Genomic DNA, 72089 nt, shown 5'->3' with positions numbered 1-72089 from the left:
CTCAGCTGCAATTCTGTGCTATAATCAGGACAGGCCGAAATTAATAAAGAGTGACAGTAAGAGTATATTGTGCGAATAGAAATATTAGATAGCATACAGTGGCAGTAGATGAATTCCTTGCGTGAATGGACAGATGAATGAGTTAAAAAGAAAGTCTTGGTTCTGGCAGTGGCATGCATCGGTGTCGCTCATAATCCATGACTCTCTGTTTATCATTTTTAATTAGCCTAATAATTATTTGAGATAGCGTAATTAATATTTGCATATATGGAATATGAAATACCAATTATTATTATTGTTTGATACTAGAGTAATTCATGAATTAAAATAGTTTGTGGGTTATAAGATTATATTTGGTGACCAACCCTCGTAATTAATAATGCAGTGAACTAGTGAAATCATTAATATAACTGCAGTTAAGATATTGATTAGTTTAAAAAGTGATAGTTTTAGTATGATAATAATTATTTAAAGTTAACTTTGATAGCACCAGCTTTACAATCAAATGATCCGTTTATAATAATAAAGCATTGATAGTTAAAATAAAATGGATGAGATCAAATATGATTCTTATGAGATCAAATACCTTGTATTATGGTGAACTAGGCACCGGTGATCCCTTGCGTGGATGCGCGGTAGATAAAGATAATGTGGTGATTGCATACGTGGATGAATAGTGTCGGAGCACTGTGTGGGTGCACGATGCTATGGCATTGAGTATGTGTTCAGAATTTAGTAAAGGATTTTGAGATTTAGTAAAGAGGTATGATCTGATTTTAATCGTGAGTGCTAATGCATTGCTTCTTTAAAGAATATTCATGGAGTATTAAAAACCGTGTTGGCAAGGCTACCTTGTGTATTATGTTGAGTAATCTATTTAAAATTAAGTATGTATAGCAACATAATTGATACAGCGAGCCGTGATAAAATTTTGGAAGATTAATTAGTTGGAATATTGCACCATGGATATAAGATATCACACTGGGATACGAAGCTTGAACTTTGATAAAATATTCGAAAGATAATTGGGAATATTGTACCATGAATATAAAATATCACATTGGAATACGATGCTTAAACTTGAAGGCGAACTTGGTACGCTTAAGTGAGTGAAATGCTCTTTAAGTGCAAGTGGTCTTCAAGTGATCTTCTACGATGCTTGACCTTGATGGCGAACTTGGTACGCTTAAGTGAGTGAAATGCTCTTTAAGTGCAAGTGGTCTTCAAGTGATCTTCTACGATGCTTGACCTTGATGGCGAACTTGGTACGCTTAAGTGAGTGAAATGCTCTTTAAGTGCAAGTAGTCTTCAAGTGGTCTTCTATAATGCTTAGAACTTGATGGCGAACTTGGTACGCTTAAGTGAGCGAAATGCTCTTTAAGTGCAAGTGGTCTTCAAGTGGTCTTCTATGATGCTTGGAACTTGAAGGTGAACTTGGTACACTTAAGTGAGCGAAATGTTCTTTAAGTGCAAGTGATCTTCAAGTGGTCTTGACCAACTTGCTGCATTTAAGTGAGCGAAACGCTCTTTAAGTGCAGTTGGTTTTCAACTACGACAAATCTGGTCCCCTAAGTGTGGCAAAGTCCCTTTAGATGCGGTTGTTTTGTTCTTTAAATTGAAAGCTGTTGTTGTGATGAGTGATAACGAATGGACAATATTCCTGGATCTTACGAGTACATAGTGGAGGTGTCTTGTTAAGTTGCAAGCTGTCGTATGATTGTGAAGTGATAAGTGACAATGAATGGGCAATATTCCTTAGGAAGTTAGAAAGGATCCTTACAAGTAGGTAATGTGAATCAGGTGTTAACGGTTGTTTATTTTGCAGTAATTTTATCCCGACTCGTGGGGTGCCCGGGGCGGGCACCATGCAGCATGGCCGTGTTGGCAACACCTCGTTCTCACGTTCGGTGTTGCTTGGTGTTGGTAGTTATGCTGTGGTCGTGACGTCAGAGCCCCCTCCATCGAGACGAAAAAGATGGCGCTAGGGCGAGGACGTGGCGTGGAACGACAAGCTTCAGTTGCTGTTTGCGCTCCGACCGATTTACATTGCATTATACGGGTTGATTTTACTATCTGAGAGTTTAATTGTTAACATTTCTAACATTTTCTTGCACCAATCTCTCTGCATACCTTTTGTTCTACTTTTCAATCTTTTTTCACTCCAACCGTATCCTGCAGAATTTTAGGAATTCTTGGAGCACCTATAAGTTTTTGACGGTCTCCTCTAAGCAATTTTTCAATTTTCTTTACTTTCTCTTTAGTGCAAACTGCAAACTGGTCAACGAACGTTCCGTAAATAGGTCACTCGAAGGTAATGCCGCGTCGTAGGAGGGACATTGACCTGACTTGTGCACGTTATACAAATGCGGGTTTGAAAAATACTAAATCAATAAAACTACAAGATAAGGCAAATGGTTATTGACATTGGATTGTGTTAAGGTAGTAGGTATAATAATAACGGTAAATTTTTGCTAGTGTTTTGGTTACACCCGGCCCGGTATAGCGCCATTTTCAAATGTGAAAAATATCTTCAATTATTTTGACAAGTAGGAATCTAGCAGCGAAAAACGAAAAACCTTTTATACGAAAATTTTATTTTCGAACTGATAAAGTTGTAAAATAGAGTTTATTTTCCCGTAAATAGTTTCACTTAACAACATTTTCCGCTCCGTACAAACAGTCTGTTAGTCATGACAGTAGTGATGTAATAGGTACCTTAGATCGTTACACTAAATTCAGAATTGGTATAGAACAAAGACTACCCAAGTCATATATCATACGATACGTCCATGTATTATTATAACATAGCGTATGAAATCCCTTTTCGCTCAATAGCATACAAATTAAATTAAATAATAGAATATTTGCGCGTGAATAATCGTGTGCCTGCATAAAGCGGTGATAGTCTTTTAAAATTAACTTTAAAGTACCTACTTTTGAATTGTTAAATGCATCTACCGATTTGATTTGAAACGCTCTACCTATTGAGAAGAACCAGCAAGAAACTTCGATATACAATGTTATGCAAAGTAGATTTACAATATAATAGGGATGATGACTACTAGTCAAATTAGCGACTTTTTTTTCAAACGTCAAAACGCTCGCTTAGTATTGAGAGCTGGTACGAAATTCACAGATGTGACGTCATAACATTTAACGTAATTTGACGTACTTTTTTAGTAAAACTATAATTTAAAATGGTAAGCAAACTTAAAACTAGCATCGAATGTGGATTTAACGCATTTTGGAATCACTCTATTTAATAATAATGTAACGCCACGCCGCCTCAGCCAATCGCAACGCGCCAACGCCAACCAGACTATCCGAGTCAAGCCAAGCTGGCCAATCACCGCCTGTTACAGCCGATAACCGCCAAGACGGCCAATCATAGCCTACTGCCGCCATGACAGCCAATCAACGCCAGCGCCATTGACAGCCGAACGCAACTCCGCCACCACTGCCGAATCCCTTCGGTGGGGATAACGCCATATAAAGCTATGCGAGCTCATTTTTAGGATTATTATTGTATCGTACGCATTATAAGCTGAAATACTGCCGGTCTCTGTAAATAAGTGTAATAAGTGTGTAATAAATGTGTAATAAGTAAATAAGTGTAGTAGTAACAAATATATGAGAGTAATTATTAGTGTGTTGAGTGAAGTGATAAAATAAATTAGTGCGATTATACTGATTTGCTCTTTTTATTTAAACCCACTGTTTCATCTCAGAAGTGGGATTAATAAAGAAAGTTATGATGCATAATCGCGCCAATTAACGAGTCGGCAAAGACATGCCATCTACTTTGTTCATCCGCAAGGATGAAACGAATCATCGTGTAAAAATCAAGCGACAATGAAGATCGTCCACTTCTGGGGCCCGGAAGGTCCTTAGAAGAGTTTTGAACCGGAGGTACATTCATCTGCAGCGTGCATAGTTTCTACGCCCGATGGCAACCTACCCTCAACTTCTACGCGTAATAACTGAGGTATGATCCATCCATTATTCCATTTCAAATAATCCCGTTTTTAATGATATTGATGCATAGTGTAATGAGGTTGATCGTGTTTGTAACCTCTACTGATGAGATGACCGTGAAAGGTTAATATTGCTAACACCCTGTTTGAGGTTATGAAATTAGTATTAGAGCACGCGGGTCATGATAGGTAGTCATTATGCGCTCGCGGATAGTGAATGGTTTGAGTGATAGCTGAAGATAAATATAACTATAATTTGTGGCATATCTGACCGTCAAATAAAGGTTTAGGTTTAAAGATGTTTAATTCTCATAAAAACAAAAAAGTCATTTACATAAGAACTTAATTCTAAGAAAATAAAGTTTACAATATTCGCCATTTAATTAAGTACTCATTCAGCGCATTTGTTGAAGTAATTCGCATTACTCATAGTGTGAGCAGCTGATTCAGTTTTAAATGGATTGAATGAGTGTACATTTTTTTATGTGTGCAGGTATTTTGATGTACAGTTTAGCTCCTTCATAGGTAAGGGTTTTTCTGCCATAAATTGTTCTAGTTTTGGGTAAGGCAAGGTAACTAGCTCGACGAGTTTTAGTTTTAATTTTTGTAAATGTGATATTTGTGTGTATTGTTTTATTTATAGTTTTCCTAACAAAAATACACGTATTGTATATATATAACTGATAAAATAATGGCGGTGAATACTAATGCTAAAATTGCAACCGATTGATTTAGTAACTTTTTATCGAATCAGGTAAAAACCCGCTCAACCATCCACTTTTCACGTTGCATCTCGCCGAGATACCCGCAATTTGAATTCGCAGTTTAATTCTAGAAAACGTACTTAGTGGGTTAGTAGTAGTGCTTTCCAGTATGTGGAAATTATGACCAAGTGCTACCGGTACGAAAAGGTTAAATAATAAAAAAATAAAAACTCCCGACTGCAGTTTGCGCTGCATATTTTTCGGCTCTTACATTAAATCGTATAAAATCCACCACATTGATTGTTTAAAGAATTTCATATATCCATTGACACACACGCCATCAAGACGAATGACGTATCATTTATCAAAATCGGTTAAAATTGTTGAGTGGTTATGAACTGACACAAATACATACTGATCAGGAATTAATTAAAAAAAAAAGATCTAGTAAATCGGATGGTAACAATAGTTCTCAGACTACCCGCAAATTTCAACCAGAAGTTTTCAAGAAACAAGCTTTGACGCTATTAGTGTTTTTATTTGCACAAGGCTCAGTTATAGTATAAGGTTCTATAAACCTTTAAGGTTATTTTTTTCGCGTCGTCGGTGATATTCCCGCTGCAGTCATACAGACAACACGGGGTACGTGTGGGGTACCTGTAAATTATTTTTAAGGGTACAATAATACCATTTACGTCAGAATCGGTTGATGAACACTTTCAGTGTGCTCAAACCCAGTTTTGCATATAGCATGGCGATCGCAATTTGAATGTAAAATCGAATTGTTTTATGATGTTCACTTTTGAGTTTCTTGTGAAATTGATTTTCATGTGGTTATATGATTGTTATGTAATATGAATATAGATCTTCATAATTGGGGCAGACGTACTTTATAAATCGACTGGGAGCTACTTGTAGTCAAACAATAATATTGTGTTTATCTTTCTTTTCTCGGAATTTTTGGTGAGTTCGTGAAGTGCAAACGTCATCGCCTACGATGGTCACCACTGATGCTTTGCTGTGTGCTGTGTGCCTGATGCCGAGCGCGTCACTGCGAGGCACCACATCGTGGCGCGCTAACGATGCAGGGTTGCAGCCAATGGGTATCTATAAGCCGCCGCTATTTGGGGTGACATAAGCGCTGTTAAGCGTTTATGCTGTATGGTATGACTGTTCTTTTATTTTTACTAAAAGTTAGTGTTTATGAAGTCTGTACGTGTTGTAACTTGTAGTTTAAATCACATTCTTTGAATGATTGAGAGCATAGTAAGTAGATCTTACTCACGGCTTTGGAACTGTCTCGTATAATATACAAGCCAGTGGCACAGCGTATGAGTAAATACAAATAGGTAGTGTAATGTAGGCAGAATTGGGCACTTGGAGGAAACGTAATAATAACTATTACCAGTTAGATATCCTTATGATTTTGATAATGCTTTTGTCATTTTAGAAAAAAAGTAGTGCTTGTAGGCAGCATGTATGTTACGTACTTTTGCCAACAAGCTTTCAATCGAGTCAATTTCATCATTCTACCTTAAGATTGTCGGTCCAATCATAATGTAAGTAGAAAGTTCAAGTGGCACTTTTAATTATAACCATGATATAGCTTTGTGCCGTTCATTGTTAGTCAGGTGGACCGGACGTACCGTAAGAATTTTCACTAAGCCGACTAGACTGACGTTTTACATAATATCTTGAGTTCAGTTGGTGTTAGTATGCCTGCCTGGTTATGTAGCTTACATAGTAGGGAATAGGAATGGAATAGGAAACTGTTATTTGACTGATGATCCTGTATTACCTAAATTCAATCGTGAACTGTTTTCGGAATTACATAGATGCCGAAGTGAAGACAGTAGCCAAGTCTTACTTTCTGCAGCCAAGTCTTACTTTCTGCAGCCAAGTCTTACTTTCTGCTGCCAAGTCTTACTTTCTGCAGCCAGGTCTTACTTTCTGCAGCCAGGTCTTACTTTCTGCAGCCAGGTCTTACTTTCTGCAGCCAGGTCTTACTTTCTGCAGCCAGGTCTTACTTTCTGCAGCCAAGTTTTACTTTCGGTAGCCAAGTTTTACTTTCGGTAGCCAAGTTTTACTTTCGGTAGCCAAGTTTTACTTTCGGTAGCCAAGTTTTACTTTCGGTAGCCAAGTTTTACTTTCGGTAGCCAAGTTTTACTTTCGGTAGCCAAGTTTTACTTTCGGTAGCCAAGTTTTACTTTCGAAAGCCAAGTTTTACTTTCGAAAGCCAAGTTTTACTTTCGATAGGAGTACTTTCATCTCGTTGCTCGTTGAGAGATCTCCCTGCAAGGATTTAAGTGAGATTCCTTTTCAAGTCAGAGTAATAGCATTCACAGCTTCACGAGAAGCTATTTACAAGCTATTTTCCTTTCTACAAGCCAGTCTGTTGACGGTTTTTCTTTCAAAAATGTCTCTAAAGTAAAACGTGGAAAAACAGTACAACTGAAAACGATAATAATTTATAAATTAAATAATGTACTTTTGTTTCGTCTTGGTTTTAAAGTAGATAAGATTGCAGTTTAGATCACAGACCAATGGCATTGGATTAGAATTTTGTAGAGTTCATACTGACCACATTTTGTAAAACCATTTTGTAAGACAGCGAAAGGATATCGCTCATCAGTAGTGTAGGTACAATTTGATTATTACAGATGCTTTTGCAAAATTTGTTATTAGCCGAAAACGATCAGTTTCGTAGAATATTATACATAATTTGCCTTATTTGGACATCCTAGTAAACTTATAAAGTGAGCATAAGAATGCTTTTACTAGTAGACATTTTAGAGTTTCCGAGTGTCGACTGATTAATAGTTAGGAATGTTTTGACCTCCATGATACTACCACGAGTCAAGTGCCTAGTCAAGCCAATCCAAGCACTAACCAGACCATGTTAAACACGTTGTGCCACAGGTCCTAGCGAAACTGCGATTGGACAAACTGTTAACTGATATTATTTGGACTACTGACAATACTCTCAATGAATGTGATATCCATAATTTGGTATTTACCTAGGTCACGATGCCATGTTACTATTAATGTAAAATTAGCGAACTCGGGATGGTTATGCGTAACAAGGCAAATGCTCGGTAAAGGATAGCAAGCGATAGGATAAAGCTAACTAGATAATGTAACTGACAAAATTAATATTTCATTTAATTATAACAAAGGAATTAAGTTATTTAGTGGCAAGTTCCCACAAGCATTGCGATAGAAGTAAACACTGATAGCATTTACTCAGGTTCATTTTCGTAACCAAGCTGGTAGGCATTAAGAGAACTCGAAGTGTTAAGGGGTTTCGAGGCTACGAAGCTTGTACATGCCTGAGCAGACTCTTTAAAGCCATATCACAGCGCCTACGGCTCTTATATCCAATAGTGCTAACTGTTCCGATAAATAACTTGAAACCGAAGACCTTGTTGAGCTATTGTCTACCAGAAAGCTAACCAAGCATTTTCCCATTGCGGGAGCAATTCATTGTTTCAGGACGGCCGAATGTAACGCCACGCCGCCTCAGCCAATCGCAACGCGCCAACGCCAACCAGACTATCCGAGTCAAGCCAAGCTGGCCAATCACCGCCTGTTACAGCCGATAACCGCCAAGACGGCCAATCATAGCCTACTGCCGCCATGACAGCCAATCAACGCCAGCGCCATTGACAGCCGAACGCAACTCCGCCACCACTGCCGAATCCCTTCGGTGGGGATAGCGCCATATAAAGCTATGCGAGCTCATTTTTAGGATTATTATTGTATCGTACGCATTATAAGCTGAAATACTGCCGGTCTCTGTAAATAAGTGTAATAAGTGTGTAATAAATGTGTAATAAGTAAATAAGTGTAGTAGTAACAAATATATGAGAGTAATTATTAGTGTGTTGAGTGAAGTGATAAAATAAATTAGTGCGATTATACTGATTTGCTCTTTTTATTTAAACCCACTGTTTCAATTAATAAGAAATAATTTATTTTTGACACAGTCATGGGGATGCCATTGCAGTTCCGCGTATTGCTGGAGGGCGGAGGCTGTGGCGTGGGGCTACAAGAAATCTATGTTCAGCTGTGGACATCTGTCGGTTGATAAAGATGATGATGATACATTGCTGGAGCGCGTCGCGAATCAAGTCCACGCTCTTTTATCATTAACATAATCTTCGATTGTGTGATACCTAAACTTTTTCAGGAGCATGCTTTTTAATTTTAATAGACTAGAAATAATTTAAATACTTAGTAGTGCTTTCGAATTAATTCTGTATGAGCACCGTTCCGGTACAATTAGATATAGGTACTCATCATTATGTTTCTATAGAATTGTATGGTTCAATACTTCCAGACACAATGGGTAATTGAAATGTACTGAGCATCTAAATACGAGTATAAGCCTATGAAGTTTTTTAGACTCACATCTATTAAACAACAAAAATCCCATGGAAAATCTTTGATTTTCCGGGACTAAAAGTAGCCCAACTTCGCCGGAATGCAAGCTGTCTTTGTACCTTTCGTCAAAATCGGTAAAACAGGTGGATCCTGAAGATCTAGCAGACAGGCAGAAACACTCTCGTTTTTATTAAATTAAATTATAAAGTTTAAATTAAATTATTAATTTCATTTAATTTTTCATTAATTTTTAAATTTATAATTAATATATTTATAATTTAATTATTAAATTATAGTCATAGGTACCATATTACAGCTTATTCAGAATAGGAAAATAGACGCGTTTTACCTACCAATAAAACGCTTATTAATTTACTTACCTTACTCGAAGCTTAAACAATATGAAATAGACGTCATTTGTCCCGCCTTAACGCATCTATCTCGCTCTATCTTATAGCGCTGTCCCTCTCTTTCACCACCACCGCCTAGCAGTGCGAAGCGTGGCCCAAAGTGGCCGCGTTATTTTATTCATTGCGTTGAAAATCACCAGGCAGAATTCAAAGCTAAGCATCGAGTAAGGTAAGTAAATTAATAAGCGTTTTATTGGTAGGTGAAACGCGTCTATTAATTTGACTGTACCTTACTCGATGCTTAATAATATGAGACGTGTTTGTTATCGCCTGGTGGTGGTGGTGATCTGCGCCATACAAAGATTTAACATCTTTGACGCCAATGTGACATATATATAAGACAACTGATATGTTGAGCAAATAATGCCATTTTCTTGCTAAGAAAAGAGAAAAGAAAAATTACGGGGTGTAAATCCTCATTAACAAACTATTCACATGATTGCGAATTAAGAATGAGTTTGCAAGTCGACATACAAAATAACAGAAAAGATATACGCGTGTATGTATTACATCAGGCAAACCATTATAAGCTAGGCAATAAATTTAGCAATTAAAATTATATGCGTGCCTGTATGTGTAATACTCAGTCAATAGGTAAGGCTGACCTCACAAACACTTGTAAATACATTCTTTGCATGTAAAGTCTACCTATTAATTAGACAGCATCAATATTAGGATAGTGATTAGTCATGAAAACAATTGCCATTGCAAGAGTGATTAAATATTTTAGACTCACTCTATGAGTCAATAACATAATATATACCACCAAAAACAATATAACTGGGTCAAAATACAGCTATTTCAACAACATTAGACAATTGACCCAATCGTTTCGAAAACATACTGAAATTATTACCGTCCTGCATGAAATCCTTGGACATCTGATATCTTAGGTATCTATTAAGAACAATTTAATCACAATGAACAATCCTGGGTAAAAATAAGTAACTTAGTACATGCACAAAACATGCCATGGAGCGAATTTAAAATGGAAAGGTTCCTTTGTTTAAAATAACTATTTTCACTATGACCAGGAAAAATCTTCCCAGAACAGTCTAGTTTCTTTAGTTCCATGTCCTTTTCTTGGCTCATAGCTTTGCTATTTAGAAAAGTTCGTACAGTTCTCACCAGAACAGAAGAAAATTTTAATTTTAAACTCATAAATAAACAATTCATCATTGTCTAGGTATTTTCTTCATACTCTTTGTTTTATCATTCTACAAGAATTGGGATGATGCCACTGTCAAAAATAAATTATAGCAAATTAAGCTTTTGGTTCCTTGCATATCATGGACTTCCGCAAAATAACGCTTGCTTCTATAATACATGATAAAAAGTCGCTGATTTGACTAGCAGCCATCCTTCCTATTATTAGAATTAGAAGTTTATTTTAAACTAAGCATGAAAAAGCTATAAAGGAACACTCTACAACCTGCGTTGGGCGGCTGTAGCTAGGACACTTTGAACCAGACCAGGACTTGTAATGACTTATTGTTAGCCGAAATGTTGACTTCATTAATTAATGATGAAGGGTTAATGCCCAGCTATGGTGATAAAACGTAGTTATTACAAACTGTCTTCTGGCACAATGCTTAGACATTCCAAGATCTATCTTGGCGCGCTCAATATTACCATGTTTTAAAGATTTTAACTTTGAAGCAAAAAAGGAACAAAAACCTTTTGGAGACGTCTCTCAACAAGCTTAAAGTTTCATAAAACGAAACTTACTGGAAATCCTATCACCATGTAAAGGATTATTTAAATGATAAGAAAGCTTAGGAATGCGTTTCTTAACAACTCCGATAGCTTGTAAAGCACTCACCCAAAATTTGACAATCGAAAAGTGACAAAGACAAGGTAGGTAAGTACTACTTTGAATAATTCTGTGACTTTGACATTTTATGACAAGAATGTTTAACTACGCTGACTTGAAGACAGTCAGCAATGCTCGTACAATTCACAAAAGATATGAAAAGAAATCGACCAAGCTCAATCATAAAAGTGGATATTTCACTGGTGAAAACAAAGAATATTCTCACAGTTTCAAATTATTGAAAGTTTTATGGTAATGTTACCCAAAAAGCCCGTATCGAGGATCAGGACATAGTTAGGGGCACGGTAAGCTGATTCGGTACGAAAATCCATTCCTTGCACAATAGTATCCGAACAAACTGTACAATAAAACTGTCTTAACCTGTTAATTTGACATCTTGGATTGGACTGAAATCGCTCCCGCGTCGGACATACCTTGCTCCTGGACTTTTACGATCCAGACCTACACATGACTATTAAATCCAGCAACATCATAGAAGATGTCGTAGATTTTAGGATTACAGCCCACTTATAACATATACAAGGTAAGGTATTGTGTAAATGCTTCTTGTAGCATCCTTGCACACAGATCTAATTCACTCAGAATTAATAACCATGTTACAATTACGAATAACTATGAAATTAAATCACAACCCCTAAACAGATCTTAAGTTCTGATACATCAGGCTGGATCAAAGTTATTATTCGAAATATAGAAATTCGATAGATTTGAAATGAATTTTTGTCCGCTGAATTAGTTTCTGAACCAACAATTTTGAAAAATAAATGGGTTGTTTTATTTTAAAAGTATAACCATGAATCTTCTGCCACGAGCAGAGCATATGAAAATTTTTGTCATGTGACTTTGAACTGGAAAACGATTTTAACAGTTAACATTAAATTTTCCATGTAGGAAAGCTGTCTTGTTTAAGATTATAAATTTGCTACACCGGGCACGGCTAGCTGCGAATAAATCTAGCATTTCATTCTAAAGTCTTTCTCCGCCATACGAGTATGCGGTTAGCAAATGCTAATTCAGAGGAATGCCAAGTCTAGAAATATAGTCGGCATGACCGTTGTTTTGTTGCAAAACTGAAAATGTATTTAGACTATGATCCAGGATTGAAACGTACAAAATACTAAATAACTATTAAATGTCCCAACTTTGAAAGCATGTTTCTGAGAAGGAGCAATCTTAGCTTTAGGGGACATGACATGAAGCTACATGTCAATTATCAGTGTCAAATCCATTAAAACACTTTCTGACCAACAGAGTCGCTCACATATGGAATAAATTGCCCAAGGATGTAGTTATGACAAGCTCTGTTAACCAGTTCATGAAAACATTAAACAAACATTCGGAAAACTCGAAGCACCTCTGATATAGACGAATCAGCGAAAGCTGCTTAGTCTATTATAAATAATAAATAATGATAATAGTAATCTGGTAGCCACGATGCCAGTTCCCAGAGAGGAGCAGATTGCGTCCTCTTCTGTCATAAGTCCATGCCAGCCGAAAAAGCTGACCATGACCTTGGAAATGAGGTGATACTTTTAAATAAACTCTAACATCCTGTTGACTTTTCCATCAAATGCATTGCTCTTAGCATACACGCATTTACATCAAAAATATATTGATTGATTTAAACTTACAATAACCGGAAATTTCTCCTGGAATGCATCGGTTTGGTCCAAGGCTCGACAAGAGAAGTCTGCCCATCAAGCACGAAAACACGATGTCCATGCAACGTTGTTTGTGAGAGAATAAGCTGCAAAAGGCATGTAGATGGAAGAAAGGAGATTCTGATACCATCATCTCAAATCCTTCGCTTCATGCAGACCAATAATATGAGGGAAGGTGCAAAAACCTGCTATTCTTCAGAAAATACAGTCTTGAGAGCCGAAATAGTGGGTCACGTGGACGCAAGCCGCCACTGTTGGCGCAAACATACACTCGCACTCGCGTACTGCAGCGGGTGTCACTCACGTACGAAGTTCGCACGCTCATGTCAGTCACTGAACAAATCTACCTGATCAGTTGATCACTTGGCAAGCTCATATAAACCACAACGATATATGACAAGTATAGATTCATTAGGTTAGTTGTAAATAGTAAAAATATCACACTAATATTATAAAGGCGAAAGTTTGTATGTGTATGTGTGTGTGTGTTTGTGTGTATGTTTGTTACTCCTTCACGCAAAAACTACTGGACGGATTTGGCTGAAATTTGGAATGGAGATACATAATATCCTGGATTAGCACATAGGCTTCTTTTTATCCCGGAAAATCAAAGAGTTCCCACGGGATTTCAAAAAACCTGAATCCACGCGGGCGAAGTCGCGGGCATCGGCTAGTTATTATATAATTCAAACTATTTAACCCTTCTCATTTAGTGAAGACAGCCGTGCTCTGTAGTGAGCTGGTGGTGCGTTTATCATGATAATAATATAGGTTAACTTATCCATTGAATTAGCGTGTAATGATAGAATTAAGTTTTCTAAATAAAAATAATAAATTGCTTTGTTGGCTTTCCTTTCATGTTATTTATAGGCACCTTTACTTGGTCAGAAGTATGGCTCCTTTAGCTTGAGAGATGTGAATAACACAATGTTATAAACTTAATACTTGCTGCAATTAGCCAGCAGCAAGAGAGCGACAGCCAATTCAAGATGATTGCATTGCTCACTGTACACACTGTAGATGTCAATTTATGGCAATAGGACTGCGATGTTCGGATGACTCCCATTAAAAATATCGGGAGCTTGTAAAAAGCGGTATGCGGTACGCTTTATGAGATATAAGAATATATTTATATTTCTATGTGTAATTTCGGAGCTTTTACTCTTCCCAATTTGTTTGTAACGTGACGCAAGTGGCCTCTGAAATTTATATCAATATATTTGCATTCGGTATCGCTTAGAACCCATACCTTCGTTAATAAGGTCATACAAAAGACCATAAAATTATTTACGTCGTGACTGAAACGAGAGCAGCTGTGCTCCTAGCAACGACTACCCTGTAAGGGCAAGTAGGCATGAACCATTACAAACAAATGCACGAGGTGTGCTGACTGATGTGAATCAAACGAGTACATGATGGGAACTGAACTTTATTATATTTATTTTCATAATACCCACTTCTATACAACATCTTTCCCCTTATCTTTATAAAGTTAAGAACACAATATATTCTTACAATATTATTAATTGATCAATAGAGAAACTTAAGACTGAAATTAGGTATACATTAATATACGTAATCCAATTTAACATTAAGTAAATTATTAAAACATTAATTAATTAAAATATTTAAACATTACATACTACTAAAAAATAAAAATTAATTATACATGCATATTGTTTATATATTAGAATTAATCTAGCTGTAATGAATTGTACCTATTTAATTAATAAATAATCATTTTAAATATTTTAAATTCATGCGAGCCTTGACAGCCGCCGGTGTGCGTGCTGCTATTTTATTTTCATTATTTGGCATACTCTCATTATCATAGACCGTAAGGGTTTCCGCGGTAGTAGTAGCAGTAGGATGAGTATCCTGAGGTGTATTATGATTGTCGCCTTCTGCGTCACTCCACTTATCTTCCTCCGTCGCGCGAGCTTCAACTGGAGGCATGAGTAATAAATGACGTCTATTTCGTCTGTAACGTCTCCCGGACACATTGTCCTTGACGAAGTACGAGCGCGGTTGAGGCGCTGCACTTTGTACTACGGCATGCTTCCGTTTGCCTTCATCAACCATAACTACACTCTGTCCCGGTACTAGTTCGGGCAAAACTCGCGAATGCTGATCGTAATAAGTTTTACTCTTAACCTGCTTACCTAAGATGCTTTGGTAATCCGCGGTGTTATCACGCTGGGGTCTAAGAGATCGCTCATGCGCTGGAAGCCTGGTATTTAATCTGCGCCCCATGAGCAGTTCAGCTGGAGAGCTTACTCCATCGCGTGGACATGCTCTAAAGTTCAGCAGTCCCAAGTGAAAGTCTGATCCCGAATTAGTTGCTTTAATTAACATATTTTTAATAGTTCGTACGCTTTTTTCACTTCGGCCGTTAGCTTGAGGATAGTTGGGTGACGTAGTGATATGAGAAAACCCCCATTTTGTTCGGAAATCGGCAAATTCCCTTGAGCAATACGCCGGGCCGTTGTCAGTGACCAATTGAACTGGAATGCCATGCCTGGCGAACTGATCCTTCATAGCTTGTATGACCGCCTTGCTTCCTATACTACTGAGCGAACTGACTTCTATAAAGTTTGAAAAATAATCTACGAGAATTAAAAAGTTTTTGTTTCGATACTGAAAAATATCCGAACCTACCTTCGACCACGGAATATCTGGTATCTCGTGCGGTATCATGGGTTCTCGCGAGGGTCGCGGCGCGTGCTGCGCGCACGTCGCACACCGGCGCACCGCGCGCTCCACGTCGCGCGCCATGCCCGGCCAAAACATTACCAATCGAGCGCGCCGCTTGCACCGATCGATGCCCATGTGACCTTCATGAACACGGTTTATCATTTCTGTACGAAGGCTTCGGGGTATGTAAACCAAATTATCTTTTAAAATAATATTATCTATATATTCAAAACTTTCTCTGTATGACCATAAGTGCCGCACACATTCATCGGCATCATATTTATTTACTGGCCACCCATCTTTTATGTACTTGATAATAGTTTGGCATTCCTTATCCGACTCGACGCCTTTTTTAACTAATTTAATTTTTTCATCACTAAATCGGACGTTATTAATTACAAAACAGGAATGCGCCTCGACTTCAACCGAGACGTTACTGCTCATCAGCTCCGGCAGCGGAGCGCGCGACAGAGTGTCCGCAACGAACATATATTTCCCTGGCTTATATACCACTTTAAAGTTATAACCTTGAATTCGTAGCATCATGCGCTGCAAACGCGCAGGCACCGCGTCTAACGGTTTATTAAACAGGGCTTCTAAGGGTTTATGATCTGTTTCGACCGTGATGTCACCCCGGCCGTACAGATACTGATGAAATCGCTCTAGAGCAAATACAATGGCAAGCAACTCCTTTTCTATTTGCGCATACCTGGTTTGCGTGTCGGTGAGAGTGCAGGACGCGAATTCCACGGGGCGGCCCGCCTGCAGCAGCACCGCGCCCAGCGCGTGCGAGCTAGCGTCCACGGACAGCAGCACGGGCTCGCGCGGCGAGTACAGCGCCAGCACGGGCGCTGCGCATAACTTTCGCTTCAGCTCACGCACGGCGTTATCATGCGCCTCTTCCCAACGCCACACTACGTCTTTTTTCAATAAACTGCGCAGAGGTGACGCTAACTCTGAGTAATTCGTAATAAATTTGGACAAGTAGTTAACCATGCCTAAAAACCGTTCTAAGGCAGACCTATTTTGGGGCATAGGCATGTCTTCGATAGCCTTTAGCTTGCTTTTGTCGATTGACATGCCCTCCGAGCTAAACGTGTGCCCCAGATAACTCACTTCCTGAACGCTAAACTCACATTTTTCTCTATTAAATTTTATACCTACTTGCCTCGCCCTTTCTAATAAACATTTTAGTCTGTCATCGTGCTGCGCCTTAGTCGTACCCCATACGATGATATCATCCACGAACGAATCTACGCCCTCCAGATCTTCCAGGAGTTGCCGCACACGAGCGTGAAACACCTCCGAAGCGCAATTAATTCCGTAAGGTAAGCGTAAAAACTGATATCGTCCAAAAGGTGTTCCGAACGTGCATAGATCTGCGCTCTCATCATCAATCTGAATCATCCAGTAACCCGAACGAGCATCTAGCTTGCTGAAATATCGCGCACCCTGTAGCTTGGCGGCTATTTCCGTGAGTGTAGGCAGCGGGTAATGCGCGCGCCGCACCGCTCGGTTTAGCGGTCTCGGATCGAGACAAACACGTATACTACTACCATTTTTCTTGGCTACTACTACTATCGCGTTCACCCAATCGGTAGGATGCGATACTTTCCTTATAACACCCATACCTTCCATGCGCTTTAGTTCCACTTTTAACTTATCACGAACACCGATAGGTATTTTTCTGACGGGACAGACCGACGGTTGTACTCCTGAATCAATAATAATCTTGTACTCGCCTGGCAGTTTACCTAATCCTTTAAATAAATCAGCATATTTATCTATATTAATAGTGAACACACGTTTAACAATACCTAACTCCTCACAAGCATATTTACCTAATACACTCTCACAGTCATATTTACAAATGCAAAATTGAAGATTATATATGCTATTTTTATACATCCAAGAAATATAACACGATCCCAGTATAGGTATTTTAGAACCACAAAAGGATTGGGCCCGAACGTTATTTTGTTGTAAGGATGATAACTGAAAACCTAGTTGTTTATATTTTTCTAAAGATATAACGTTAAGATCCGATCCAGTATCGAGTTTGAATTTTTCCGTTTGAACACTATTAAATAATTGTAAAGTTTCATACCATCTGTTCCTGTCCTTACACGTTAAGTCACCGTCGATTGTCCAGATATCATACGATTCCTCATCCGTATCACTGTTTTCCACTATTTGGTACACATTCTTTCGTGAATTTAAAGCACAGACGTTTCCAAAATGCCCGATAGATCGACATAAAAAACAGATAGCCTCGCGCGCCGGGCAATAATAACCACCATCGCACTGAAATCCGCCACATTTTTTACAACGCCGCGACGTCACGTCCGTCGAGGAGCCGCGAGGAGGAGCGCGAGCCACAGCGCTCCGCGCGCCGCGGCCGCCGCGCGCCGGGACGCGCCCGCGCCGAGCCCACGGCGGCGGCGCCGCGCCGCCCGCGCCTGCGCGACCGCCTCGTATCACGTCCACTGACGTCGATGATGATGACGCACACGCCTCCTCAGCCTTCGCCTTGGTGCCTTCGATGTTCTGTTTCTCTTCAATCGACATCTCATTAGCCCGGCATATCTTAAGAGCACTTTGCAAAGTTAACTCTTCTGACCTCAATAATCTATCTCGTACTTTGCTATCCAATACGCCGCAAACTATTCGATCACGAATAAGGCCTTCCTCTAAATGCTCGAATTCACAATGTTCTGATAAAATTTTCAAGGCCGTCACGTATTCGTCGATCGACTCGCCAGATTCTTGATTTCGGGTAAAGAACTTGAAACGTACCATAGTTGTGTTTTGTTTCGTGCCAAAGTGTTCGTTGAATTTTTTTACCAATGTATCAATATCTTCACGATTTTCTTCTTTTGTGTATTTGAACGTCGTATAAATATCATAACCCTCCGATCCTATCAAGTTTACTAGTAGGCTGGCCTGCACATCCGTAGATTCCTTGTGAACGCCGGCCGCTTTTAAAAATACATAAAACTGCTGCCGCCATTTTCGCCACGCGGTTGCACGGCACGCCGGCCCACCTTCCAGGCACAATTCCGCTGGTGGCCTCGCGTGTTCCATTTTTATTATTTACTTATCACTGCACACTGCATCCAAAACTTATCTTAACGTACATTACACAGTTCTACACGCGCAATTATTATTTAATTACATTCACCGCTGCCACCATGATGTGAATCAAACGAGTACATGATGGGAACTGAACTTTATTATATTTATTTTCATAATACCCACTTCTATACAACACTGACCAGCCCCCGTAGTTCAACTGTGCCTACGAGGCGTAGCTAGATTTTTAATCGGCCAAAACATTAGGTCATAAGCCTGTACCTGTAAAATTGAGTTGACCAAGACGAACCAAAGGAGGTTTCGAAGCAAAAACAGGTATAACGAAGCGTAAACCTTAGCATAAATATCGGTGGCGCCCAAGAGCGACTGATTGATATTCCACTGAGACCATAACAATGTCATGCACACTCCCGCGAGGAGTTGCTTACTTGACTTTTACACTGCGCCTGCGAGGCGTAGTTAGCTTATTAAATGGCCCATGCACTCCCACGAGGAGGCATTTAATTTCTAAGCTGCACCTGCGAGGTGGATCTAGGTTTTTAAATGGCCTATGCACTCCCTTGAGGAGGCATTTAATTTCTAAGCTGCACCTGCGAGGTGGATCTAGGTTTTTAAAATGGCCTATGCACTCCCGCGAGGAGGCATTTAATTTTTAAGCTGCACCTGCGAGGTGGATCTAGGTTTTTAAATGGCCTATGCACTCCCGCGAGGAGGCATTTAATTTCTAAGCTGCACCTGCGAGGTGGATCTAGGTTTTTCAAATGGCCCATGCACTCTCGCGAGGAGGCATTTAATTTTTAAGCTGCGCCTGCGAGGCGGAGTAAAATTCTTAAATGACCAAAAACACTGCCATGTATACTCCCACGAAGAGCCATTCTGTTTTCCAATAATTTTTAAGCTGTGCCTGCGAGGCGGAGCTAGATTCTTAAATGGCCAAAAACACTGCCATGTATACTCCCACGAAGAGCCACTCTGTTTTCCAAAAATACGCCTGCGTGGCGAAGGTAGATTTATAAAAGGCCTTTTAACATTTCTTTGAGCCTTATACTTTCGCTTCTCTTAGGTAACTCTAATACCGTTGTTCTGAATATAACCATGAATAGAATTCAAATTCAAAATGTTTTTATTCAATTAGACTTATGCCAGTTCTTTTGAATCGTAAAAGGCATCTACCACGGATTCAGTTCATGAAAGCCGGTCAAATTATCAACATATCGTGAGAGATAATATATATTTATCGTGGTAGGTGGGAAGGCACGAAAGTTTTACATCATTTAATAAGCTATAAAATTTGTTCACTTTCAATAGGCTCGATTAATCTGAAAACTGGTACCTGAACCTTTTCCTTTCAATGTAATCAATTATGTACTTTTAATCTGCAAGAATCTAAAAGTAAATGAAAACGGAAGCACCGGTACTACCGGATACCTTTTATATTAAATCATAAATAGCATTAGTTTTTTTTTTTTAACCAATAAATATTTCAACATTTCTTTCCATAGAAATGATAGATAGCATTTAAAAATACGAATGACGTGAATGTACACGACGTTGCGCGTCGCGCTGCACATTGTTCTTACCTACCCACAAGATTAAGTACTATGTACCTACATTACCAATTTGGTATTATGCTGGTTTCTATAGTTTTATTTTTATTGTATAGCTATAATTAATTAACTCAGTGCCAGGTAAAACCAACTGTGGTTTTTATGGCGCTGAATGTAACAAAAATTGCAAATGTTTCAAAAACTACCTACCTTATGAAGTAGTTTTCCGTTCACAATGAATTGTTGGAAATTATATAGGATTCATTGACGGTAGCTTAATAAAATCGATATTTGACTCATGCGATGTCAAACTATCTGTTGAATCATGTATTTAAATTAACAAACTACCTCTAAGATGACATTTTCATAAATAGCCAATGAATTTAGCTATGCAGTAAAATTTTGCTTAAGAAATAAAAGTATTTCTATACTCAAACATTTATAAGAATTAAATAAATTGAAAAACTCACGTGATCTGGTTTACAACCTCTATGAAATATTGTTAAGTAATTATACTCTTGCATGAGTATTATAATACTTTATCCAATGCAGGTAATTTTTTCTCCAGAGTGCTGCATTTTAGCAAGCACAACCGTTCTCGGCGGGAAACAAAACGCCAATGAATAAAATAACGCGGCCACTTTGGGCCACGCTTCGCACTGCTAGGCGGTGGTGGTGAAAGAGAGGGACAGCGCTATATGATAGAGCGAGATAGATGCGTTAAGGCGGGACAAATGACGTCTATCTCATATTGTTTAAGCATCGAGTAAGGTACAGTCAAATTAATGTTGTATTAATATTAATCACTATTTGCACTGTAATTCAAATCACTTTGCTGAAACAATATAATAAGTAGGTATATTGTTGTATCGGCTTGTATTTCCTTATTTACGTGGCAGGTGTTTGCCTTATTCTGAAAACTGTTTCACAAACCAATGTAAAGTTGTATCCTCGTTACATGCTTTAATTATTATTTTTTTATACAATTAGACTTTTGAATCGTCAAATGCATCTACCACTGATTCGGAATGGCTTTCCTACCGGCTCTTCTCTCGGAATAAGAAGGGGTTAATACAGTACACAGTACAGTTACGGTAATACAGTTACAGTAGGTAACTGCGACCCTCTTGAAAAAAAAAAAAACAATTCTAAAAATACCATTTTTAGAAATGTTTTTTTTTTTTGGCGAAATGGGGGCGAAATTTTGTGACATAAGGTGACATAAGAAATACAACAGTGAAGTGTAGAGAGTCGCGAAATATTTTTCCATGCCTACTAAAATGGACTAAGAGCCAGCGCGTGCCAGAGCTTCGTTATTTTAGAAAAGCTGATAGTTTCTCTGCGTATTGTCCCCACACAGGGAAGAACGATCAGCAACTATGAAGTTTAGATTATAGTGGCTTTTAGGAGATAACAGGCAAAAAAGGTGTAAAAAATCTTACGTCAAAGTATAAAGTCTAAATATTTCTTTGGAATAATATTAGAAATCACGTCATGCATTGCCAACCTGTTATCTCACAAAGCTAACATGATCCAAACTTCATAGTCGCTGATCGTTCATCCCTGTGTTAGGGACAATGCGCAAAGGAACTTTTAGCTTTTATAAAATGACGAAGGTCTCGCATGCGTTGGCTCTCTCTCTAAAAGGGCCGCGTCACCGTCGTGAGAAAAGTTGAAGTTTTAGACTCATTCAGCTTCTCAGCTTCAGTTTTCGACAGTGTAATGTTCTGTGACATATTGGTTTCATTTTTTAGTAAACTTTATAAAATAGTTTTTTATTATATTTATTAGAATAACGATATATAATATACCTACACCACTAAGAAATAAAATGAAGTCTGAGTACGGCATAAAAACAAATGAAAAATAATATTTTAATAGAGATGGACCATTTCGTCATGAAGGTCTGCATCCATATCTAGTTGAAATTTCTCAGACACGTGCGCAGCGATACGGATTTGTTTCCTCGTTTCTAATCCGAACCGCTAGGATATGGAACGCCCTTCCGGCTGTGCTTCCGGCATCAGTTTTTCTATGGGTACCTTCAAGTCAAGAGTGACTACTGAATAGGCATCTTTAGGGCAAGCGCGCTCCATCTTAGGCTGCATCATCACTCGCAAGCAGGTCTGATTGCAGCCAAGCACTAGGTATTTGCAGTCCTGCGCATAGCTGGAGCCGAATCGATAAGTACTCGTAACATTATGATAAAATATGAAAACCATTTTATAAACTTGGAACTGTGAAATTATTTACTGAAAATATTATACATTTACAATACTCTGAAATGATTGGCTTAATAGGTATCTAGTCGACCTGGTTTTTTCAGGGTTATAATTAATTCTCACGTGATAAAATTTTACTTGAGAAGTTGGTAACACATTGGCTTTCAGTGTATTAGTAAGACCCACCACAAGATGGACAGACGATAACAAACGAGCCGCAGCTCAGGTAGCCCCTGAACGGCGGGGCGGGCGCAACGTATCGCATGGATCGTGTTGCAGTTGCATGATACACAGTTAACGTCAATGCCCAATAACGCCATAATAATCGCGATAATCAATGCGTTAAACTGAGTGGCGATTGAATTGGGGTGAAAATCGTCTAACGCCAATCGGCATTGTGTATGCCGTTTTACGTTGATCGTGGCTACATCAGCGTACGGGAAACGCCGTTGAACATCGCGTTGTTGGCCGTTAATGTGGCCGGGCATAAAGGAGACCTATGTCTTGCAGTGGATATCTATCGGTTTATGATGATGATATGATGTGAGTAATATACTTTACGGAATCGAAACTGTACCTACGAAAAATTACATGGTAGCACGTTTTTGTAAAAAAGCGGTCAAGTGCGAGTCGGACCTCGCTCTTTTAGGGTTCCGTACATAATTATGAATATTATATTTTGGGTGTATGAAATATTATTTCTTTTCCATCTAGAACATTGCAATACACAATGAAAGAAACACCCAAACAATGTTCGTTTGCTTTTGTCACGGCTTACAAACTATTTTATAAATCTTTATTTTTAACCCCCGACCCAAAAAGAGGGGTGTTATAAGTTTGACGTGTGTATCTGTGTGTCTGTGTATCTGTGTATCTGTCTGTGGCATTGTAGCGCCTAAACGAGTGAGCCGATTTTAATTTACTTTTTTTTGTTTGAAAGGTGGCTTGATCGAGAGTGTTCTTAGCTATAATCCAAAAATATTGGTTCAGCCGTTTAAAAGTTATCAGCTATTTTCTAGTTTTCTTGTAGAAAAGAAGGTTAGATAACCCTTAGGTTCATAATATTCAAGTGTCAATTGACAAATGTCAAGCTGTCAAGATGGACGTTGCCTAGATATACATAATTATTTATTTGAAAATGATTTGTCGGGGGTGTTGAAAATTTTTAATTTACACTTGTTAGTATTCGTTGTTTAAATACAGTATATGGTACATAATATACCGAAATTTTATATTCCTAACTAGTTTGGTTTTTGTGATTGCCCCGTAACAAAAATGGTCTAAAACTGACAACTTTGACTGCCCCCACATCTGAGTCTGACTCGCACTTGGCCGGTTTTTTCACTACAGGTAATGTACCGATCTATACATGACTCATATACAAGGTACATATACGTAGGTATCTTTAGCAGGTATTTGTAAAATGTTTTTTTTTTCAATACCATAAATAAGTTTTTCATTGTAAGTAGTTACAGCAATATTCAAAGAAATCAACGATACCAAGAAAATATTTCAAGCTTATGTAAGTAATCATATTTCACAGTTTTCCGTAACTCAAACATAAGCAAGTAGATTGTCGGAAAGCAAGGCAAGCGCGGAAAATAACCAAAGCATTGAAATTCCAATTTAAATTAATCTACATTCAATGATTCAGTCGTTATAAATCATGTAGCGGTCATTATTTTACGTTACCTGAATCTATTACACTGCCTAAAATCTAAAAATAGCATCATAGAAAAATTAGGTTATCTAGTATCTACATTGAGTTACTATATTGTCACCATCGATCGTCAAGTCGACAAGGTATTTCGTAATTCGCATAGGTAGGTACCTATCAAACTATTAGGAATTTAAATCTAATATATAAATATATATTATAAAGTTAAACAGCACCCGATTACTACCCGCGAACTGCCCATAGATAGGGATAGATAGAGTACAAGTGTAAATTAAAAATTTATAGTACCCCCGACAAGTGAAGGTTACAATTATTAGAAAAGAGCTTATAACTTTCAAACGGCTGGACCGATTTTCTTGGATTATAGCTAAGAACACTCTCGATCAAGCCACTTTTCAAACAAAAAAACTAAATTACAAGTGTAAATTAAAAATTTTCAACACCCCCGACAAATCATTTTCAAATAAATAATTATGTATATCTAGGCAACGTCCATCTTGACAGCTTGACATTTGTCAATTGACACTTGAATATTATGAACCTAAGGGTTATCTAACCTTCTTTTCTACAAGAAAACTAGAAAATAGCTGATAACTCTTAAACGGCTGAACCAATTTTTTTGGATTATAGCTAAGAACACTCTCGATCAAGCCACCTTTCAAACAAAAACAAAGTAAATTAAAATCAGTTCACTCGTTTAGGCGCTACAATGCCACAGACAGATACACAGATACACAGATACACACGTCAAACTTATAACACCCCTCTTTTTGGGTCGGGGGTTAAAAATCGGTTCATTAGTTTAGGAGCTACAATGCCGCAGATAGATACACAGATACACACGTCAAACTTATAACACCCCTCTTTTTGGGACGGGGGTTAAAAAAGGAAAAGGTGACACTAACTGATCTATGAACGTAAAGCTCAAACTAGCTACTGACGGAAAGGATTGAAAGGCAAAGATAATACGCAGCAGCCTGCTCTCATGTCTACGTCATAAGAGCAGGCTTTTGTGACGTAGACATCCGCTAAGAAAGGATTTGAAAATTCAACCCCTAAGGGTGAATAATAAAGGTTTCGCGTAGTCCGCGCGAATGAAATGTCGCGGGCACCAGCTAGTTAGCTATAATACTAATATTATACGTAGCTACTTGAAGGTACATAGTATTAGATCCAAAAGTGTGACTGTTTGTTTTGTTGTGTTTTTTCTAGTCTCTACATCAACTCAATCGACAAGACTTGTGATCCTAGGGTCAGATTAATCTTTATCAAGACGATCCCAAGGGGTTAAAAAATTATATCCACCACGCGTCAAAAGCTAGTTATAATTTCTATTATTGAGTATAAATAAAATGATTAAAAATATAAATAAAAAATGAATTCTATAAATAACTCGATACGTACCTAGTTACTTACTCGTAGATTTTCCTCAACGCATGCCATGCTATATTTAATTAGCTTTAATACTTTACTTTGGTCTCAGAACGCTATCTATGTTTCATCATAAAACTCGATGTACCTACTTGCAGTCTGTAAAGGCGTTACTCACAAGTAGATTCAGTAATCAGGGTTAGTATGAGATTTTACTTCTCGCCAACGTCAATAGAATTCGAGCATCAAGCATCGAAATGTAAAATTCACGTTAATAGCTTTGATTTAAAGCTCAAGTTCGTCCATACATCTGCAGCTAGCACTCCTAGTGGAACCCTAGTCAAATAAAAATCAGCGGGTACGTACTGACAGAACAGCACGACGACGACGAGAGGGTAGCTGAGACGGGCAGTCTTCCGCCGCTGACTGCACCGCGTCTAGTTTTCCGGCGTGTTTTTCTTCCAATTACATGGATCTACGCACTTATTAGCTTTTGCTCCGAATTTGAAATGGTAAAAGCACAGCCATTCAGGGCTTTTACGTGATCTACTTTTCGACCTGCTACGGGGGGTCCGGTCGCGGAACCTTGCTGCTGATGACGTGCGACGATAACTCCCGTCGCGCCGTCCTGTGCGGCCTCGTTCCATTGCCTCTACCTTGAGAGTAAGCTTTGCCACCTGTGTCGCCAGGTCCGGTTCCTGGGCGTTATCCGATTGGATCTCACTTACCTCAATCGGTTTTGTTGTCTCCATAATTTTGTCGGCCACAACCGCAAGCGCATTGAGATCAACGTCTGTAACCGCTAGCACAGCCCTAACGGACGACGGCAAATGTCCGATCCACAGCATTCGCAGTGATTCCTCTGCTATTTTTCCTTTAGCTAAGTCTTTCATCCTACGTAACAGCTGAGATGGTTTTTGTGAGCCCAGTTCCATTTCACTAAGTAATTGTCGGAATTGGCGCTCTTTTGTCTCTTCAAAAACCTGGAGCAGACGCTCCTTGAGTGCTTCGTATTTATTGTTTTCTGGCGGTTCTAAAATCAAATCACTGATCTGTTCAATGGCACCTTTAGTGAGTTTTGTAACCACTAAATTTTGTTTCGCCGCGTCCCCCAATTTCTGGCCATAGATAGTGGCTTCGAATTGTGCAAACCACAATTTTGGCTTATCCATCCAAAACTCGGGGATCCGTGAGGATATCGTCACGGCTGCCAATCCATCCTGTTTTTCCGGGGCAATTCGGCTTAGTTCCGCCGCTGCTTTGTGGTCAGCAGGGCTGGGCTGGGCTGGGGACTGCTGCTGTCCGAACATGTTTCTGAGTCCTTGCACTAGTTCACTATTGAGGTTGTCGGGTCACCACTTTAGGGGTTGTTGGGCCTCTCCTAAGCTGGGAGATATAAAGGAAACTACATCTCCCTTATAATCTCGTTTATTACACAAATGCGTGTATCCAATAAGGGAACGTAGTACAGACTGTCCTCATAAAAATATAAAATAAAATTATAGTTCACGGCAGCCGCGGTGGTCCGCTGACTCAGGCGCGGGCATCGTGTTACTTGTGTCCCTACATATTAAATGGCGCCAAAATTCAACTGTCAATTGCGTATGTGCGTGCATCGTCAGGTGATGCCTATTGTCTATGGTCAATTATGGTAGCACTACACTACGCCAGTCACAGCGACGTCGGCCATGAGCCAAAGAAAAAGCCAGGAACCCAGTGTACCATAATGGAAAAAAACATTTTAAAGCAATATTACGCAATGTTTTCCAAACAAAACAATGTTATAATGAATATTTTTTTTATATTATACTATGTATGTGAATATAGTATAGGTCAATATATTTACATTTTGATTGAATAATCAGGATTTTAAGATATTATGAGCGTAGATAAAATATCTTCACTTACCTATTTTCCAATTTAGGCTTCAACGGGCGCTCTGAACCTGTAAAAAAATTCATTTTAATTTTATGATTTTACGAATTTAAAGTTACTTTATTTGTTATCTTTTCACGCCGAAACCGCCTACGATTTCAAAAAGAGAGAATGCTAAGGATCCAGGGAACTGTCATAGGCTAGGATATGGAAAACTTTTCCAGCGTCAGTTTTCCCCTCCATTTTTAATATGGGTACCTTCAAGTCAAGAGTAAATATGCACCTTCTAGGCAAACGCGCTCCATCTTAGTCTGTATTACTTGCCAGCAGGTGCACTTGCAGTCAAGCGCTGTCTATAAATTAAAAAAGTATAATCGGGATAATACGTACTGGGCGAACTCGGTGGCGAGTCTTTGATAGTCTCTTGGTAGAGAGGTGGCGGCGTGGCTTGTGGCGGCCGGCGGACGCTAGCCAGCGTGTGAGTGGCCGTCGGTTCTGGGGGAAAATATATATATATTTTTTAATTCCGATACAAGTTAGTTTTGAATGTGAATTCACGTGGTGGTAAGTGATGATGCAGTCTAATATGGAAGCGTAAGCAGTGTGTTTAAAAAAAAAAAACATTCGAAATTCAATACGAAAACATAGGTTCATTTGTGATTGATTGGTCACTCAAAATGGTTAACGCCCACTGAGTTTTTTGTCTTAGTCACTTGTATGGGATTACGTAACAGAAAACTACACTAACTTCTCTCCATGGTTTAAGTGTAATAACCATTTTAAATTATCGATTAAACTAAAAAAGAGCACGTCAAATTATTGTGACGTCACATGCCAGTATTCCATAGAAGCTCGCATACTAAGCGCGTTTTGTCGTGATTTGACTAGTTGTCAAACACCGGATTGATGTCACGTTAAAACTGAGAACTAAAGTAAGGAGCATCCAAAGACATGACGTCCGAATCAGGCGAGAAACAAGACGGAAATTTTAGTCGCAACGTGAACGAACGTCTGTTATCTATGACCAGTGACGTGCAGTGTCGAACTTCTCTATTAGCTCGTCTCCTTGAACGGGGTATAAGAAACTCTAGCGTAAGGTCGAAGCTTGTGTTGGACTTACGCATTGGTGGCGGCGTGGCCATGGACACCACAGAGGCGGCCATCGCGGCGCGTTTCTTGTTGCGTATTATTGGCGTCACTCAGAAAAGCAGGTATTATTTAAATATTTTTATCGAATTATTGGAATGTCCTCTCCAAAACCAACACAAAAAAAACACAAGTTTAATGTGTAAGGTTATCCGAGAGTTTTAATCTAAACAAACTAATGCCAAAATAAATAATTTAATTAGAGCGTGATTGCTATCACAACATCTAATTATTCAGTTCACAATCCAAATACCGAAAATATGCGATATCGCTCCGAATCTCGGAAGGAGACTAAACTACAACCTTCGAAACACCCGTATTTATGCAAGTTCAATCTTGTTGGCCTCCTAGCAACAGATTGTATGACATCGAATGAGCCAAATATCGATTTTATCAATCTACCTGCATTAGATAAATTAATAATTTTATATTATTTTTGACAACTCAAATCAATTTTTAAAAATAACCTTACAGTTCGGCCGTCCTGAATTTAACACGTCCTCGTGTTTCTAATCAATCTTGTCATGTCAGTCGCGGGCTTCCTTGCCCTAAGTCAAATCCAAATCATGGGCTATCCTGCCCTCCGTCAAATCATTAAAACCTACCCTTGAACTGCCGAACTCTCAGTTTTAATATCAAGTCAACAATAAATCCAAACGACTAACTTCTCATTCGATGTATACAAAATCTGAACCACTTATTGCAAATTACTTTCCACTTCACAAAAGACTAAATTCTTAAAAAAAAAACTAAAAATTTTAATCACCAAATCGAACTCAATAAAAATTTTAATCAAATGTGGGTTGTTTACAAAAAGATACCAAAGCGAATTTAAGACAACGTGAGACACGTCCCGCTTCTGAATTATTGGCGTCACTCAGAAAAGCAGGTATTATTTAAATATTTTTATCGAATTATTGGAATGTCCTCTCCAAAACCAACACAAAAAAAACACAAGTTTAATGTGTAAGGTTATCCGAGAGTTTTAATCTAAACAAACTAATGCCAAAATAAATAATTTAATTAGAGCGTGATTGCTATCACAACATCTAATTATTCAGTTCACAATCCAAATACCGAAAATATGCGATATCGCTCCGAATCTCGGAAGGAGACTAAACTACAACCTTCGAAACACCCGTATTTATGCAAGTTCAATCTTGTTGGCCTCCTAGCAACAGATTGTATGACATCGAATGAGCCAAATATCGATTTTATCAATCTACCTGCATTAGATAAATTAATAATTTTATATTATTTTTGACAACTCAAATCAATTTTTAAAAATAACCTTACAGTTTGGCTGGCGGCATTGGCCCCATGTTCCAACGTTGGCATCCTTGCTGCTACCCGCCAAGCCGCTCACTCTGCCGGGTAAAGCACAAATATAATAAATCAGCCCACTGGACCGATGAGGAAGGTAAGGAATGAGGAAGGAGAAGTGTATTTGGTGGAGCGCTCTTGACAAGATCTAAGTATGTCCCAATGGTGGACGCTTATAGACTAGTGGATTGGATTGGATTGGATAACAATATCTATCTATTCACTCTATGTGGACTATGATACTTATCTGTTTGTATTTTTTATTTTAGTTTTTTTTTTTGGGTGAGTAAAGGATATTTATTTATTTTTTCATAATGATAATTTTATTGCATTTTACAATAAAAATTTATATTCAAATACAAACTACTCGTACTATTAATTATAACATACCCGCCAGCAATTTCATCCGCGTGGATTTCGTTTTAAGAATAACGTAGGAAGTTTTTTTATTTTCCGGGATAAATAGTAGCCCATGCCAATTCGCCAAGACGGATAGTGACGAAAACTGTTACAGTGATTGCTTACAAAGCTTTCTACTTGTACCTAAAAAAATTATGGAAATAGCTTACAAATCTATACCAATTTTCGTCATAACCGGTTAAAGACAGTGAAAACGTAACAGATATATTATACACAGACGCTTTTGCATTTATGATATGTATTAGTATGGATTATAATTTAAATAACAATAGATAAAACACTCCCGTCGCAAAATGTATATTAAAATATTACTACTATTCAGAATATAATTACGCTTATTGCAATACAAAAAGACAATATTTATATATATACAAATAAAATACTACCATCTTCTATAATATAAAAATGAATCGCAAAATGTGTTGGTAAGCGCATAACTCAACAACGCCTGGACCAATTTGGCCAAATCTTTTTTTAAAATGTTCGTTGAAGTTCAAGGATGGTTTTTACGGCGAGAAAAATTAGAATTATTGCTGGAAAAACCCTAAAAATAGCCCTTTTCTTTTTCCCATACAAATGATTTCTAACTAAAACGTAGTCAATTTGAGCTTTATTGCTATGGTATAAAGTTCATATTAAATTACAAGCACTCACTGTTGTCTAAGCAATGTAGGTGTGTTCCTAACGTCAAAGATCATATCTATCAAAACGATGTGCGTGTGTGCGTTGGAGCACAGAATACATAGTTGGAGGAGTTTAATGTCGCGTTCCGAAACTCGCGTTTCTTTTGTATTAGTTTCGGCACGCGAGATAAAATGCATCAGTTTCCACGTCATTACATCAGTCAAACAAAAATCGCGTTACCAACAGTGTTTTATTATTTTTAATATACAAATTTTAAATAAATAAAACAATTCGTACGGCTTAAAAGGATTTGACTTCAAGTCATATCAAATTAAAAAAAAAAAAAAAGTTGTCTGTTACCTAATCTACTGAGTTTGCTTTTGACAACTGATACACGAAACAAATTCGTATATCGTGTTTTGTGCAGAGTGTTTAGTTAGTTAGTGTTTGTTTAGTTCGTGATTAGTGAAAAAATAATTTATATTTGATATGCCTCCTATAAGACGAAGCAATTTAGGTAGAAGAACCAGAAATGCTACAAACCAAGCTAATTACCGATCTAATCGTACTGCACAAGAACGTGACGACGGAAATGAACGTGAAAGAATTCGGATATCACAAACGCGTGAAGCGCGAGCGCGACATTCAACTAATAATCGCGCAAGTTTGAATCGAGCTGCTTTCAGTTACGATGTGTCAATTGACTACGGTAACTACCAATGTGTTGTTATTGGTTCTATCAACTCGGTTTGCTCACACTGTAAGGCATTAAAATACAAAAACGAAGCCAATGGATTGTGTTGCGCAAATGGTAAAGTGAAATTGATACCATTGGATCCACCACCAGAACCATTGTACTCATTGGTTTCAGGAATAGGAACAGATTCTATACACTTTTTGACACATATCCAACAATATAACAATTGCTTTCAAATGACTTCATTTGGGGCAACAAATGTAGTTCGGGAAAATTTTATGCCAACTTTCAAGGTATGTATTATAGCAGTTACTCATAATTATTTTAGCGAACAAAATTTTCTGTCACCAAAGTTAAGATGTGTCACTAATCTTCAATTTCTTAATCATTACGAAATATATCACTTAGTCATCATATTATATGGTGATTCAGTTTCAGTGACACTTTTATTATATTTTATTATATTTGATAGATATTAGTTAAAACTAAATATATACTTTTTAAGATCAAATATTATTTAAGTTTGATCACTGACAATCCATTAATTTATACCACACCATAATATTTTTTTTTTTATTTACAGATACAAGGGCAAATATATCACAGAGCAGGTTCACTGTTACCAGTGTCAGATAGCGACAACAAATTCCTGCAAATTTATTTTATGGGCAATTCACCACAAGAAATTGATCTGCGTTGTGCACATAACAATTTAGTAAAGAGGTCTATTGTAGAACAATTACAAACTTTATTTCATCAACACAATCAATTGATTATATTGTTTAAAACTGCCCTGGATCTGATGCCATCCGATAATCACAAAATTGTAATCAGAGCTGATAAAACACCTGCAGGTCAACATACAAGACGTTTTAATGCACCAACTATTGATGAAGTTGCTATCGTTGTAGTTGGAGAAAACTTGGAATCCCGTGATATTGTTTTACATCGTCGGAATGATCAATTACAACGTATAAAGGAAACACACCGCTCATATGATGCACTGCAATAACCCATTATATTTTGGCAAGGTGAAGATGGCTACGATTTCTCAATAAAAATGATAAATCCCATTACAGGTAACTAAAATATTAGTTTAGCTATGGCGATAATATCTCAGTCATTATATTATGTATTTTAATTTTATATTTGAATGTTATTAAAACAAAATCTATTTACAGGTTCTGAAACCAACAAAAACTAAGTTCAATGAACTATTATTCATACCGCCTAATGATTCGGGAAAATGAAGATAATCACATATTGAAATGTCGGCGATTATATCACAAATATGTTGTTGACATGTATGTTAAAATTGAAACGGAGAGATTAACATTCATCAGGTTGAATCAAACCAAACTCCGATCTGAAGAGTATATTCACCTTCGAGATGCGATTAATACTGATGGAAATGCACAGAATGTCGGTCGGATGACTATTCTTCCAGCAACATACATCGGAAGCCCTCGGCATATGCACGAATATGCTCAAGATGCCATGTCGTATGTTCGTCATTATGGTACAGCAGATTTGTTCATCACATTTACATGCAATCCGCAATGGATAGAAATCAAGCAGGAGTTATTCTCTGGGCAATCACCCATTGATCGTCATGATATTACAGCCAGAGTCTTTAGACAAAAGTTGAAATCTTTAATGGATTTCATCGTAAAACATAATGTGTTTGGTGAGACACGCTGCTGGATGTATTCTGTGGAGTGGCAGAAACGAGGATTGCCACATGCACACATTTTGATTTGGTTGGTTGAAAAGATAAGGCCAAATGAAGTTGATGCAGTGATATCAGCTGAAATCCCTAATGTACAAGTAGATCCTGGATTGCATGAGGTAGTTATCAAAAACATGATACATGGTCCCTGTGGAACTCTTAATCAAAATTCACCGTGTATGATGGATGGTAAATGTTCAAAACGATATCCACGGACATTAATATCGGAAACAATTACTGGTAATGACGGTTATCCATTGTATCGTCGCAGATCGACAGCAGACAATGGAAAATCAACAATTGTCAAATTAAATCAACAAGATATTGAAATAGATAATCGTTGGATTGTTCCATATTCACCCATTTTATCAAAGACATTCAAAGCACACATCAACGTTGAATCTTGCCATTCAGTGAAATCTATAAAATACATTTGCAAATATGTAACCAAAGGGAGTGATATGGCTGTGATTGGAATTGGTGCAGAGAATTCCAATGATGAAGTTACCCAATACCAAATGGGCCGCTATGTCAGTAGTAATGAAGCAGTTTGGCGAATATTTTCTTTTCCTATTCATGAGAGACACCCTTCTGTTGTTCACTTAGCTGTGCATTTAGAAAATGGACAAAGAGTGTATTTTACAGCACAGAACGCAGTACAAAGAGCTGCTCAGCCACCATCTACTACATTAACCAGTTTTTTTGAGACATGCCAAAACGATGATTTCGCACAAACATTGCTATATTCTGAAATGCCAAAATATTATACCTGGAATCAATCCTCAAGGAGATTTATACGACGGAAACAAGGAAAACCAGTTCCAGGATATACAGATGTATATTCCACCGATGCGATTGGCCGGATTTATTCAGTACATCCAAGCAATGATGAATGTTTTTATTTACGACTGCTATTAGTCAATGTACGTGGCCCAACATCATTCCAACAGTTACGAACTGTTGATGGTGAATTGTGTGGATCCTACAGAGAAGCCTGTCAACGTTTGCAATTGCTTGAAAATGACGCTCATTGGGATCAAACTCTCAATGATGCTGTAATATCATCACACGCTCATCAAATACGAACATTGTTTTCTATAATCATATCTACATGCTTCCCATCAAACCCAATTGATTTGTGGATCAAGTACAAAGATTATATGTGTGATGATATTTTGTATCAAATACGGAATAGAATGGGAAATCCAAATATACAAATCAGTGAAGAAATTTACAATGAAGCATTGATTTCAATTGAGGACATGTGCTTGATAATGTCAAACAAACTATAAATTCAATTAGGCCTGACCGCGCCCAATCGTCCAATGCATGACGCTTTTAACCAAGAGTTGCATCGAGAAAGACTGTATGATCTCAACGCTTTGAAAGAATTAATTCAAACAAATCTTCCACTGTTAAATGAACAACAGAAGTATGTATTTGAAACTCTTATGAAAGTAACAAATGATGAAACTGGAGGGATTTACTTCTTAGATGCACCTGGTGGTACAGGAAAAACTTTTTTGATTTCATTAATATTAGCAACAATTCGCTCACAAAATAAAATTGCACTTGCACTCGCTTCGTCGGGAATCGCAGCAACTTTGCTTGAAGGTGGTCGAACAGCCCATTCAGCACTAAAATTGCCATTAAATATGCAAAGCAATGAAACTCCAACCTGCAACGTTTCGAAGAACTCTGCAATGGCAAAGGTTTTGCAGCAATGTAAATTGATTGTTTGGAATGAATGCACGATGGCACATAAAAAATCTTTGGAGGCTTTAGACAGAACCTTAAAAGATCTACGGAGCAATAATAACCGATTTGGTGGTGCAATAATTTTATTAGCAGGAGATTTTCGTCAAACATTGCCAGTGATTCCACGATCAACGCCAGCTGATGAACTCAATGCATGTCTAAAGTCCTCCAATTTGTGGAAACATGTCAAAGTACTTCATTTAAGCAAGAATATGCGTGTCGAGTTGCAAAATGACCAATCTGGAAACATATTCTCTAAACAACTCATTGACATTGGTAATGGCAAATTTCCTATAGACATGTTGACTGGCTGCATTAACTTTCCTCAAAGTTTTTGTCAGTTAACTCGATCAAAAGATGAACTTATTCAGAAGGTGTTTCCAGATGTTTCTCAAAATTACAGAAACCATGATTGGTTGAGCGAACGAGCTATACTGGCTGCAAAAAACATAGATGTAAATGAATTAAATTTCAAAATTCAAGAACAAATTACAGGCGAATTGAGGATATATAAATCAGTTGATTCGGCTACTAATCAAGATGATGTAGTCAACTATCCACCGGAATTTTTAAACTCGCTGGATTTGCCAGGATTGCCACCTCACAATCTTCAATTAAAGGTTGGATCGGTGGTTATAATGTTGCGAAATATCAACCAACCGCGTCTTTGCAACAGTACACGGTTAGCGATAAAAAAATTACTAAACAATGTGATAGAAGCAACTATACTCAAAGGAAAGTATAAAGGAGAAGATGTTCTCATACCGCGCATCCCAATGATTCCGACTGATGTGCCATTTGAGTTTAAACGACTACAGTTTCCAGTGCGGCTTGCTTTTGCTATGACTATAAACAAGTCCCAGGGGCAATCATTAAGTGTTTGTGGTATTAATCTAGAAAACCCATGTTTCTCACATGGTCAATTGTATGTTGCCTGTTCCCGTGTTGGAAAACCATCAGATTTGTTTATCTATGCGCCAGGTAATCAAACAAAAAACATCGTATACCACAAAGCACTACAATGATAATAATAATAATTATGATTCACATGATTAACAATAAAGCGATTACTTACTTTTAAATCCTTATATATGTTTTAATTAATTATTTTTTATTCACAACGCCCTATCACCAGGGTGACGGTTCTGTTCAGGAGAATTTTTTAAAATACGTAGGCACAAAAACTGCCACATTACAAATCTTTTTGACAGGACGAAGTCTGTCGGGTCAGCTAGTACTAAAATAACAACAAGTAAATAACAAAACAATTTAATCAAATTTAATAATAAGTAAATAAAAAAATAAAAATAAAAACAATTTGGAAAAAATAATCTATCTATACTATTATAAATGTGAAAGTGTGTTGCTTGGTTTGTCTGTCTGTCTGATAACTTTTTAAAGCAACAGTTTAATCGCTTTTGATGAAATTTGGTACACAGTTACCTTACATTCCGGGGATGAACATAGATTACTTTTAATTCCAGAAAATCAAAGGGTTTCCACGGGATTCTTAAAGGCCCATTTGTTTATCTGATTTATATGTTTGGCACAGAGGTAGCTTGCGTTCCAGAAAATGAGATGGGCAAATTTTTATATCGGGAAATTTAAGAATTCCCATTGGATTAAAAAAAAATATCTATGCAGACGAAGTCGCAGGCATCATCTAGTTACAATTAAAATACAAAACATGCAAAACAGTCAGTCAGTCTCTTATTAAAAGTCACTACTTAAATACAATTACGTGTCCTCTACTGTGAGTGGTTGATGTGTGAAAGGAAAAAAAATGTTTGAATATGCATCAATTGCTTGGTAAAATACTTTGACCTGAGTATATGAAGTGTGTGTAAATGCTGAAGGTATAGATGAGGGCATTTTACAGAAATTTATTATAGCGTATGTATGTTGAATATGTAAATGAAAATATTCGTCAATCATTATGTGTTATCAATATTATTAATGTTTGCAATGCAACAAATTGTGAACTCCTTTGAATCGGAACTGATGAGGATAGAACTGCTGTAAAGGGATCCGAAAGATGATAGAAGGCTGTGTACAGTGTGGATGAGTGATTGTCCAGTGAGAACGCGTGGCCAGTACTTTGCAGGACGCAGCAGACCGGGAAATGAGGAAGATGAGTTAAAGTGACGGGGAACTTACCATTTTTGAATTCAGGATTCGCAAACGCGAATGTGATGTTGTATTCAAGAGCAACTACTTATAGACTTGGAGCCGAGAAGTTTATTCCATGTAACTTCGGGGGCCAATAGACAAAGTTATTTCCCACTTTGAATTCTCTCTAAATGTACCTTTTAGGGAGATAATTTTCAAACGTGTAATTAATTAATATTCATGTCCTTTAATTATAGGCCCTAGTTTAATTTTGCTTTATGCCATCAAAGAAATCGCTAAAGTCTGCGAATTCAACTAAAGTAACTTAAAGTTAGTTTAGGTTACTTTGGTTGAATTGAATGACCTGTATTTCTGCTATGATCTATCTATACATATAATAAAATTGTAGAAAAGTGGTGTCTGTACAATGGAAATATGTATATAAAAAAAAGTAGCAGGGGTTATTATTATATCGATGCCGAACCCGAAATTGTAATTTTTTTTGTCTGTTTGTGCACGCTAATATCAGAAACGGCTTATTCGATTTAGATACGATTTTCACTAATATATTGAAACAGTGGGTTTAAATAAAAAGAGCAAATCAGTATAATCGCACTAATTTATTTTATCACTTCACTCAACACACTAATAATTACTTTCATATATTTGTTACTAATTATACAATTTACACTTATTTACACAAACCGGCAGTATTTCAGCTTATAATGCGTACGATACAATAATCCTAAAAATGAGCTCGCATGGCTTTATATGGCGTTATCCCCACCGAAGGCATTCGGCAGTTGTTGCTGAGTGGCGTTCGGCTGTCAATGGCGCTGGCGTTGGCGTTCAATGGCCGCTAGGCTATGATTGGCCGGCGTTTTGGCTCGGCTTGACTCGGATAGTCTGGTTGGCGTTGGCGCGTTACGATTGGCTGAGGCGGTGTGGCGTTACATTATTGTAGTAAACTTCACTTAACATATAGTGTTTATTTCATGTCAATCGGTTCATAAATAAAAAAGTTATGTCAATTTAAAGAATCATGGCGAACATTTTTAACGTACAGAGCATATGCTGCCCGAAAAGTCACTATTCCACGCGAATGAAGTCGCAGGCACAGCTAGTCATAAATAAACTTCAGTAGATAAATTATTATCTCATAGTTCTAAAAATATCTCACCGCTATTTTCAAAATTTTCCACCGAGTTGACTGTTATCTTTCATACTTTTTTGTTAATTTATCTATCATATGTATTCCGTCGATAGATATCACTTTTACAACCTATTTTTTTTTTCTTTTTTTATAATATAATAGGTATTTTTTTATAATATAATAGGTATACCAGGCTATAACGCTAGCAAAAATGCGTTTTTATAGTGCTACCTTAACACTGAAAATGAAATTTGATATACATAGGATATTGTAAAAAATGTAAAAGTGAGAAAACAACTATACATTCCAATGAACTATTTATACACGGCGAAAATGATAATATAATATATATTTTCTTTGTGATTTGTATGGTGAGTGATATATATCTTAAGGTAAAATATTATAATATCTTGCCCCCGTGTGGTGCGTTTTAAAGGTAAAGAGGTGCATCTTTAAAATTTTCAATTAAGAAAATAGAAGAGCACTGTGTCTTCGTAATTTGTATGGTGAGAGATATATTTTATTTTAAGGTAAAATATTATAATATCTTGCCCGCGTGTGGTGCGTTTTAAAGGTAAAGAGGTGCATCTTTTAAATTTTCAATTAAGAAAATAGAAGAGCACTGTGTCTTCGTGATTTGTATGGTGAGTGATATATTTTATTTTAAGGTAAAATATTATAATATCTTGCTCCTGTGTGATGCGTTTTAAAGGTAAAGAGGTGCATCTTTTAAATTTTCAATTAAGAAAATAGAAGAGCACTGTGTCTTCGTAATTTGTATGGTGAGAGATTTATTTTATCATAAGGTAAAATATTATAATATCTTGCCCGCGTGTGGTGCGTTTTAAAGGTAAAAGAGGTGCATCTTTTAAATTTTCAATTAAGAAAATAGAAGAGCACTGTGTTTTCGTAATTTGTATGGTGAGAGATTTATTTTATCATAAGGTAAAATATTATAATATCTTGCCCGCGTGTGGTGCGTTTTAAAGGTAAAGAGGTGCATCTTTTAAATTTTCAATTAAGAAAATAGAAGAGCACTGTGTCTTCGTAATTTGTATGGTGAGAGATTTATTTTATCATAAGGTAAAATATTATAATATCTTGCCCGCGTGTGGTGCGTTTTAAAGGTAAAGAGGTGCATCTTTTAAATTTTCAATTAAGAAAATAGAAGAGCACTGTGTCTTCGTAATTTGTATGGTGAGAGATTTATTTTATCATAAGGTAAAATATTATAATATCTTGCCCGCGTGTGGTGCGTTTTAAAGGTAAAGAGGTGCATCTTTTAAATTTTCAATTAAGAAAATAGAAGAGCACGGTGTTTTTTTAATTTGTATGGTGAGAGATATATTTTATTTTAAGGTAAAATATTATAATATCTTGCCCGTGTGTGGTGCGCTTTAAAGGTAAAGAGGTGCATCTTTTAAATTTGCACGCCCGCCATCTTGGATTTCAAAATAAATGTCGTTATCAAAATCAGCACCCTGGTAAACTCTGAAAACGACATCCATATCATTTTTTGTAAAACGGGGTAGTTGAGGTTAATAAAGTAGGGTGCGTGGGTGCGCGGACCACTAAAGTGGTCCGCGAGCATGCAGAGTTTGTTCCACCGAGAAGACCTTCGGACCCTGATCATCTTTTGCCACGAAACCACTTGTTCAGGATAGGTGTCGAACAAGCTCGAATAACAACTAATGATGTTTAAAGCATTTTATTACTACTGTACAGAATTGAGAATAGGTAACATGGTGGACACACAGGCCGCGCGTAGCTGTCTATCTGACCGCATTTCGAATGTCGGGGTTCTCATTTGAGCACTTTATACGCGGCACGTCACTCGACACATATATATAGGTACGCACACATCCTAGCGGCGCGAACATCCTCCCGGCCCTTGAAAGATTCTTTCAAGAGCAAGAAGTTGGCAACAGGCAGATCCGATTAAGGGCCCGTCGCACAATGCCCTGAGCGGTGGAGATGTCTGCAACGCGGGGCACGTCATCAGCGCTGGGATGCAGTTGTGTCACTCTGCTAAGGCGCCAGCAGAGTGGTGGCGCGTTCCTTCAGCAAAACTAGGTCGTGTACCTTCAATGTTGTACACCTTGTGCGCCACTTCGTGCGCTTTTGTAGTTCGGCCACATAAACGTTAGCCCATCGTTTCCAAAAGTGCTGGTGCGCCTGCTCCAGCCGTTGAAATCGGTCGAGTCGGTTGGTGTTGATTTCTTGTAGAGGTGGACTCGGCAAGGACATGAGTGGCCTGCCAATCAGAAAGTGCCCGGGTGTGAGACACTGGAGATCATTGGGGGAAGGACTGAGAGGACAGAGGGGCCGGCTGTTGAGGACTGACTCAACCTGTGCAAACAATGAAGATAATTCCTCGAAAGTTAAGTTGGATGTGCACATTACTCTTTTTGGATGAAATTTGGTTGCCTTTGTGCCGGCCTCCCACAAACCACTGAAGTTAAGAGCGTATACGAGGGAGAACTCAAACTCAATATTCTGTTTGGATACAAAGTCTTGTACAGAGTCTTGAAACTCCCCAGATTTTAGACGATCACGCTCGTTATGAAATAAAATCTTAGTTAGATGACTGTCAGCATATAATAAAATTGGACATTTTTTGTCGTAATTAAAATCGAACATAGAAAGACGGCCACCTACGCGGAGTATACCCTTTGCATCAATAACGGTGTCCAATGAAGACAGAAGTGAACTTGCTTTAAACTGCTTATTGCTAGACAAAAGTGTCAATTCGTTTGCAAAAGACTGACCTTGTGAAATCTTCACTGGAGCACACATAGAATTATCAAGTTCGGAAGATTGCAATAGACCAGTCAACCTATTTTTGGACTTTCTTACGTCATTGATACATCGAAGCACCCAGGCATAAATGCGTTGTAAAATAGGAAATCTTGAAATTCTAGTTAAATCAAAGAAAGGTTCCTGGGCCTCCACTGCGAGTGCTTTGATTTCAGGTAGGTTTTTAATTCTATGTTCTTGTGCGGGCCAAGACGCTTCTGGTTCTAAAAGGTAATTTGTTCCATGCCCCCATAACTTACATTGATTCACGCAAGAGGGCTGCACACCACGTATAACTAAATAAGCTGGGTTCTGCGATGTAGGGGCATGGGAATTAAGTTCAGAAATTTCAGTGATAGTCAATTTACTGGTTAGTTTTAGAAGAACTGGATGATGAGGCAGATAAAATGAAGATTCTGATAGGGGTTTGTCGTATACAGATAAATGCTTAAGATCTGCATACTCCCTCATGAATTCTACATATGATTGCTTGAGTATAGGCTGTTTATTGAAGCGCCCTTCAAGGTTAAAAATACTTCTTCCTGCCAATGCATAAGAATTCCCTAAACCATCCTTGTCACAACGAAGCGGGATTTTTACGCAAAAATGGCCATCATCACAGCGGTAAGTGTTTTGGAGAAGATGCTGTTCGCAAAGATGCTTCTCTTCTTTATAGATGGTCTTAGTAGGCACTTTTTCCAGTTCCCAAAATTTTGTAATTTCGTTAGATAAATCTGAGTCGCAACTAACAAAGTTGCAAGAAGTTTCTTGAGCAGCCTTAGATTTATGTGCCTTTATACTAGGGCCAATAGGATCAGCTATCAGCCATCCTAACTTAGAGCTACGCAAAATAGGGTAGGGCTCACCAAGAGAATGCTGTTCAGTGCCAATGATACACCAGAACAGCTCTGCGCCCAGAATAACATCAATGTCAGAGGGAATGTTAAATGTTGGATCCGCCAGCTGAAAATTTGAAATGTTAAATCTTGTAATATCAAAGAAAATCTTAGGCAGCTGACCGGTGAGCTTAGGCAAAACTAGACAAGATATAGTCGTATTGAAAGAGGAAAGTTTTGATTTAATGTGGACTAAACATCGTTCTAATAAAACATTTAGTTTGGTGTCACCGATACCAATGATCTTAGTATCGATCTTTTGAGAAGGTAAGCCAAGACTTTGTTTGACAGCTGTGGTCAAGAATGAGGACTGGCTTCCGCTGTCAAGAAGAGCACGCACTGTGACCTTTTCATTAGTGGTCGGATTAAACAAATCAACTAGTGCGGTGCATAGTAGAACTTCAGTCACCGATGTGGATGACATGGTAACAGTCTCTAGTGCTGGTTCTTCTTCACTTTCGGAGACGTTGACGTGGATCAGTGAATTGTGCCGTTGGTTACAGGTCTTACAGCCACCACCAGACAGGCGGCACTGGTCCACGGTGTGATCCTTGCGGAGGCAATTCCGGCAAAGATTTAGAGAAGATACGAGTGCAGATCTATCTTCTGGAGATTTATTCTTGAAGGTCAAGCACTCGTAAATACGATGTTTACCTTTACAAACTGGACAGACAAAATTAACTTTAGATTTAGAAGGTGAATTGGTAGCTGAGAATGATTTAGTAAACTCCCTTTTACCCTTTGGTGAGGGTTCCGTGGAACTGCGACGATTACTTTTAATTGTCTCAAATACATCTGCTCTATTTTTTAGAAATTGGAAGAAATCATCTAGTGTAGGGATGTCCTTCAATGAACTTCTGCTTTCTTCCCACTTCAAACTTGTGGTGGGGTCTAGCTTTTGGGAAATAAGAAAAATTATAAGCATGTCCCAACTTTCAGTAGGCAACCCTAATGTGTGAAGGGCACGCAAGTTTTTAGTGACATGGTCTATAATAAAACGAAAAGATTTCTCGGTTTCGCGAACCGTATCTACACTGAGCAAAGCCTTTAAGTGATTATTTATCAATTGGCGCTTATTATCATAACGCTCGCAGAGAAGCTGCCATGCCTTACTATAATTTTTATCACTTACTTCCAAATTACTTATCACGCGGGCGGCCTCTCCTTCTAGGTATGAATTCAAATAATAAAACTTGTGTATATCTTTTATTCTAGTATTATCATGGACTAGAGACACAAAGGTGTCCTTAAATTCCAGCCATTTGTAATAAGAACCATCAAAGTTTGAAATTTTAATAGTTGGTAACTTAAAACCCAACAACCCGTCGCATTCGTCGTGATCATGACAAGAATGCGATGAATTATTTTGTTTCTTTGGAGTAGAATTCGTATCAATTAATTGCTGGGCAGTCGCGATGCAATAGCAAAAGTCTTGCTCAATAGTTTCGCGAATATTTAATTCCGCGTCTAGGTTTTCTACATTAAGAACCTCTATTTGCGTTTGTAGCTCATCGAAATCCGTAAACAATGTTTCAAATCGACTTAATTTAATTGATAATTTGCTGACTTCGACTGGCGAAATCGACTTGCAACTAGACAAAACGTCTAAGTTATTTTTAAACTTAGTGAGTCGGCCTTTAAATGAGCTACGTTTCGCTGTTAATTCTCTTAGGTTAGTATCAAGACTCTGTTCGCTTAGCGACATTTTAATTAAGTAGTGTTACTGTGTTATTAATAAAATATAAAAATGGTAGGTACGATACGCTCCTATACTTCGATGCGTTGACTCGAGCCGGCCGGTGAGAGGCAGGCTCGCGGCTACGATCAAGGTCGCACGATGCAAATTCAGCCGCTGCAAGCGCGCTTGTAGATGCACCGTACGCGTAGACGTTGTTCGAAAGGAAGCGCTGAATCGCTGAAATTGATATTACGCAACACTGTAGTCGTAACTCGTAAACAATAAAAATAAGTAGGTAGATAGGATTGAGTTTTAGGTTTTAATTTACTTATAATTGCGTTAATGTTTGCATGTAAATAGAGAATGAGTGAAATGGATCTAAGCCTTGCAAATGAGGCGTAAAACAAAATAAGTAAGTAGTTACTTAGGTATATTTTAACAAGTTTGGCATTTAACTGTTGTTTTAAACCAAATAAAATTTAAAGATAGGTGCTTATTAGGTTCGTAAGCAAAGAAGACCATAAATAAATTATTATTTAGGTATGAAGGCGCTTACGAAAGGCACTAGGTAGGTAATTATAGATGTTCAGTGTTCACAGTTGGAACTTAATTGTTATTATTAGGAAAATAAGTTTCAAAGGCAGCGCTTATTAGCTTCGTAAGCAAAGAAGTCCTAAAATAAATGTTTATTTAGGTATAGGCACTCACGAAAAGCACTAGGTAGGTAATTAGGTACCTATAGATTATTTACATTAGGCAAATAAGTTTTAAAGGCAGTGCTTATTAGCTTCGTAAGCAAAGAAGTCCTAAAATAAATATTTATTTAGGTAAAGGCACTTACGAAAAGCACTAAGTAGGTAATTATAGATTACCTACAGTTTGGATTAACTTAATTGTTATTTTAAGGCAAATAAGTTTTAAAGACAGTGCTTATTAGCTTCGTAAGCAAAGAAGTCCTAAAATAAATGTTTATTTAGGTAAAGGCGCTTACGAAAAGCACTAAGTAGGTAATTAAATACCTATAGATTGTGCACAGCCATAAAATAGATGGGTAATCTTAATGATTTTCTATGCAATTAGACTAGATGTAGGCTTAATATTCACTATTACATTGATTTATGCACATAATAGAAAATATTTTATGCCTTTAGGGTCTAAATTCATTGCCTGCACAGACTGAAGGGGACAAATTAGGGACGAAGAAAAGGAACTGGCTCACTCGATTTAACAGGCCACGTCCATTGCTTGATGATCCTTGCCGGTTCTCGATCTTCCAAACTGCTGTAGACCTCGTCGGCTGAATAGGTGGACACAACACAAGATCCAAGTCTTCGATCGAAGTCGGCTCGAAGATCGTAGTCCCGTTATGAGGCGTGGCGTGGCACTTTAGATACGAGTGGATTTCTTCGCCAAAACTTCGTTGTCCGAAATTGCAGGTCCTGTCACGGTCGCCATTTCTTGTTCAGGATAGGTGTCGAACAAGCTCGAATAACAACTAATGATGTTTAAAGCATTTTATTACTACTGTACAGAATTGAGAATAGGTAACATGGTGGACACACAGGCCGCGCGTAGCTGTCTATCTGACCGCATTTCGAATGTCGGGGTTCTCATTTGAGCACTTTATACGCGGCACGTCACTCGACACATATATATAGGTACGCACACATCCTAGCGGCGCGAACACCACTCTTCCATCTTTTATAGCCTCCGAGATGGACACCGACGAAATTTGTATGGCGGCCATCTTGTTTTTCCAAAATTTTCCACTTTTTCTATTAATTGTTTAGTACTTTCTTCAAAGATTGTGAGTTTCAGCGAAATCGGTTGGAAAACAACGGAGCTGCAAAAATCACGTCGGCCGCCATCTTGTTTTTCCGAAATGTCATAATTTTTCCCCAGAGGGTTTCCGAATCCGAACACAACTCCCCCACATCATTATATCATTTTCCGTCTCCTTCTAGGAGAACAATTATGTCAATGAGTGAGTCAGTCAGTGATAATCGAGCTATATATAGTACTAGTATTTCGCTCGGTGCGCGAGCTGCTAAAGCAACTCGCGTGACGTGGTAAGATTAACTTTATTATATTAAACCAAATTTATTTATTAAGATACACAATTCACTCCGCAATACCCATAAAACGACACCCATATCAGATTTTTCTTAAAAGTGCATGTTCGCCATCTTGGATTTGAAAATGAATGTCGTTATCAAAACCAGCAACCTGGAAAACTCTGAAAACGACATCCATATATTTTTTTGTAAAAACGGGGTAGTTGAGGATAATAGGGTAGGGTGCGTGGGTGCGCGGACCACTAAAGTGGTCCGCGAGCATGCAGAGTTTGTTTCACCGAGTAGACCTTAGGATCCAGATCATCTTTTGCCAAGAAACCACTCTTTCATCTATTATAACCTCCGAGATAGACACCGACGAAATTTGTACGGCGGCCATCTTGTTTTCACAAAATTTTCCACTTTTTCTATTAATTCTTTACTATATTCTTCAAAGATTGCGAGTTTCAACGAAATCGGTCGGAAAACAAAAGAGTTACAAAAATCACGTCGGTCGCCATCTTGTTTTTCTGAAATATCATAATTTTTCCCTACTCGCCTCCCCCACCCAAACACATCTCCCATACATCAATATATCGTTTTTTGTCTCTTTCTAGGAGAATGAGACATTCAATATTCGCCATACAAAATATATGGGAAAATAAATTCCGCCATTTTGAATTTTTTTTCTATTCGTCGAGTAGACCTTTGGATCCTGATCCTCTTTTGCTAGGAAACCGTACCTCCATCTTTTATACCCTCCGAGCTGGACGCCGGCGAAATTTGTATGGCGGCCATCTTTTCTTCGCCATTTTGAATTTTTTTTCAGCTTTTTGGCAATTGGATGATGTCATGAATGACATTTGGTCGAGCACCCCCCACCTATCTTCAATACCTTGAGCGGACCCTTCACCCGTCTCCGACATCCTCGATCATCAGCTATTTCCAAAATTTTCCTCGATTTTTTTTTGTTTTCTATACGAAACCATCAGTGAAAAAAAAAATTTCATACAAAATTTTACAGGAGGAGTTTTTGGGGAAAATCTTGGAAATCTCCCCAAATGTGGCAACACTGTTTACATATTTCGATACTGCTGGTTGAGTCACACAATCGATTGATACATGTCGACTTTCCAAAATGTTGCCAACTGCCTCAAAAACGTGATCAAAATTTCGGAAAATTTGAAGAAAATACAAAATGGCCACCAACTCTTTTTGCAGAAGCAAATTAGATAATTTTGCAACTTTCCTATTAACTACAGGATATACCGTGTAGCGGCTATGAACATCCTCATTGGCGCGTGTGCACGCTGCGCCGTTCGGCGACGGACTGAGCTTCATGCGGCCGTGCATTCCACATACAGAGGCTGCCCGGAGAGATGCGTTCGCCGATGGATGGTCGCTCCACGCCGCACCGCTGCCCGCTGTAGACTGAGTTTCGAAGACACGGTTTCTCGCCTTATATAAACGACACTTATTGCTCGAAGCTGTCTGTTGCGCCTGCGCCGATATTGCGGTTTATGATTTGTCGATTGCGAATAATCTACTCGTGTATGTAGTCAGTTTCGTAAGTCCCAAAATTGTATATAACAAGTTCTCAAATAAATGATTTTCAGGATCCCAAAAGCCAGTTTTATTTGAATCGCCTAACAATAACTATGGACGGCAACAACCGGTCCCGATGACGTTTCAATCTCTCCTCTCGCTCACACCCACGCGAAATGATCGTCCCTGAAAAAAGACAATGTCGAAAATCACTTTTTTTTTGATAAATTCCAGTGTTGCCAGTTTCCGGCAACAAAAATACCCAAATGTCATTTGTACAAGCAAAACACATAGTCGCTCATACTCAGATTTTGCGAAAAGTCCGTATTTTGATTTTTTTACATTTTCGCAAAAATCTTGAAATTTCCCTAAAAATGGGGTAATTTTTTTCCTCCAATCTATACCTTAAGCCTATACGTACAATCGCTTGATAGAAGCCGAATCGCTCCGATGTTGCCAACTTTGAGATATTTAACTTTTAAAATTGCGATTTTTCGTACCTCTAATATAATGGCCGCCACGACAGCCGCCATCTTGAATTTTTAAAAACTGCTCCCGTTCTGTCAAAAAACAGGATAATCGTGGGCGAAACCAAAAAAAAAATAATTATCCTCGATTACCCCGTCTCGGATCTGTGGCGCCGCGGTTCGGGGTCGAAAAATCAAAAATTTTAAAACGCTACGGCTCGGCCGCCATCTTGTTTTTCCAATTTTTTCCACATTTTCTGGTAATCGTTTACTACATTCTTTGATAGTTGCGAGTTTGAACGGAGTCCCTTAGAAAACAAAGGAGCTGCAAATATCACCTCGGGCGCCATCTTGTTTTTCAGAAATGTCATAATTTTTCCCCAGAGGGTTCCCGAATCCGACCACATCTCCCCTCCATCATTATATCATTTTCCATCTCTTTCTAGGAGAACAATTATGTCAATGAGTCAGTCAGTGAGTCAGTGGTAATCGAGCTAACTATATATAGTATAATAATAATAACTAGTGTTTTGTAAGACGTGGTTGGGTTAACTTTATTATACTAAACCAAATTTATTTATTAAGATACACAATTCACCCCAAAAAACCCACAAAACGACACCCATATCAATTTTTTCTTAAAAAGTGCATGTCCGCCATCTTGGATTTGAAAATAAATGTCATTATCAAAATCAGCACCCTGGAAATCCAGAAAACGACATCCATATCATTTTTTGTAGAAACGGGGTGGTTCAGGTTGATAAAGTAGGGTGCGTGGGTGCGCGGACCACTAAAGTGGTCCGCGAGCATGCACAGTTTGTTCCACTGAGTAGATCTTCGGACCCTGATCATCTTTTGCCAAGAAACCACTCTTCCATCTTTTATAGCCTCCGAGATAGACACCGACGAAATGTTTTGTACGACGGCCATCTTGTTTTTCCAAAATTTTCCTCTTTTTCTATTAATCGTTTACTACATTCTTCAAAGATTGCGAGTTTCAACGAAATCGGTTGGAAAATAAAAGAGTTGCAAATATCACGTCGGTCGCCATCTTGTTTTTCTGAAATGTCATAATTTTCCCCTACTCATATCGCGTATCCAAACATATCTCCCATACATCAATGTATCGTTTTCTGTCTCTTTCTAGGAGATTGAGACATTCAATATTCGCCATACAAAATGTATAGAAAAATAAATTCCCCCATTTTGAATTTTTTTTTTTGTTCATCGAGTAGACTTTTGGATCCTGATCCTCTTTTGCCACGAAACCACACTTCCATCTTTTATACCCTCCGAGCTGGACACCGGCGAAATTTGTATGGCGGCCATCTTTTCTTCGCCATTTTGAATTTTTTTTCAGCTTTTTGGCAATTGGATGACGTCATGAATGACATTTGCTCGAGCACCCCCACATATATTCAATACCTTAAGCGGGCCCTCCACCCGTCTCCGAAACCCTCAATCATCAGCTCTCTCCATAATTTTGGCTTACTTACTTTTTGTTTTCTACACGACACCATCACTGAAAAAAAAATTTTTCATACAAAATTTTACAGCAGATTTCTAGTTGAAAATCTCGAAAATCTCCCCAAATGTGGCAACACCGGTTGCATATCTCCATACTGCCAGCCAAGATACACAATCGATTCATACATATTGACTTTCCAAAATGTTGCCAACTGCCTCAAAAACGTGATCAAAATTTCGAAAAATTAAAAAAAATACAAAATGGCCGCCAACTCGTTTCACAGAAAGATTTTACACGGTTTCATAATTTTCCTATTAACTACAGGATATACTGCTTCCGATTACGTTTCAATCTTTGCTCTCGCTTGCACCCACGCGAAAGGGGATACCGTGAAAAAGACCGTGTCGAAAATCACTTTTACTTGGATAAATTCCAGTGTTGCCAGTCTCTGGCGACAAAAATACCCAAATGTCATTTGTACGACCAAAAAACGTAATCACCCATACTCGGATTTTGCTAAAAGTGCGTATTTGGATATTTTACAATTTCCCGAAAATCTTGAAATTTCCCGAAAAATGGGGTAATTTTTTCCCACCGATCTATACCTCGAGTCTATACGTACAACCGCTTCATAGAAGCCGAATCGCTCCGATGTTGCCAACTTTAAGATATTTAACTTTTAAAATTGCGTTTTTTCGTACCTCGAACAAAACGGCCGCCATGACAGCCGCCATCTTGAATTTTTAAAAACCACTCCCGTTCTGTCAAAATTAAGGATAATCGTAGACGAAACCAGAAAAAAATTATTAGTTTCAATTTCCCGTTTCGGATCTGTGGCGCCGCGGTTCGGGGTCGAAAAATCAAAAATTTTAAAACGCTACGGCTCGGCTGCCATCTTGTTTTTCCAATTTTTTCCACATTTGCTATTAATCGTTTACTACTTTCTTCAAAGATTGTGAGTTTCAACGAAATCGGTTGGAAAACAACGGAGCTGCAAAAATTACATCGGCCGCCATCTTGTTTTTCTGAAATGTCATAATTTTTCCCCAGAGGGTTCCCAAAACCAATCACAACTCCCCTACATCATTATATCATTTTCCGTCTCCTTATAGAAGAACAATTATGTCAATGAGTGAGTCAGTGAGTGGTAATCGAGCTATATAATTATAGTACTAGTGTTTCGCTCGGTGCGCGAGCTGCTAAAGCAGCTCGCATGATGTGGTTAGGTTAACTTTATTATATAAAACCAAATTTATTTATTAAGATACACAATTCACCCCGAAAAACCCATAAAATTACACCCATTTCAATTTTTTGTAGAAAATGTAAGTCCGCCATCTTGGATTTCGAAATGAATGTCATTACCAAAATCAGCACCCTGGAAAACCCTGAAATTGACATCGATATTGTTTTTTGTAAAAACGGGGTAGTTGAGGTTAATAAAGTAGGGTGCGTGGGTGCGCGGACCACTAAAGTGGTCCGCGAGCATGCAGAGTTTGTACCACTGAGTAGACTTTCGGACCCTGATCATCTTTTGCCAAGAAACCACTCTTCCATCTTTTATAGCCTCCGAGATAGACACCGACGAAATTTGTGCGGCGGCCATCTTGTTTTTCCAAAATTTTCCACTTTTTCTATTAATCGTTTACTACATTCTTCTAAGATTGCGAGTTTCAACGAAATTGGTTGGAAAACAAAAGAGTTGCAAAAATCACGTCGGTCGCCATCTTGTTTTTCTGAAATGTCATAATTTTTCCCTACTCGCCTCCCCCACCCGAACACATTTCTCCTACATTATTGTATCGTTTTCCGTCTCTTTCTAGGAGAATGAGACATTCAATATTCGCCATACAAAATGTATGGGAAAATAAATTCCGCCATTTTGAATTGTTTTTCTATTCATCGAGTAGACCTTTGGATCCTGATCCTCTTTTGTTAAGAAACCACACCTCCATCTTTTATACCCTCCGAGCTGGACGCCGGCGAAATTTGTATGGCGGCCATCTTTTCTTCGCCATTTTGAATTTTTTTTCAGCTTTTTGGCAATTGGATGATGTCATGAATGACATTTGGTCGAGCACCCCCCACCTATCTTCAATACCTTGAGCGGACCCTTCACCCGTCTCCGACATCCTCGATCATCAGCTATTTCCAAATTTTTCCTCGATTTTTTTTTTGTTTTCTATACGAAACCATCAGTGAAAAAAAAAAATTCATACAAAATTTTACAGGAGGAGTTTTTGGGGAAAATCTCGAAAATCTCCCCAAATGTGGCAACACTGTTTACATATTTAGATACTGCCGGTTGAGTCACATAATCGATTGATACATGTCGACTTTCCAAAATGTTGCCAACTGCCTCAAAAACGTGATCAAAATTTCGGAAAATTTGAAGAAAATACAAAATGGCCACCAACTCTTTTTGCAGAAGCAAATTAGATAATTTTACAACTTTCCTATTAACTACAGGATATACCGCTCCCGATGACGTTTCAATCTCTCCTCTCGCTCGCACCCACGCGAAATGATCATCCCTGAAAAAAGACAATGTCGAAAATCACTTTTTTTTTATTAATTCCAGTGTTGCCAGTCTCCGGCGACAAAAATACGCAAATGTCATTTGTACGAGCAAAACGCATAATCGCTCATACTCGGATTTTGCGAAAAGTCCGTATTTCGATTTTTTACATTTTCGCAAAAATCTTGAAATTTCCCGAAAAATGGGGTAATTTTTTCCCACCAATCTATACCTCAATTTCATACGTACAATCGCTTGATAGAAGCCGAGTCGCTCCGATGTTGCCAACTTTGAGATATTTAACTTTTAAAATTGCGTTTTTTCGTACCTCTAACTTAGCGGCCGCCATGACAGCCGCCATCTTGAATTTTTAAAAACCACTCCCGTTTTGTCAAAATACAGGATAATCGTGGGCGAAACGTGAAAAAATAATTATTCTCGACTATCCCGTCTCGGATCTGTGGCGCCGCGGTTAGGGGTCGAAAAATGAAAATTTTGAAAACGCTCCAGCTCGGCCGCCATCTTGTTTTTGCAATTTTTTCTACCTTTTCCATTACCCGTTTACTACTTTCCTAAATATTTGCGAGTTTAAACAAAATCGGTTGGAAAACAAAAGAGCTGCAAAAATCACGTCAGCCGCCATCTTGTTTTTCCGAAATGTCATAATTTTTCCAAAGTCATCTTCCTCACCCAAACACATTTCCCCTACATCACTATATCATTTTCTGTCTCTTTCTAGGAGAACAATTGTATCAATGAGTCAGTGAGTCAGTGAGTGGTAATCGAGCTATATGCTAAAGCTGCTAAAGCAGCTCGCGTGACGTGGTTGTGTTGACTTTATTATATTTAACCAAATTTATTTATTAAGATACACAATTCACCACAAAAACACATAAAACCCACACCCATATCAATTTTTTCTTAAAAAGTGCATGTCCACCAGCTTGGATCTAAAAATGAATGTCATTATCAAAATCAGCACCCTGGAAAACTCTGAAAACGACATCCATATCATTTTTTGTAAAAACGGGGTAGTTGAGGTTAATAAAGTAGGGTGCGTGGGTGCGCGGACCACTAAAGTGGTCCGCGAGCATGTAGAGTTTGTTTCACTGAGTAGACCTCCGGATCCTGATCATATTTTGCCAAGAAACCACTCTTCCATCTTTTATAGCCTCCGAGATAGACACCGACGAAATTTGTACGGCGGCCATCTTGTTTTTCCAAAATTTCCACTTTTTCTATTAATCATTTACTACTTTCTTCAAAGATTGCGAGTTTCAACGAAATCGGTGGGAAAACAAAAGAGTTGCAAAAATCACGTCGGTCGCCATCTTGTTTTTCTGAAATGTCATAATTTTTCCCTATTCATATCGCGCATCCGAACATATCTCCCATACATCAATGTATCGTTTTCTGTCTCTTTCTAGGAGAATGAGGTATTCAATATTCACCATACAAAATGTATGGAAAATTAAATTCCGCCATTTTGAATTTTTTTTCTTTTCATCAAGTAAACCTTTGGATCCTGATCCTCTTTTGCCACGAAACCGCACCTCCATCTTTTATACCCTCCGAGCTGGACGCCGGCGAAATTTGTATGGCGGCCATCTTTTTTTCGCCATTTTGAATTTTTTTTCAGCTTTTTGGCAATTGGATGACGTCATGAATGACATTTGCTCGAGCACCCCCCACCTATCTTCAATACCTTAAGCGGACCCTTCACCCGTCTCCGAAATCCTCAATCATCAGCTGTCTCCATAATTTTGGCTAACTAAGTTTTTGTTTTCTATACGACACCATCAGTGAAAAAAAAATTTTTCATACAAAATTTTACAAGAGTTTCTTAGTTGAAAATCTCGAAAATCTCCCCAAAAGTAGCAACACCAGTTGCATATTTCGATACTGCCAGCCGAGATACACAATCGATTCATACATATTGACTTTCCAAAATGTTGCCAACTGCCTCAAAAACTTTATCAAAATTTCGAAAAATTAAAAAAAATACAAAATGGCCGCCAACTCGTTTCACAGAAAGATTTTACACGGTTTTATAATTTTCCTATTAACTACAGGATATACCGCACCCGATGACGTTTCAATCTTTCCTCTCGCTCGCACCCACACGAAAGGGGATACCGTGAAAAAGACCGTGTCGAAAATCACTTTTACTTTGATTTATTCCAGTGTTGCCAGTCTCCGGTGACAAAAATACCCAAATGTCATTTGTACAAGCAAAACACGTAGTCGCTCATACTCGGATTTTGCAAAAAGTCCGTATTTAGATTTTTTACAATTTCCCGAAAATCTTGAAATTTCCCCAAAAATGGGGTAATTTTTCCCCACCAATCTATACCTCAAATTCATACGTACAATCGCTTCATAGAAGCCAAACCGCTCCGATGTTGCCAACTTTGAGATATTCGAATTTTAAAATTGCGTTTTTTCGTACCTCGAACAAAACGGCCGCCATGACAGCCGCCATCTTGAATTTTTAAAAACCACTCCCTTTCTGTCAAAATACAGGATAATCGTGGGCGAAATAGGAAAAAATAATTATCCTCGACTACCCCGTCTTGGATCTGTGGCGCCGCGGTTCGGGGTCGAAAAATCAAAATTTTGAAAACGCTACGGTTCGGCCGCCATCTTGTTTTTTCAATTTTTTCTACCTTTTCTATTAACCGTTTAATACTTTCCTAAATAGTTGCGAGTTTAAACAAAATCGGTTGGAAAACAAAAGAGCTGCAAAAATCACGTCAGCCGCCATCTTGTTTTTCCGAAATGTCATAATTTTTCCCCAGTTATCTCCCTCACCCAAACACATCTCCCCTACATCATTATATCATTTTCCTTCTCTTTCTAGGAGAACAATTATGTCAATGAGTCAGTGAGTGAGTGGTAATCGAGCTATATATAGTATAACTAGCTTTTGCTCGGTGCGCGAGCTGCTAAAGCAGCTCGCGTGACGTGGTAATGTTTAGCTTTATTGTATTCAACCGAATCGAGTTATTAAAATACACAATTCACCCCGAAATTCACCATAAAAAGACACCCATATCGATTTTTTTCTTAAAAAAGGCATGTCCACCATCTTGGATTTCAAAATAAATGTCGTTATCAAAATCAGCCCCTGGAAAACTCTGAAAACGACATCCATATCATTTTTTGTAAAAACGGGGTAGTTGAGGGTAATATAGTAGGGTGCGTGGGTGCGCGGACCACTAAAGTGGTCCGCGAGCATGCAGAGTTTGTTCCATCGAGTAGACTTTCGGACCCTGATCATCTTTTGCCAAGAAACCATTCTTCCATCTTTTATAGCCTCCGAGATAGACACCGACGAAATTCGTACGGCGGCCATCTTGTTTTTCCAAAATTTTCCACTTTTTCTATTAATCGTTTACTACATTCTTCAAAGATTGCAAGTTTCAACGAAATCGGTTGGAAAACAAAAGAGTTGCAAAAATCATATAGGCCGCCATCTTGTTTTTCTGAAATGTCATAATTTTTCCCTACTCATATCGCGCTTCAAAACATATCTCCCCTACATTATCGTATCGTTTTCCGTCTCTTTCTAGGAGAATGAGACATTCAATATTCGCCATACAAAATGTATGAGAAAATAAATTCCGCCATTTTGAATTTTTTTTCTATTCATCGAGTAGACCTTTGGATCCTGATCCTCTTTTGCCAAGAAACCGCACCTCCATCTTTTATACCCTCCGAGCTGGACGCCGGCGAAATTTGTATGGCGGCCATCTTTTCTTCGCCATTTTGAATTTTTTTTCAGCTTTTTGGCAATTGGATGATGTCATGAATGACATTTGGTCGAGCACCCCCCACCTATCTTCAATACCTTGAGCGGACCTTTCATCCGTCTCCGACATCCTCGATCATCAGCTATTTCCAAAAGTTTCCTCGATTTTTTTTTTGTTTTCTATACGAAACCATCAGTGAAAAAAAAAATTTCATACAAAATTTTACAGGAGAAGTTTTTGGGGAAAATCTCGAAAATCTCCCCAAATGTGGCAACACTGTTTACATATTTCGATACTGCTGGTTGAGTCACACAATCGATTGATACATGTCGACTTTCCAAAATGTTGCCAACTGCCTCAAAAACGTGATCAAAATTTCGGAAAATTTGAAGAAAATACAAAATGGCCACCAACTCTTTTTGCAGAAGCAAATTAGATAATTTTACAAGTTTCCTATTAACTACAGGATATACCGCTCCCGATGACGTTTCAATCTCTCCTCTCGCTCGCACCCACGCGAAATGATCGTCCCTGAAAAAAGACAATGTCGAAAATCACTTTTATTTTGATAAATTCCAGTGTTGCCAGTCTCCGGTGACAAAAATACCCAAATGTCATTTGTACGGGCAAAACACATAATCGCTCATACTCGGATTTTGCACAAAGTCCTTATTTCGATTTTTTACAATTTCCCGAAAATCTTGAAATTTCCCTAAAAATGGGGTAATTTTTTCCCACCGATATATACCTCGAGTCTATACGTACAACCGCTTCATAGAAACCGAAACGGTCCGACGTCGTCGACTGGGAAAAAATTTAATTTTAAAATTGGGATTTTTGGTACCTCTAACTTAACGGCCGCCATGACAGCCGCCATCTTGAATTTTTAAAAACTACTCCCGTTTTGTCAAAATACAGGATAATCGTGGGCGAAACACGAAAAAATAATTATCCTCGACTTCTCCGTTTCGGATCAGTGGCGCCGCGGTTAGGGATCGAAAAATGAAAATTTTGAAAACGCTCCAGCTCGGCCGCCATCTTGTTTTTTCAATTTTTTCGACATTTCCTATTAATCGTTTACTATTTTCTTCAAATATTGCAAAATTCAACGAAATCGGTTGGAAAACAACGAAGCTGCAAAAATCACGTCGGCCGCCATCTTGTTTTTCTGAAATGTCATAATTTTTCCCCAGAGGACTCCCGAATCCGACCACATCTCCCCTACATCATTATATCATTTTCCGTCTCTTTCTAGGAGAACAATTATGTCAATGAGTCAGTCAGTCAGTGGTAATTGAGCTATATATAGTATAATAACTAGTATTTTGCTCGGTGCGCGAGCTGCTAAAGCAGCTCACGTGACGTGGTAAGGTTAACTTTATTATATAAAACCAAATTGATTTATTAAGATACATAATTCACCCCGAAAAACCCCATAAAATGACAGGCATTTCTATTTTTTGTAGAAAATGTAAGTCCGCCATCTTGGATTTGAAAATAAATGTCATTATCAAAATCAGCACCCTGGAAACCCTGAAAACGATATCCATATTATTTTTTAAAAATTAGGATAATAATTTAGTAGGGTGCGTGGGTGCGCGGACCACTAAAGTGGTCCGCGAGCATGCAGAGTTTGTTCCACCGAGTAGACCTCCGAAGGTCCGAACCCTGATCATCTTTTGCCACGAAACCACTCTTCCATCTTTTATAGTGTAGTGATTCGAAAAAAATCGAATCACGGAATTGTAATAAACAATTACGAACGACATCTACCGGTCGCATAATACATTACTAGGACAAAGAATTTCTGACATTGACAGACTTCAACGTCAACACTGATTAACATTCAGTGCCATCTGTCGGAGAATAGTTTACATAGACTAATCAAACAATGACAGTTTTTCTAGAACATTCTTTAAAATAAAACTACTCATACAAATTAGCGACCTCTAACGACAGATAGCTTTCCATTTAAAAATAATCTGTCAAGACTATTTAATTAATCATATACGCTAGCGACATCTGTCGATCAATAGTCTTTCATTCTGGAAACTTTCCCGACAAACTAATAACATTTCCTGTAGCCAGAACACTCGAGACTACACCTTATTTCCGCTAAATTTAATATAAATAAGCAATCCTCCTAGTTCAGGGACATTCCTGATTTCTATTACCTGCAATCACGACGCAGGAGTGAAGTGAAAGTAATAAATAAGTGTAGTGAATTCTGTGTAACCCTGGATTAAGGTTGGTAACTGTGATGTTATTAAATTATAAGTTTAGGCTAATTGTTTTGTACTCGTTTAACCTAACCCTTGCGATAGGATATTTACTAACAGAATCTGTAAACTCGTTCCATCACTTTTATATTATACGACCTGCACTTGGCTCAGACGACCCAAGGCTCATCTAAAGTTATGGAACGAGAGTTTGAGCAAATCATTTAAGATTGCCTCTCTCGATTCCAGGGTTCCTTCTACCAGGAAGCTCTAACAGTTACACTGAAGCCCTGCTATTAACCTGACTGCTACCCCACCGGCGAAGTGTCTACCAACTTCGTACCGTCTACCCAAGCCACGCTGCACACTGCTGTCGAGTAGCCTACGCACAAGCACTGAGCCGCCGCACCGCAGCGCCGCCCGAGCATCGTCGATTGTCCGACGCGTCTGCGAGCCTTCTGCGAGCCCATGTCTGCCCCCGGCGTCTGACCAAGGCCAGTTGTCTTCCTTCGGACAGTCAACGTATCTTCATGCGTATGCGATTCTCAATTAACTACCCTGTGATTGTAGCGCGTTACCTACGGCCGCTCCCGACTGAGTTATCTATTAAGTTTATTTAGTTCCACAATAAGACACAACCTATTTGTAAGATTGTTTGACTATAATTATAAGTATCAATCCGTCTTCGCGTTTTACTAAATTCCTACCTGTCGCACGAAGCGCGACAATAGCCTCCGAGATAGACACCGACGAAATTTGTACGGCGGCCATCTTGTTTTTCCAAAATTTTCCACTTTTTCTATTAATCGTTTAGTACATTCTTTAAAGATTGCGAGTTTCAACGAAATCGGTTGGAAAACAAAAGAGTTGCAAAAATCACGTCGGTCGCCATCTTGTTTTTCTGAAATTTCATAATTTTCCCCTACTCATATCGCGCATCCGAACATATCTCCCATACATCAATGTATCGTTTTCCGTCTCTTTCTAGGAGAATGAGACATTCGATATTCGCCATACAAAATGTATGGAAAAAAAAATTCCGCCATTTTGGATTTTTTTTCTATTCATCGAGTAGACCTTCGGATCCTGATCATCTCTTGCCAAGAAACCTCACTTCCATCTTTTATACCCTCCGAGCTGGACACCGGCGAAATTTGTATGGCGGCCATCTTTTCTTCGCCATTTTGAATTTTTTTTCAGCTTTTTGGCAATTGGATGACGTCAAATTCAAATTCAAAATTCAAAATGTTTTTATTCAATTAGACTTTTACAAGTTCTTTCGAATCGTCAAAAGCATCTACCACTGGTTCGGAATGCCTTTCCTACCGAGAAGAACCAGCAAGAAACTCGGCGGTTGCTCTTTTCAAAGATTTGATATACAATATTATGCCATGTATAAAAGCAATTGAAGTCCTGCGCATTGCTGGAGCGAATCGAAGTTCAAATCCACGCTTTTTTATCATTTACATAATCTTCGATAGTATAATATGCTTTTCTCAAGAGCATATTTTTAATAGATTTTTTGAACCTGTGTAAAGGCAAGTCCAAAATTGACTGAGGAATTTTGTTATAGAAGATTATACCCATTCCCACAAATGACTTTTGGACCTTCCTGAGACGGAGCGTAGGAGTCGCAAGCCTGTTACGGTGTCTAGTCAGCCTGTTGTGTAGATCGCCAACCTTCTTGTAACTAAGAATATTTTGTCTTACAAAAATTATGTTGTTGTAAATATATTGAGAGGCTACGGTAAGGATACCTATTTCCTTAAATTTTTCTCGAAGTGAATCGCGTGGTTTTAAGTTATAAATTGCGCGTATTGCCCTTTTTTGTAATACAAAGATTCTCCCAATATCTGCCGCTCTACCCCATATTAAGATTCCATAAGACATAATACTATGAAAATAAGCAAAATATACTATCTTTGCGGTCTCCACGTCAGTTAATTGTCGAATCTTTCTAACCGCGTAAGCAGCAGAGCTTAGTTTGCCAGCAAGAGTTGATATATGGGTGCCCCATTGCAGCTTCGCATCTAAGGTTATCCCCAAAAATGTAGTAGTCTCTTCTATTTTCAAAATATCATTATTTATCATTAAATTAATGTTACTTGTGTTCTTGGTATTGGGCAGTGCGAATTCAATACACTTAGTTTTTTTTGCATTTAAAAGAAGATTATTTACAGTAAACCAGTGAGTTACCTGAGATATGGCACCATTTATATCGTCAAAATTGTCCTTATTTCTATCGACTTTAAAAATCAAAGACGTATCGTCAGCAAATAGTACGATATCGCAAATATTTTGGACTACATATGGTAAATCGTTTATGTATACTAAGAACATGAAAGGACCTAGAATAGAGCCTTGAGGAACACCCATTAGTGAGGCTGATCCGGATGACTTCACATCATTCACACATACTGTTTGAATACGATCACTAAGATAGGACGCAATGAGACCAAGCGCAGTGTCTTTGATTCCATAGTGGCTCAATTTAACTAAAAGAGTCTCGTGCTCAACGCAATCAACTCGAGCAAATGTCATGAATGACATTTGCTCGAGCACCCCCCACCTATCTTCAATACCTTAAGCGGGCCCTTCACCCGTCTCCGACATCCTCAATCATCAGCTCTTTCCATAATTTTGGCTTACTAAGTTTTTGTTTTCTATACGACACCATCAGTGAAAAAAAAATTTTTCATACAAAATTTTACAGGAGTTTCTTAGTTGAAAATCTCGAAAATCTCCCCAAAAGTGGCAACACTGTTTCTATATTTCGATATTGCCGGCTGAGTCACACAATCGATTCATACATATTGACTTTCCAAAATGTTGCCAACTGCCTCAAAAACGTGATCAAAATTTCGAAAAATTAAAAAAAATACAAAATGGCCGCCAACTCGTTTCACAGAAAGATTTTACATGGTTTCATAATTTTCCTATTAACTACAGGATATACTGCTCCCGATGACGTTTCAATCTTTCCTCTCGCTCGCACCCACACGAAAGGGGATACCGTGAAAAAGACCGTGTCGAAAATCACTTTTACTTTGATAAATTTCAGTGTTGCCAGTCTCCGGTGACAAAAATACCCAAATGTCATTTGTACGAGCAAAACACATAATCACTCATACTCGGATTTTGCTAAAAGTGCGTATTTCTATTTTTTACAATTTCCCGAAAATCTTGAAATTTCCCTAAAAATGGGGTAATTTTTTCCCACCGATCTATACCTCGAATCAATACGTACAACCGCTTCATAGAAGCCGAATCGCTCCGATGTTGCCAACTTTGAGATATTTAACTTTTAAAATTGCGTTTTTTCGTACCTCGAACAAAACGGCCGCCATGACAGCCGCCATCTTGAAATTTTTAAAACCACTCCCGTTCTGTCAAAATACAGGATAATCGTGGGCGAAACACGAAAAAATAGTTATCCTCGACTACCCCGTCTTGGATCTGTGGCGCCGCGGTTCGGGGTCGAAAATTCAAAATTTTCCAAACGCTACGGTTCGGCCGCCATCTTGTTTTTCCAATTTTTTTCACATTTTCTATTAACCGTTTACTACTTTCTTTAAAGATTGTAAAATTTCATGAAATCGGTTGGAAAACAACGGAGCTGCAAAAATCACGTCGGCCGCCATCTTGTTTTTCCGAAAAGTCATAATTTTTCCCCAGAGGGTTCCCGAATCCAAACACATCTCCTCTACATCACTATACCATTTTCCTTCTCTTTCTAGGAGAACAATTATGTCAATGAGTCAGTGAGTCAGTCAGTGGTAATTGAGCTATATATAGTATAATAACTAGTTTTGCTCGGTGCGCGAGCTGCTAAAGCAGCTCACGTGACGTGGTAAGGTTAACTTTATTATATAAAACCAAATTGATTTATTAAGATACATAATTCACCCCGAAAACCCCCATAAAATGACAGGCATTTCTATCTTTTGTAGAAAATGTAAGTCCGCCATCTTGGATTTGAAAATAAATGTCATTATCAAAATCAGCACCCTGGAAAACCCTGAAAACGATATCCATATTATTTTTTTTGTAAATTAGGATAATAATTTAGTAGGGTGCGTGGGTGCGCGGACCACTAAAGTGGTCCGCGAGCATGCAGAGTTTGTTTCACCGAGTAGACCTTCGGACCCTGATCATCTTTTGCCAAGAAACCACTCTTCCATCTTTTATAGCCTCCGAGATAGACACCTACGAAATTTGTACGGCGGCCATCTTGTTTTTCCAAAATTTTCCACTTTTTCTATTAATCGTTTACTACATTCTTCAAAGATTGCGAGTTTCAACGAAATCGGTTGGAAAACAAAAGAGTTGCAAAAATCATATAGGCCGCCATCTTGTTTTTCTGAAATGTCATAATTTTTCCCTACTCATATTGCGCACCAAAACATATCTCCCCTACATTATCGTATCGTTATCCGTCTCTTTCTAGGAGAATGAGGCATTCAATATTCACCATACAAAATGTATGGAAAATTAAATTCCGCCATTTTGAATTTTTTTTCTATTCATCGAGTAAATCTTTGGATTCGGATCCTCTTTTGCCACGAAACCGCACCTCCATCTTTTATACCCTCCGAGCTGGACGCCGGCGAAATTTGTATGGCGGCCATCTTTTTTTCGCTATTTTGAATTTTTTTTCAGCTTTTTGGCAATTGGATGAAGTCATGAATGACATTTGCTCGAGCACCCCCCACCTATCTTCAATACCTTAAGCGGACCCTTCACCCGTCTCCGAAATCCTCAATCATCAGCTGTCTCCATAATTTTGGCTTACTAAGTTTTTGTTTTTTATACAACACCATCAGTGAAAAAAAAATTTTTCATACAAAATTTTACAGGAGTTTCTTAGTTGAAAATCTCGAAAATCTCCCCAAAAGTGGCAACACTGGTTGCATATCTCCATACTGCCAGCCGAGATACACAATCGATTCATACATATTGACTTTCCAAAATGTTGCCAACTGCCTCAAAAACGTGATCAAAATTTCGAAAAATTAAAAAAAATACAAAATGGCCGCCAACTCGTTTCACAGAAAGATTTTACACGGTTTCATAATTTTCCTATTAACTGCAGGATATACCGCTCCCGATGACGTTTCAATCTCTCATCTCGCTCGCACCCAGGCGAACCGATCGCCCCTAAAAAAGACCATGTCGAAAATCACTTTTTCTTTGATAAATTCCAGTGTTGCCAGTCTCCGGCGACAAAAATACCCAAATGTCATTTGTACGAGCAAAACACGTAATCACTCATACTCGGATTTTGCTAAAAGTGCGTATTTCGATTTTTTACAATTTCCCGAAAATCTTGAAATTTCCCTAAAAATGGGGTAATTTTTTCCCACCGATCTATACCTCGAGTCTATACGTACAACCGCTTCATAGAAGCCGAATCACTCCGATGTTGCCAACTTTGAGATATTTAACTTTTAAAATTGCGTTTTTTCGTACCTCTAACAAAACGGCCGCCACGACAGCCGCCATCTTGAATTTTTTAAAACCACTCCCGTTCTGTCAAAATACAGGATAATCGTGGGCGAAACACGAAAAAATAGTTATCCTCGACTACCCCGTCTTGGATCTGTGGCACCGCGGTTCGGGGTCGAAAAATGAAAATTTTGAAAACGCTACGGCTCGGCCGCCATCTTGTTTTTCCAATTTTTTCTACATTTTCTGTTAACCATTTACTACATTCTTTAATAGTTGCAAGTTTGAACGGAGTCCCTTAAAAAACAAAGGAGCTGCAAAAATCACCTCGGCCGCCATCTTGTTTTTCCGAAATGTCATAATTTTTCCCCAGAGGGTTCCCGAATCCGAACACATCTCTCCTACATCATTATATCATTTTCCTTCTCTTTCTAGGAGAACAATTATGTCAATGAGTGAGTCAGTCAGTGAGTGGTAATTGAGCTATATATAGTATAACTAGTGTTTTGCTCGGTGCGCGAGCTGCTAAAGCAGCTCACGTGACGTGGTTAGGTTTATGAGTTGTATTAAACCGATTTTTTTTATTAAGATACACAAATTACCCCGAAAACCCCATAAAACGACACCTATATCAATTTTTTTCTTAAAAAGTGCACGCTCGCCATCTTGGATTTCAAAATAAATGTCGTTATCAAAATCAGCACCCTAGAAAACTCTGAAAAAGACATCCATATCATTTTTTGTAAAAACGGGGTAGTTGAGGTTAATAAAGTAGGGTGCGTGGGTGCGCGGACCACTAAAGTGGTCCGCGAGCATGCAGAGTTTGTTCCACCGAGTAGACCTTCGGACCCTGATCATCTTTTGCCAAGAAACCACTCTTCCATCTTTAATAGCCTCCGAGATAGACACCGACGAAATTTGTACGGCGGCCATCTTGTTTTTCCAAAATTTTCCACTTTTTCTATTAATCGTTTACTACATTCTTTAAAGATTACGAGTTTCAACGAAATCGGTTGGAAAACAAAAGAGTTGCATAAATCATATAGGCCGCCATCTTGTTTTTCTGAAATGTCATAATTTTCCCCTACTGATATTGCGCATCCGAACATATCTCCCCTACATTATCGTATCGTTATCCGTCTCTTTCTAGGAGAATGAGGCATTCAATATTCGCCATACAAAATGTATGGAAAATTAAATTCCGCCATTTTGAATTTTTTTTCTATTCATCGAGTAAACCTTTGGATTCTGATCTTCTTTTGCCAAGAAACCGCACCTCCATCTTTTATACCCTCCGAGCTGGACGCCGGCGAAATTTGTATGGCGGCCATCTTTCTTTCGCCATTTTGAATTTTTTTTCAGCTTTTTGGCAATTGGATGACGTCATGAATGACATTTGCTCGAGCACCCCCCACCTATCTTCAATACCTTAAGCGGACCCTTCACCCGTCTCCGATATCCTCAATCATCAGCTCTCTCCATAATTTTGGCTTACTAACTTTTTGTTTTCTATACGATACCATCAGTGGAAAAAAAAATTTTCATACAAAATTTTACAGGAGTTTTCTAGTTGAAAATCTCGAAAATCTCCCCAAATGTGGCAACACCGGTTGCATATCTCCATACTGCCAGCCGAGATACACAATCGATTCATACATATTGACTTTCCAAAATGTTGCCAACTGCCTCAAAAACGTGATCAAAATTTCGAAAAATTAAAAAAAATACAAAATGGCCGCCAACTCGTGTCATAGAAAGATTTTACACGGTTTCATAATTTTCCTATTAACTACAGGATATACCGCGCCCGATGACGTTTCAATCTTTCCTCTCGCTCGCACCCACGCGAAAGGGGATACCGTGAAAAAGACCGTGTCGAAAATCACTTTTACTTTGATAAATTCCAGTGTTGCCAGTCTCCGGTGACAAAAATACCCAAATGTCATTTGTACGAGCAAAACACGTAATCGCTCATACTTGAGTTTTGCTAAAAGTGCGTATTTCGATTTTTTACAATTTCCCGAAAATCTTGAAATTTCCCTAAAAATGGGGTAATTTTTTCCCACCGATCTATACCTCGAATCTATACGTACAACCGCTTCATAGAAGTCGAATCGCTCCGATGTTGCCAACTTTGAGATATATAACTTTTAAAATTGCATTTTTTCGTACCTCTAACATAACGGCCGCCATGACAGCCGCCATCTTGAATTTTTAAAAACCACTCCCGTTCTGTCAAAAAACAGGATAATCGTGGGCGAAAACAGAAAAAATAATTATCCTCGATTACCCCGTTTCGGATCTGTGGCGCCGCGGTTCGGGGTCGAAAAATCAAAATTTTCAAAACGCTACGGTTCGGCCGCCATCTTGTTTTTTCAATTTTTTTTACATTTTCTATTAACCGTTTCCTACTTTCTTTTAAGATTGTAAAATTCGACGAAATCGGTTGGAAAACAACGGAGCTGCAAAAATCACCTCGGCCGCCATCTTGTTTTTCCGAAAAGTCATAATTTTTCCCCAGAGGGTTCCCGAATCCAAACACATCTCCCCTACATCACTATATCATTTTCCTTCTCTTTCTAGGAGAACAATTATGTCAATGAGTCAGTGAGTCAGTCAGTGGTAATTGAGCTATATATAGTATAATAACTAGTATTTTGCTCGGTGCGCGAGCTGCTAAAGCAGCTCGCGTGACGTGGTTAGGTTTATGAGTTGTATTAAACCGATTTTTTTTATTAAGATACACAAATTACCCCGAAAACCCCATAAAACGACACCCATATCAATTTTTTTCTTAAAAAGTGCACGCCCGCCATCTTGGATTTAAAAATAAATGTCGTTATCAAAATCAGCACCCTGGAAAACTCTGAAAACAACATCCATATCATTTTTTGTAAAAACGGGGTAGTTGAGGTTAATAAAGTAGGGTGCGTGGGTGCGCGGACCACTAAAGTGGTCCGCGAGCATGCAGAGTTTGTTTCACCGAGTAGACCTTCGGACCCTGATCATCTTTTGCCAAGAAACCACTCTTCCATCTTTTATAGCCTCCGAGATAGACACCGACGAAATTTTTACGGCGGCCATCTTGTTTTTCCAAAATTTTCCACTTTTTCTATTAATCGTTTACTACATTCTTCAAAGATTGCGAGTTTCAACGAAATCGGTTGGAAAACAAAAGAGTCGCAAAAATCATACAGGCCGCCATCTTGTTTTTCTGAAATGTCATAATTTTTGCCCTACTCGCCTCCCCCACCCAAACACATCTCCCCTACATTATTGTATCGTTTTCCGTCTCTTTCTAGGAGAATGAGACATTCAATATTCGCCATACAAAATGTATGTAAAAATAAATTCCGCCATTTTGAATTTTTTTTCTATTAATCGAGTAGACCTTCGGACCCTGATCATCTCTTGCCAAGAAACCACACTTCCATCTTTTATACCCTCCGAGCTGGACGCCGGCAAAATTTGTATGGCGGCCATCTTTTTTTCGCCATTTTGAATTTTTTTTCAGCTTTTTGGCAATTGGATGACGTCATCAATGACATTTGGTCGAGCACCCCCCACCTATCTTCAATACCTTGAGCGGACCCATCACCCGTCTCCGACATCCTCGATCATCAGCTATTTCCAAATTTTTCCTCGATTTTTTTTTTGTTTTCTATACGAAACCATCAGTGGGAAAAAAAATTTCATACAAAATTTTACAGGAGGAGTTTTTGGGGAGAATCTCGAAAATCTCCCCAAATGTGGCAACACTGTTTACATATTTCGATACTGCTGGTTGAGTCACACAATCGATTGATACATGTCGACTTTCCAAAATGTTGCCAACTGCCTCAAAAACGTGATCAAAATTTCGAAAAATTAAAAAAAATACAAAATGGCCGCCAACTCGTTTCACAGAAAGATTTTACACGGTTTCATAATTTTCCTATTAACTACAGGATATACCGCGCCCGATGACGTTTCAATCTTTCCTCTCGCTCGCACCCACGCGAAAGGGGATACCGTGAAAAAGACCGTGTCGAAAATCACTTTTACTTTGATAAATTCCAGTGTTGCCAGTCTCCGGTGACAAAAATACCCAAATGTCATTTGTACGAGCAAAACACGTAATCGCTCATACTTGAGTTTTGCTAAAAGTGCGTATTTCGATTTTTTACAATTTCCCGAAAATCTTAAAATTTCCCTAAAAATGGGGTAATTTTTTCCCACCGATCTATACCTCGAATCTATACGTACAACCGCTTCATAGAAGTCGAATCGCTCCGATATTGCCAACTTTGAGATATATAACTTTTAAAATTGCATTTTTTCGTACCTCGAACAAAACGGCCGCCATGACAGCCGCCATCTTGAATTTTTTAAAACCACTCCCGTTCTGTCAAAATACAGGATAAACGTGGGCGAAACACGAAAAAATAGTTATCCTCGACTACCCCGTCTTGGATCTGTGGCGCCGCGGTTCGGGGTCGAAAATTCAAAATTTTCAAAACGCTACGGTTCGGCCGCCATCTTGTTTTTCCAATTTTTTTCACATTTTCTATTAACCGTTTACTACTTTCTTCAAAGATTGCAAAATTCAACGAAATCGGTTGGAAAACAACGGAGCTGCAAAAATCACGTCAGCCGCCATCTTGTTTTTCCGAAATGTCATAATTTTTCCCCAGAGGGTTCCCGAAACCGAACACATTTCCCCTACATCACTATATCATTTTCTGTCTCTTTCTAGGAGAACAATTGTATCAATGAGTCAGTGAGTCAGTGAGTGGTAATCGAGCTATATATAGTATAATAATATAATAACTAGTTTTTGCTCGGTGCGCGAGCTGCTAAAGCAGCTCACGTGACGTGGTAAGGTTAACTTTATTATATAAAACCAAATTGATTTATTAAGATACATAATTCACCCCGAAAAACCCCATAAAATGACAAGCATTTCTATTTTTTGTAGAAAATGTAAGTCCGCCATCTTGGATTTGAAAATAAATGTCATTATCAAAGTCAGCACCCTGGAAACCCTGAAAACGATATCCATATTATTTTTTGTAAATTAGGATAATAATTTAGTAGGGTGCGTGGGTGCGCGGACCACTAAAGTGGTCCGCGAGCATGCAGTGTTTGTTTCACCGAGTAGACTTTCGGACCCTGATCATATTTTGCCAAGAAACCACTCTTCCATCTTTTATATCCTCCGAGATAGACACCGACGAAATTTGTACGGCGGCCATCTTGTTTTTTAAAATTTTCCACTTTTTCTATTAATGGTTTTCTACATACTTCAAAGATTGCGAGTTTTAACGAAATCGGTTGGAAAACAAAAGAGTTGCAAAAATCACGTCGGTCGCCATCTTGTTTTTCTGAAATTTCATAATTTTCCCCTACTCATATCGCGCATCCGAACATATCTCCCATACATCAATGTATCGTTTTCCGTCTCTTTCTAGGAGAATGAGACATTCATAATCGCCATACAAAATGTATGGAAAAATAAATTCCGCCATTTTGAATTTTTTTTCTAATCATCGAGTAGACCTTTGGATCCTGATCCTCTTTTGCCAAGAAACCGCACCTCCATCTTTTATACCCTCCGAGCTGGACGCCGGCGAAATTTGTATGGCGGCCATCTTTTCTTCGCCATTTTGAATTTTTTTTCAGCTTTTTGGCAATTGGATGATGTCATGAATGACATTTGGTCGAGCACCCCCCACCTATCTTCAATACCTTGAGCGGACCCTTCACCCGTCTCCGACATCCTCGGTCATCAGCTATTTCCAAATTTTTCCTCGATTTTTTTTTTGTTTTCTATACGAAACCATCAGTGCAAAAAAAAAATTCATACAAAATTTTACAGGAGGAGTTTTTGGGGAAAATCTCGAAAATCTCCCCAAATGTGGCAACACTGTTTACATATTTCGATACTGCTGGTTGAGTCACACAATCGATTGATACATGTCGACTTTCCAAAATGTTGCCAACTGCCTCAAAAACGTGATCAAAATTTCGGAAAATTTGAAGAAAATACAAAATGGCCACCAACTCTTTTTGCAGAAGCAAATTAGATAATTTTACAACTTTCCTATTAACTACAGGATATACCGCTCCCGATGACGTTTCAATCTCTCCTCTCGCTCGCACCCACGCGAAATGATCGTCCCTGAAAAAAGACAATGTCGAAAATCACTTTTTTTTTGATAAATTCCAGTGTTGCCAGTCTCCGGCGACAAAAATACCCAAATGTCATTTGTACGAGCAAAACACATAATCGCTCATACTCGGATTTTGCGAAAAGTCTGTATTTCGATTTTTTACATTTTCGCAAAAATCTAGAAATTTCCCGAAAAATGGGGTTATTTTTCCCCACCAATCTATACCTCAAGTTCATGCGTACAATCGCTTCATAGAAGCCGAACCGCTCCAATGTTGCCAACTTTGAGATATTCGAATTTTAAAATTGGGATTTTTGGTACCTCTAACTTAACGGCCGCCATGACAGCCGCCATCTTGAATTTTTAAAAACCACTCCCGTTTTGTCAAAATACAGGATAATCGTGGGCGAAAAACGAAAAAATAATTATCCTCGACTTCTCCGTCTTGGATCAGTGGCGCCGCGGTTCGGGGTCGAAAAATGAAAATTTTGAAAACGTTCCATCTCAGCCGCCATTTTGTTTTTTCAATTTTTTTGACATTTCCCATTAATCGTTTACTACCTTTCTTTAAAGTTTACAAAATTCAACAAAATCGGTTGGAAAACAACGGAGCTGCAAAAATCACGTCAGCCGCCATCTTGTTTTTCTGAAATGTCATAATTTTTCCCCAGTCATCTCCCTCACCCGAACACATCTCCCCTACATCACTATATCATTTTCCGTCTCTTTCTAGGAGAACAATTGTATCAATGAGTCAGTCAGTCAGTGAGTGGTAATCGAGCTATATATAGTATAACTAGTGTTTTGCTCGGTGCGCGAGCTGCTAAAGCAGCTCGCGTGACGTGGTTAGGTTTATGAGTTGTATTAAACCGATTTTTTTTATATACGATACACAAATTACCCCGAAAACCCCATAAAAGACACCTATATCAATTTTTTTCTTAAAAAGTGCACGCCCGCCATTTTGGAATTCAAAATAAATGTCGTTATCAAAATCAGCACCCTGGAAAACTCTGAAAACGACATCCATATCAATTTTTGTAAAAACGGGGTAGTTGAGGTTAATTAAGTAGGGTGCGTGGGTGCGCGGACCACTAATGTGGTCCGCGAGCATGCAGAGTTTGTTCCACCGAGTAGACCTTCGGACCCTGATCATCTTTTGCCAAGAAACCACTCTTCCATCTTTTATAGCCTCCGAGATAGACACCGACGAAATTTGTACGGCGGCCATCTTGTTTTTCCAAAATTTTCCACTTTTCCTATTAATCGCTTACTACATTCTTCAAAGATTGCGAGTTTCAACGAAATCGGTTGGAAAACAAAAGAGTTGCAAAAATCACGTCGGCCGCCATCTTGTTTTTCTGAAATGTCATAATTTTTCCCTACTCGCCTCCCCCACCCAAACACATCTCCCCTACATTATTGCATCGTTTTCTGTCTCTTTCTAGGAGAATGAGACATTCAATATTCGCCATACAAAATGTATGGGAAAATAAATTCCGCCATTTTGAATTTTTTTTCTATTCATCGAGTAGACCTTTGGATCCTGATCACCTTTTGCCAAGAAACCACACTTTCATCTTTTATACCCTCCGAGCTGGACACCGGCGAAATTTGTATGGCGGCCATCTTTTCTTCGCCATTTTGAAATTTTTTTCAGCTTTTTGGCAATTGGATGACGTCATGAATGACATTTGCTCGAGCACCCCACACCTATCTTCAATACCTTAAGCGGGCCTTCCACCCGTCTCCGAAACCCTCAATCATCAGCCCTCTCCATAATTTTGGCTTACTAACTTTTTGTTTTCTATACGACACCATCAGTGAAAAAAAAATTTTTCATACAAAATTTTACAGGAGTTTCTTAGTTGAAAATCTCGAAAATCTCCCCAAATGTGGCAACACCGGTTGCATATCTCCATACTGCAAGCCGAGATACACAATCGATTCATTCATACTGACTTTCCAAAATGTTGCCAACTGCCTCAAAAACGTGGTCAAAATTTCAAAAAATAAAAAAAAATGCAAAATGGCCGCCAACTCGTTTCACAGAAAGATTTTACACGGTTTCATAATTTTCCTATTAACTACAGGATATACCGCGCCCGATGACGTTTCAATCTTTCCTCTCGCTCGCACCCACACGAAAGGGGATACCGTGAAAAAGATCATGTCGAAAATCACTTTTTCTTTGATAAATTCCAGTGTTGCCAGTTTCCGGTGACAAAAATACCCAAATGTCATTTGTACGAGCAAAACACGTAATCGCTCATACTCGGAATTTGCTAAAAGTGCGTATTTCGATTTTTTACAATTTCCCGAAAATCTTGAAATTTCCCCAAAAAATGTGGTAATTTTTTTCCTCCAATCTATACCTCGAGCCTATACGTACAATCGCTTCATAGAAGCCGAATCGCTCCAATGTTGCCAACTTTGGGATATTTAACTTTTAAAATTGCGTTTTTTCGTACCTCTAACATAACGGCCGCCATGACAGCCGCCATCTTGAATTTTTAAAAACCACTCCCGTTCCGTCAAAATACAGGATAATCGTGGGCGAAACCAGAAAAAATAATTATCCTCGATTTCCCCGTTTCGGATCTGTGGCGCCGCGGTTCGGGGTCGAAAAATCAAAATTTTGAAAACGCTGCGGTTCGGCCGCCATCTTGTTTTTTCAATTTTTTCGACATTTCC

At 38.4% G+C, this 72089-nt stretch overlaps 3 protein-coding genes and 2 long non-coding RNA genes across 6 annotated transcripts; 1 reads left to right on the top strand and 4 right to left on the bottom strand.

The window, feature by feature from the left end:
* Positions 1–26008: 26008 nt before the first annotated feature.
* LOC123879786 lies at positions 26009–26881 on the bottom strand. The gene has a single exon (XM_045927682.1). The coding sequence runs from the start codon at positions 26879–26881 to the stop codon at positions 26009–26011; it is 873 nt and encodes a 290-aa protein (XP_045783638.1).
* A 597-nt stretch (positions 26882–27478) lies between these two features.
* On the bottom strand, positions 27479–28633 carry LOC123879890. The gene is made up of 3 exons (XR_006799084.1): positions 28567–28633; positions 27837–27941; positions 27479–27516 (listed from the first exon to the last, which is right to left on the bottom strand). It is a non-coding gene; the product is annotated as an uncharacterized LOC123879890 (long non-coding RNA).
* A 2315-nt stretch (positions 28634–30948) lies between these two features.
* On the top strand, positions 30949–34110 carry LOC123879882. Of its 2 annotated transcripts, XR_006799083.1 has the most exons (3): positions 30949–31949; positions 32240–32735; positions 32838–34110. XR_006799083.1 is itself a non-coding variant. In XM_045927766.1 (2 exons), the coding sequence occupies exons 1-2, from the start codon at positions 31449–31451 to the stop codon at positions 32666–32668; spliced, it is 930 nt and encodes a 309-aa protein (XP_045783722.1). In that variant the 5' UTR covers positions 30949–31448; the 3' UTR covers positions 32669–34110. The 2 variants fall into 2 exon arrangements, 1 of the variants encoding a protein (XP_045783722.1); XM_045927766.1 differs by having other exon boundaries at positions 32240–34110.
* A 1379-nt stretch (positions 34111–35489) lies between these two features.
* On the bottom strand, positions 35490–36367 carry LOC123879893. The gene is made up of 2 exons (XR_006799086.1): positions 35909–36367; positions 35490–35581 (listed from the first exon to the last, which is right to left on the bottom strand). It is a non-coding gene; the product is annotated as an uncharacterized LOC123879893 (long non-coding RNA).
* Positions 36368–40404: 4037 nt separating this feature from the next.
* On the bottom strand, positions 40405–48191 carry LOC123879785. The gene is made up of 3 exons (XM_045927681.1): positions 48180–48191; positions 47099–47329; positions 40405–42992 (listed from the first exon to the last, which is right to left on the bottom strand). The coding sequence occupies exons 1-3, from the start codon at positions 48189–48191 to the stop codon at positions 40434–40436; spliced, it is 2802 nt and encodes a 933-aa protein (XP_045783637.1). The 3' UTR covers positions 40405–40433.
* Positions 48192–72089: the final 23898 nt, after the last annotated feature.

This window comes from Maniola jurtina, chromosome W (genome assembly GCF_905333055.1).
Source record: "Maniola jurtina chromosome W, ilManJurt1.1, whole genome shotgun sequence".
NCBI lineage: Eukaryota > Metazoa > Arthropoda > Insecta > Lepidoptera > Nymphalidae > Maniola > Maniola jurtina.
Note: the sequence above shows the minus strand (reverse complement) of the source record. Positions and strands in the feature narration are given on the sequence as shown.

What these genes read in the sequence shown, in the direction of transcription:
- LOC123879786 (XM_045927682.1), bottom strand. Translation starts at nt 26,881, where the DNA reads ATGTTCGGACAGCAGCAGTCCCCAGCCCAGCCCAGCCCTGCTGACCAC.
- LOC123879882 (XM_045927766.1), top strand. Translation starts at nt 31,449, where the DNA reads ATGCCTCCTATAAGACGAAGCAATTTAGGTAGAAGAACCAGAAATGCT. An exon ending in ATTTTATGCCAACTTTCAAG is followed by an intron (nt 31,950 to 32,239) that starts GTATGTATTATA and finishes TTTTATTTACAG; the next exon opens with ATACAAGGGCAAATATATCA.
- LOC123879785 (XM_045927681.1), bottom strand. An exon ending in ATGTTCATAGCCGCTACACG is followed by an intron (nt 42,993 to 47,098) that starts GTATATCCTGTA and finishes ATTTCCCAAAAG; the next exon opens with CTAGACCCCACCACAAGTTT.